Here is a 61,124-nt window from a genome sequence, read left to right as displayed (position 1 = left end):
GGCAACCTTTGAGAACTGATCTGGTGCCTAGAGGATGCCTCCGCACAGGCCTGAGTCCTAATTCTAAACCCAGATAATCTAGTAATGACAATCCCTTACCTATATAGCCCTCTCAAGTCTCGTTTTGACATATTAGCTCCTTGAACTTCGCGACAACCGGGTGCAGGAGACAAGATTGCTCAGGGCCCCCTTCCAGAAGACCGCTAAGGTGAGTTGGCCCGGGGTATTCGAACACACGGCCGGCGGACCAGCCACGCCCAGAAGCCGGGTGGAGCAGAGCTGGTGCCAACGCGGCGTTGGGGCTGGAGCGGAGCACCCTCTCCTCGATTTGGCGGCAGGAGTGGTACCCACGATCCAGGTGGCCGTCAGTCGCGACCCCTCGCCTAGGGCCAGTCCAGGGTCTTCTCTCTAGCCCTCTCCCCGAGGCACCGCACGCCGCGGAGCGCTGCTCGGGCTCGCGGCTCCGGCTCGGGCGGGGCTCCGCGGGCGCTGCGTGGAGCTCGCCTGACCCCTGCCGGCCGCCTGCGGGGTCGCAGGCGCACCAGGCCTGCCGCTCTCCGGCCTCTGCCCCGTGCTCTGGTCGGGCCGCTCCCACTGCCGGCTTTCAGGATGCACAGGGCTCAACGACGTTCTGTTTTGCCAAAAGAGGACATTAAGAAAAAAAAAAAAAAAAGCCAGGTATCCTCTATCTTGTATCATTTCCTACAAAAAAGGCGACTTTTAGCAATTAAAAGAAGCAGGAAGGATGCAAACTCAGAACAAAGGCCGGTGTTTTTTTATTTTTAACATTTTGTATATGTTTTATGTTCATGGGTTTTAAAATATGATAGTTTAAAAGGCTTATTTAAAGAAAAAACCTTCCTCATCCCAGCCCTCCTCCAAGGATGAAACCGCTTTTGAATCTTTAAGAGATTTCTTTTGGTAATTCTCTTCATGCCTCTAATGCTTACTCATTGATTCAATTCCAGACACCTCTATGGGTAGTTCTTTAAAGTGCATACATTTGATTTATAAGCAGCTCATTACATGCCCATATTTTCCTGACTTCCTCAGGCCAATCCTGTCCACTGGCCAGCATTTGGGAGCCCTGGGATCCGATGGTGCAGAGTCCCATCTGTATTCCTGGCTGTCCACTGCCAGAGCCCAGAGCCACACTAGTTCGGGTGTAAGCCCTCCCCGTGTGCTCCACCTGGTCTCCCTGGCGGGGAGCTGTTCACAAAGTTGGCCTCTCCTACACACACCACCCACCGGCTCTCAGACACAGCTAGCCTGTCTAAATATTTCTTACATCCACAACAACCTGACAACTTGCCTGCCTTCTTCCAATCCACGCCCCTCAACCCTTCCTCTACAGTGAGCTAGACTCAACTATCAAGCTCCCCGTAAATCCTTCTGTGGCTCCCAGCACCTATAAGATCTAAGCTTTTGCAAGGCAAATGTGACCCTGATCGGCCTCAGCCTTCCCCTTGGCTGCTCTTCTCCCCATCCCCACTGAGCACTTGTGTTCTGTTGCAGACAGACCTCCCGGGTGCTGTTCCTTACCCCTGTGCCTTTGCCCTAGCTGTTCCCTCCGTGGAGCACGCCCTTCTAGCCCTTTGCCTTGCTCTTGCTTCCTCATCCCTAAAGCCTTCAGGGGGACTTCCCTTCTCCAACCTGTCCCCGTCTCCCCCATCCTGAGCAGGGCCCCTTTCTGCTTCTCCCTGGGCATAGCGGCATCAGTGGGCTTGTCCCACTCTTGCAATGACCTCATGTGTGTCTGTTTCCCCTGCCTTAGGCTAAGGACTTAAGGGCCAGGATTGTGATTTAGCAGCCGTCATGTGCCAACCATCCAGCACAGTTCCTGGCATGTAGCAGGTGCTCCACAAATGTTCAATGAAAGAGAAGGGTAGTCATGTGACCCTTCGCTCACATTTTGCTGGTACCATGGTTACTTGTGTACGCGATCACCTCTGAGTGTACTGTAAGATCTTTGAGGTCAAAGACATTTCTCACTTATCTGAACCCTCCCAACAGCCCCGAGTGCTCATAGTAAGCGCTCTGTGGCTATGTTCACGCTGAATGAGTGAAACAACAGGTGGGCCAGAGCCCTGGCCTAATCCCAGAGTTGGCAGAAGCAGCAGGCCAGCCGGCCTTGCCTGGCCCTGCTCTCCCCAGGCTCCTCACCCTGGAGGAGCCAGGGCCCAGCTGCAGAGGGGAGGCCCTCACCCCCAGATTCCTCTGACCCACTCCGAAACAGTAAGGAACTGTGAGGAGGGACCCTGGCCCCTCCTCTGCCAGCTGAGAACAAGAATGGGGATTGGATGGAGAGAGGGGGCAGAATCGGGGCATATACCGTCCTTTTTTTTTCTTGTGTAAAATGTATGGTATATACAGAAGAGTGTGTAACATGCATATATGCAGTATAAAGACAATAATAAAACAAACTCCTATGCACCCAGCACCCAGGTCAAAGAAGAGAGCATTCCAAGCACCTTAGAAGCCCGTGTGCCCCTCCCTGACACATTCTCCCCAGAGGACCCACCGTCCCAAATTTAGTGACAATCCTCTCCTCATTTTTCTTTATAGTTTCCTGCCTCTGTGTGTATCCCTAAGCAATATTGTTTAAATTTCCTGTTTTTAAACTTTCTACAATTGGACTCATATTAAATACATTCTTCTGTGTCTTGCTTCTTTGGCTCATCATTGTTTTTAAAAGCTTCACTCATGTTAATGAGTAGAGCTGTAATTTGGTCAGTGTTTTTTCTTGTATAGTATGCCATTGTGTGAAAATACTACAATTTAATTATCCATTCTAGCGTTGGACATTTGGGTGGTTTCCAGTTTGGGGCTACTCAGAACATTTGGTACGTGTCTTCTGGTTTATGTGCCCTACAGTTTCTCTAGCTACATTTCCAGGAAAGGAATTTCTTTGTTGTCAAGTATACCCCTAACCAACTTTACTAGGTAATTCCAAACTGTTTTCTTTTCTTTCTTTCTTTTTTCTTTCTTTTTTTTTTTTTTTTTGAGGAAGATTAGCCCTGAGCTAACATCTGCTGCCAATCCTCTTCTTTTTGCTGAGGAAGACTGGCCCTGAGCTAACATCTATGCCCATCTTCCTCTATTTTATCTGTGGGACGCCTGCCACAGCATGGCTTGCCAATCAGTGCCACATCTGCACCTGGGATCTGAACCTGTGAACCCTGGGCCGCCAAAGCAGAATGCGCGAACTTAACCGCTACACCGCCGGGCTGGCCCCAAACTGTTTTTCAAAGTAGTTGTGCACCTATATTTTTTAAAATGATGCCACCAGAGGTGACTAGGGGCAGAGGTGGCATGCTACCCCCAGAGCCAACTCCATGAGCTTATTTTCAGCAAGAGGGAGAAGTCAGATGGCAAAAGAGTCTGTATCACACTCCTGTGCCCAGGCCCCATAAACTATACAGTCAACAAACCTTTACAGACAAGCTGAGAGCCATGCATTGGGCCAGGGGCTGGGAGACAGCACTGAGTAAGCACTGACCAGCCTCATGGAGGGACTGTTGTTCCCACTTACTCAGCCAGGCAGCCTGACACAGCTTTGCCCTGGCAGACACAGGAGAGAGAGAAGGGCTGGTGGGATAAGTGGGAGATTTCTTCAAGAGAGAAGGATATTCTGGGCCCAGGGATAGCTCAGCACAGGGAGTATCTCCCCTCCTCAGAGGACAGTGGATGGATCAGTGGAGGAACTAGAAAGGGCTGCCCTTACCGGCTGTAGAGAGAGGGAAGAAAGAAGAAAAGACCACGACTATGCCCAGAAACCACAGGGATAGCTACCTTTGTGTGTGTGTGAGGAAGCTTGGCCCTGATCTAATATCTCTGCCAATCTTCCTCTACTTTACGGGGGATGTCACCACAGTGTGGCTTGATGAGCGGTGCTATGTCTGCGCCTGGGATCCGAACCTGCGAACGCTGGGCTGCCAAAGCGGAGCGCACGAACTTAACCACTACACCACCCGGCTGGCCCCTTAGAATCACAGGGATAGACACAGCTCCATCCAAACACACCTGTGCCCTTGTGCCCATCTAGGGGCAAACACAGGTGCACACACACACAGACACGCGCACGCTGCACATGCCAAGGGATGGGCGGTTACACATGCTGCGGGAGTGGAGGCAAGGAGTGTGAGCTCACGGCTGCCGGCAGGAGATAAGTGCAGCACTGGGGCCGCTTGCCTGGCCTGCCTTGAGTCCCCGCGGGACGCATCCGCCTGGGCTCCCAAGAGGCAGCCTCTGCAACGCCAAGTGTTTTCAGGACAACCTGGGGCACCACCCCAAATGCTTGTTCTATTTATGGGAGTAGGGTAGCAAAGTGTCTTAGTCCAGACTTGAGCCCTGTCGGATGCTGCCAGGCTGGGTATGCAGTAGGTCTCTTTGCTTGTTGAAGTAAAACTGTTGCATTAAATTTATTATAAGATGAATTAAGATTTAAAATAGGGGTAGGAGGAATCCGAAATGAGAAAAGGCTGGGGAGGTGAGACTTGTTCTTCGTAATTGGCCTGCAGCCTGCCCAGTCCTTCCTTTCTTTCCAGAATCCCGCTGTGGGTCTGGAGTGCAAGGATGGGGTCCAGGCCACTGCAAGGTTGCTAATCAAGGCTGCAGGTATGTGAGTTTTAGACTGAGGTTGCCTGGGAGAGTGGGGATCTGCTCCCCGATGCTGAGACTGCTTCCAATGCCCAGAGCTGGCAAGGGTTCAGGCTAGAGAGTCCCCACCCAGACATTCAGACCCAGCCAGTGCCAGCCCCTCTCACTACCTCCCTCCTGCCCCCACCTCCCAGGTACCCCTGGGCAGAGTACAGCCTGAGGTCCTGCAAGGCTGAGAGGAGGCAGGATGGGAAGCAGGTTGGCCTTTGGGATCTCCATCTCCCGCTGCGTAGCCCCCCTCCCTGGGAAGCTGCCTGGCTCCAGAGTGAAGGAAAGTGAAGGCCTTACTAGAAAGCAAGTGGGGCCCTTCACAGTCTTCTCCTGTGCAGGATGCCCAGGTGTGTGGAACCCTGGCCCCCACACCCATCCCCACCCGCTTCCATGCCCCATTCACTAACCCCTAAGGGCCTGTCGGAAAGCTTCCTGCTGCCATTTTTTCTGCACTCCCCACGGATCACCTACACCTCCAAGGGGGCTGGAGCTTCCTGTCTTGGACTCCAGAGCCCAAGAGAGGCCATGGGGGTGGAGCAAGACCCTGGAGGAGCCTCAGAGTGTATAGCCTGTTGTCAATAGACACAAGACAATCTGTAAATGAGGCTGTTAGCCCTCCCTAAAGAAGGGTCAGAGAAATGCTGGCTCCTCAGTGTTAGCTCTGAGGCATCTTCCTAGCTACTGGGTACCCTTCCTTATCCTATTTTCTATATTCCTTAAACTTCCACGTTCCCCTCCGCCCCAAGGCTGGAAGCCCCAAGTGGCCATTCCTGTGGGCTCAGCCAGCTTATGCTTCCCTACAAGGACCTCTAATAAGCCCCTTCCCTCCACCCAAACCACGTCCCCCAACCAGGAACAGCTACCCCACTCATTTCCCTGCTGCCTTACTGAAACCTCATCTCTCTGCACCTCAGAGAGTCTGTGAGGGTTTCCTGGGGCCCACGGCCAAATCCCCAGTTAGCGGATGGACCTGCTTGTCCAGCCTCCTGTCCCTCAGCCCAGTTGAGTGACCTGCCTGCCCCTCCATCCTCCATCCACCAATCCCCAGCTCAGTTAAGAACAACTGGCATCACTGAGCGGCCACTATGTGCCAGGGGTGCCAGGGATTCCAAGACCAGCAACAGTTATGGGGCCAAAGGAGCTCACAATTTAGTTGAGGAAATAGACATAAAACTGATCATTTCAATCATTCCAATCAACTCTAGTTGTTCATTCTTTAAGACCCAGCCCTGAGCGCCCCTCACCTAAACATTGCCTGTCTCTGGTTTGCTGCTGTATCCCCAGCATTAAGCTTGGCTTAATGAAGGTGCCCAACTAACAAATACTCGCATGATGAATGCCTGCCCTGGGGGGGCTGCACGAGGGGACCACCTCTCTTCCTGTCACCCTCCACCAAGCCTATCTAAGTGAAATCAGATTTAACTGAAACATCAAGGGCAGACTTGGCGGGGGGAGGGAAAGGTAGAAGTGGGCAGGGGAAGTCCCAAGGTTTTGCCTTCAACTAAATTCTCCCACCGTTCTTTTTTTTTTTTTTCAAAGATTGGCACCTGAGCTAACAACTGTTGCCAATCTTTTTTTTTCCCTTCTGCTTTTTCTCCCCAAATCCCCTCAGTACATAGTTGTATATTTCAGTTGTGGGTCCTTCTAGTTGTGGCATGTGGGATGCCACCTCAACATGGCCTAACGAGCAGTGCCATGTCCACGCCCAGGATCTGGACCAGCAAAACCCCAGGCTGCTGAAGCAGAGCGCTTGAACTTAACCACTCGGACATGGGGCGGGCCCCTCTCCCGTCTTTTTACTAGCAGCTAAAAGAGCAGGGTTCTGGGGCCACAGACTCTAGCTTCTTGGAGAAGCCATCTGGACTGCCAAAGCCAAAACTGTAATTTTTATGTCTTCAGGTTTCAAAGAGTCTGCCCTGTCGAACCCATAACTATTGTAATCCAGTCACTGAATTAATCAACTCAGTAAATTTTATAGTAAAAATATACACAAATCACAAAACCCACAAACACTGGAGACTCAGAGGCCAAGGTAATATCACAATTAGTCCTGAAAACAGGCAAATAGGGCTGGGAGGAGTGAGTCTAAGGGCAGCAAGCAGGGCCTGGCACACAGTGGGGCTACAAGAGGTAGTTTTCTAAGCTGATAGAAAAGTCCAGTATTGTGAGCTCCATGGCAAATCAAGCTGACTGCCGAGATGCTGCAGCACAGGGAAAGGCTTTATTTCTCTGCCAGTCATTCGTTTATTCATTCGTCATTCAGTGATTGTTACTGAGAACCTACTATGTGCAGGTTCCCTGCCAGACTGTGGGGAAACAGCAGGACCCAATGCAGACATGGGCCTCCCGCTAGCCTACTCAGAGAGACAGGCCTCACCCAGCAACCACTCACTTTCAATGCGGGGCTTGGGAGGGAGGGAGCATTGCAGGTTCAGGAGTGTGAGTCGGGGCAGGGAAGGGAGTAGGGATCAGGGAGCCTCAGTCGTTGGTTCCATATTCGGATCCTTATCCTGTCAGCCAGCAGGAGCCACAGAAGGGTTTCAGCAGGAGAGCAGTATGATGGGATCTGTTTTGGAAAGATCCCTCTGACTGCTGTGTGGAGAACAGGCGGCCAGGGGAACGGGAGAACGGGACAGGCCACCAGCGGATGCAGGAGGCCAGGGCTGCGGTTGCTGGGGTGGGAAGGAGGAGGTTCGAGGAGTGGAGGTAAACGACAGTCAGGCTGTGCTGATGGATTAGATATGGGTGGTGGCTGAGGGAGGGAGAGGGAGGTGCCAAGAATGACTCAAGGTTCCTGGCTTTGGAACCTGGGTGGGAAGTGGTGCCTTTACCCCCAAATAGAAACACTGGGAGAGCACTGGGTTTGCCTGTAATTGGAAGTTGGTTGAAGTGTATCTGATGTTCCTGAAAGACCACATTGTTACTTCAGTGTCAAAAGGAGTGCAGAGGACAGGGAAAGGGTACTTTTGAAGAGGCTTTGCAAAAGGAATATTCTCCTTATAAAGAAATATGACAAAAGGCTCGTGACATTTTGCCCCCAATCTAATGGTGAGATGAATATTGCTCACAGCAACTTCATGTGTAAAATCCAAATGAGTTGCTAACAGACATTTGGGAAATACAAGAATAGAGAATTGTTTGGGGAAGCTCATTTAGGAACAAATGATCGGGGAATAATTAAAAGCGACAAGGCTGGGGCCCGGCCCCGAGGCGTAGTAGTTAAAGTTTGGGACGCTGGGCTCCACTTTGGCAGCCTGGGTTTGCTGGTTTGGATCCCGGGTGTGGACCTACTGCACTTATCAGCCACACTGTGGTGTCGACCCACATGTAAAGTGGAGGAATATTGGCACAGAAGTTAGCTCAGGGCTAATCTTCCTCAGCCAAAAAAAAAAAAGTGACAAGACTGAGATCTGAACTCTGGCTCTGCTTCTTACTAGCTGTGTGACTCTGGACAAATTACCAAACCTCTCTGTGCCCCATTTTCCTCATTAGTAAAATGGGACTAATAACAGTACCTATTTCATAAGACTGATTGAGGTGTGTAAAGAACTTAACACAGTGCCTAGCTCCTGGAGTCTCTGCAGGAATGTTACCTATCACTACAGAAGATGCTCCGACAGAGTGAAACAAATGAAAAAGGCAATTGTTGACTTCCCTGTATGCTTCTCAATAAAGAAGAGTTGCTCATATAACTAAGCATGATTTTCACAAATCCCCTTGGAAGATTTTAAAAAATAGAGTAATATTCACAAATCAGGGGAAAGTATTAGTCAGACCTCATGCCTGAGTCTTAGCGTCACCTATCCAGGTATTTGTCATCTGACCCCATCTTGCCTGGGTCTTACACTCTGTGCTTGGTTCTTCAGTTTCAGAGGGTCTCTCTGGTGCTAGGTGGAGAGGAAGCTTTCCAAGGTAAGAGCAATGTTAACAGCATCCCCTTCCAGGGCCCACTGGTGTCTGAACAGTGCTGAGCTCGAGTGGTAGTGTAGCTGGTTAAACTACTTGTGGCCCAGACTGTAGTTTGGGGATCTCTGGGGGGGGGGGGGAGGGGCAGGGGTCTCTGCTGGGAGGGGCTGGTCCTGGCTCTTGTGGGTTTATTGAGATTGAAGGAAGATGGCAAAAGAGTCACAGGTGACTCTCTCCCTCTGCTCTTGGTTTCAGAAGACTAGAGAGGTTGGTGGCTGTGGCTGGAAGCCTGTAGGAGACAGAGCCCCTCACCTCGGGGAATGAAACTAGGGATGCCACCGAAAAACTTTCCAAATGCACAGGAAGATGGCTGGGGTCACGGAGACAACCCTGGTGTTGGGAGGGTGGAGTGGGAAAGCCATGGGGAGAGAGGCTGGCCCCTCTTCCAGACCAACAAAGGGAGGCACCCAGCCTGACTGAGGCCAGAGTGGGACACGCTGCAGCCGCGTGGACAGAATACAGCCATTGGCACCACATAGTGGGGGCTCCACATGGGAGACCGGGGTGCAAACAGGGGTTGCAGGACTGGATTCCAAAGTGGAAACAGGGCAGACTGCAGGCATGCCGGCAAGATGAAGTAGATTCATAAGTGCTAACACTTTGGGGGCATTTGCTATGGGTCAGCCACTGTCCTAGGCAGTTTGTATGTTTTAAGAAGCTGCAGAGCCAGGACTCTTACTGGGGAAGTCTGGCTAAAGAGTTTGTATTTTCAACCACTACACTATGTGAAATGAGAAAGAGTAAAGCTCTTAGACCTACAGAGGGGTGGACCTCTGCTTAACCTTTATGCTAACTGCCGCATTAAATAAAGCAAAAGTTTGGAGCCACTCCAAGCCTGTGTGATCTGGAGCAGTTACTTAGACTCTCCAGGTCTCAATCTCCTTATTCGTTTGTAAATTTGAAAATGTTTACCTAATAGAGTTATTGAAGATTAAATAAAGAAACACGGGGGCGGGCCCCGTGGCACAGCGGTTAAGTTCAGCGGTGGCCTGGGGTTCGCTACTTCGGCCCCTGAGTGTGGACCTATGCACCACTTATCAAGCCATACCGTGGCAGGCATCCCACATATAAAATAGAGGAAGATAGGCAGATGTTAGCTCAGGGCCAATCTTCCTCAGCAAAAAGAGGAGGATTGGTGGCAGATGTTAGCTCAGGGAGGGAGGGGAGAGGAAGGGGGAGAGAGAGAGAAAGAGAGAAAGAGAGAGAGAAAGAAAGAAAGAATAAATAAATGAAAGAAAGAGCGAAAGAAAGAAGGAAAGTTTGGATCCCGGGCGTGGACCCACATACCTCTCATCAAGCCATGCTGTGGCAGTGTCCCATATACAAAATAGAGGAACATGGGCACAGATGTTAGCTCAGCCACAATCTTCCTCAAGCAAAAAGAGGAAAATTCACAATAGATGTTAGCTCAGGGCCACTCTTCCTGACCAAAAAAAAAGTGAGACCCTGGCTTTGGGGGCTCTCAAGACACAGCCCATTTCAGATCTGGGTTTCCTCATCATCCCAGGAGTCTGCAGGTCTGGGTTCAAGGAACCACAGTGGGTACATCCCTGGACTTCTAGTCCATAACCTCTGGGGTTCCTCATGGGAGGGGTCCATGTCCACACCCGGGATCTGAACCGGTGAACCCCAGGCTGCTGAAGCAGAAAGTGCACACTTAACTGCTGCACCACCAGGCCCACCCCAGGCTGTGAGAATGTAACAGTCTCTCCAAGTATGTCCAAGGGAGGCAGACACTCCAAAGACCTGGACCGTGACACCCATCCGTGTCTTTGTGGCCACAATTCAAGGATCACAAACCTGAAGACCTTCTCATAAATGAGGTCTCATAAATGGCCCTCTTCAAGGGCAAGGTGGGACCTTGGCAAACTGGAGCATATCGCCTCATAAAGATGGCATTTGTTACTTGGCACCAGCCTATTGTTGCAAGTGGAAATGTGGGCCAAAGGATAGCCAGATATTCTGATTTTTCAAGAGACACTGGAAATCTGGATTTTGATTTTAAATCTCCCAAAATTTCACCATTGGCTCCTAATCTTAATCTTTTTTGTAAGCCCTGTGAGACAAGAACTTGTCAAACAAAACTCATCTGCCTGCTGAATTCTGCCCAAAGGTTGCCAGTTTGGGACCCCTGAGTGGGTCTGTAGAAAGGGAGAGGCCGAGGGCTGTGTGTCCTTGGGCCAGGTTTTAGGGACCTAGAATGCCCTCCGTCCTTGGATCCTGGGATGTGCTAGACACACAGGAAGCCATAAAGAGGAAGTTGAAGACAGAGTCCTGCCCTCCAGGGGTCTACAGTGTCAACACAGAGACCCAGGCAAAGCAGCAGTTGGTCAGCAAGACAGTGTGGAGGCCCCAGGAATTCAGGGCATCAGGGGGCAAGGTGGACCTGAGCTTCTGGAGACCTTTCTAGGAAGTTAGGCTTGAGGCTCTGAGGATGAAGACTCCAGACGCGGCGAGTCTAGAGAGCTCCAGGAACAAACATAAATCGGCACAACCTATGCTGGAGACCCCAAAGAAAAGCCCCAGAGAGCTTGCTTCCCAATCTCCTGGGAAAAGGCTCGCTGGAAAGGGCAAGGCTATAGGGTTAGGCTCTGCTGCCACCCCCCACACCCCGTCCTACTTGACCTGGCAATCCTGACCATGGTCATAGTCGGAAAGGGCAGGCAGGCGGGGCAAAGCTGGCCCCCACGTTGGCCGACTTCTTTCTTGTGGACGCTCCAGGAAATGGCATTGATTCTGGGAGGGCAGGACTGACTAGAAGGGGCGAGGGAGGAAATGAAGGCATTGGGTCGTCCCCATCCCTTACCGGGGGAGAGAGAAGGTAGAACCCCTGCTTGGCCGTGAGGGCAGCGCTGAGAGCTGACTCTTCCCCAAGGATGGACCCTTTCCACCTAACCCCGACCTGGGAGGGCAGGGGAGACCCAAGGTTAAACATCCCTCTGGGAAGCCGGCGCTGGGTGGAAACCGAGGCACAGCATTCCCCCTGCATGATCCACATCCCGATGCTCCCGCAACTCGCCTCCCCAGATCTCTGTTAGACACAGATGTGAGCAGGACCTTCCTTCCCTTAAAATCCTCCAGTGCCTCCAATGCCTTCGGGATGAAGCTCCTTAGTAAGGCTTACAAAGCCTGGCTGGCCCCAGCCACCCCTCCAGCCTCACCCCTAACTATTTGACGGCTCTGTGACCTTGCTAAAGCGGGCACCCCTGCCTGGGGCGTCCTCATCTTTACCCCTACGGATGGCAGGTCAGCGTGAGGAATGCCTGCTCCTTCATATAGACTCTGATCATGGCTTAGCCCTTTCTGGAGCGTTGTGGCACCTCACCCCAGCCCCACACCAGGGGCAGACCTTCGCACCCTTCCCTTTGCTTCCTCAGCAGCCATTACGTTGCTGTCATGAAGTTACGTTTATCACGCTGCTACTTGTCCCTTTACCACTAACACATCCCAGCCCCCGACTGGAAGTTTCTTGAGAGCAGGAAAGCAGTCTTGTTCCTCGTGACAACCCAAGGGCTAGCCCTTTTGTCTGGGGCATTCTGGCCACTCCACAAAGAATGGATAGCTGGGCGAGGGGCAGGGGCGAGCGGGTAGCTGGGAGGGAAGAACTAGAGCAGCGGATGGGGCTGCTTTTTTAGAACCCGCGGGGGTGGGAGTGGGGGTGGGGTAAGGTCAGCCCTCCACCCTCTGCAGTAGGCTGCGTCCGAATCCAGCCCACCTGGACCCTCTCCCGCTCTCGGAGCTCGTGCCCACCGGGCCAGGTAATCTCGAACCTGCTCCCTCTCACACCCCAACAACAAACAACCCTCGAGCTCTCCCTCCGGAGAAAGGAGGTGGAGCCTGACCTCAGCCGGAGGCTGCAGCAGCTGCCGGAGGGGGGGCGGGGGGTGGGGGGGGGGGGGAGAGCTCGGAGCTCCAGTCCTTGAGGGGAGCCTCTCCTCCAGGGAGTGGCAGGGGTGGGGGCCTTGGCGAGTTCCCAAGCGCCCAGTAAGCCCTCCCTAGGCAGCCTCGACCCTCCACCGGCGAAGGGAGGAGGGGAGAAGGGGTGGCTTCAGGGAATGCCTGCTTCCGACTCTGTACCTCTCTTGGTCTAGGGTGCCCTCAGAGCTCCCTCCCCCCCCCCCCCCATTCACACCCACCCTTCCTCGAACCCTGCAGCCCCAAGGGCAGGGTGAGACTAGGTGCCGAGTCAGCAGGAGGGAGACGGTGCAGCTGTGCCGGGCTCCTGGGAGCCAAGGTGTGCCCATCCCCCACCCCTTGGCTGCGGGGGGCGGGGGGAAGGCGCAGAGGGGTAACACGGACCCCAGGGACACGCCAACTAGGGCAGAAAAGAGCCTGAAATGTGGTGTAGTCTGCAGTTGTTGGGGTTGTGGGGGAGGCAACTTGGATAAGGGGCAGAGAGGGCACCCCAAGGGGAAGGCTAGGGGCCCCAAAGAGGGTAGGAGTGGGGAGTTAGGAGAGAGGGAAGGAGAATGCAGAAACAGCTTTTCCGGGGAAAGGCAGCCTGCAAAGACTTCCCTTGGCCAGCAATCTGGAGGCTAGCACTGGACAGATGGGGGTTTTGGACACAGCCCCATGGACATGTGTTCCCCAAAGTCTGAGTGCATGTAGCCCCCCTTGTTTGCTCTTACGCAGAGACTGGGCCCACACAGGTCCCCTCCTCATCTTGACCTCCCTCCAGGCTGGGGCAGTGGGTGCCATTAGAGGAGAGAGAGGTCCTGTTCTTTGCTGGGCACTCAACAGCTGGCTCCTTGGTGACAGGAGGGGGCCTTGCCCCTCCGGTTCAGAGTCACAGGGAGAGCACTTCTGCCTCCCCCATCCCTAGGGAAAGGGGCCCCAGCAGGTAAAGACCAAACAGACATCTGCACTTGGATTTCCTTGGGGGCAAATAATTTCTGGAGATCCCTTTAAGGAGGGGGTTCCGATCCCTTTAAGAGGGAGTGGGTCAGATAAAAGGACTATAAAAGTCCAGCTTTCCTTATTTCCCGCAGCCCTGGGGGCTTCCTACAGTGGGGGAAGGGGCAAGTGCTGCAGCCGCATTTAATTGGTGCCCTGATGTCCCTCCCTCGTGGAGCTGTGCCCTCCAGTTTGTCCAGTGGGGCTGAGGGGCCAGGTGGCTCAGTAAGGGTTCCTGGGACCCAGAGTTTAGGCACTCTGGCAGGGCTGGGGAGCAGCTGCACCACTCCCAGGAAAGATGGGACCAGGGCGGGGATGGAGGAAGGGGAAAGTGGTTACTGCCACCACTGCAGGGACTGCGCTGCCCTGTTGGGGTGCCCTACCCGGTGCCAGGTGGCTGGAACCGAGGGCCGGCGGTCTGCAGGGACTGCGGCGGGCAGTGGGGGAGGTGCCTAGCGGCTGGACTGGAGATGACGGAGCAGCCAGTCTGTCCCGGCTGTCAGTCTGGTCGTACGCGGTGGGGGAGGGGTGTGCGGCGTGTTTTCTCTCAGCCCCGGGTGTTTTCCTCTCTGCATCTCCTTCTCTCTGCTCTCTTGCTCTGAGGCAGTTAACCCTTCCTGATGGGTCTGGAGGCGCCTGGGTAGATAGAGCCCCTTGACTGGAGGCAGGGAGGGGGTGGTGAGGAGACCTGATGGATCCATTCCTGTCTCCAGACTAAGGGGGAAAACCCTTTTCAGTGGTGCACCTCTGGGCTGCTGGGTGTGCCCGGGTGAAGAAAGGTGATGGGCCCCAGGCGTTGGCACAGCTGCCTGAGTGGGGTGGGGTGGGGGTGGGGGAAGCACTCAGGAAAGTTTAGAGGAGCTAAAGGAAGGAGGAAGAGATGGAGACCTTTCCAGGTGTGGAAGGACTCTGGACTGGGAAGGAAGGAGGCCCAGGTGAAGAGGTCCCTGGAAGTGGGATGACAGAGAAGAGGCCAAAGGGTCCCTTGGGAGACAGGCAGGGTGTGCAGCCCCTGCCCTCTTCTTTGCTGGTTTGTTGACCAGCTTTAAGAAAAGGGGGTGGGGAACTGAGGAAGATCAGTGGGCTGGCCTAGGAGGAACACCAAGTGCCTTTAACCAGCCTGTGTCTCCGAATGGTCACCCACTCAGAGCCTCCTGGGGCAAAGGAGACAGCCACCCACCTAGAGGAGGCTCTGAGGGTAGAATTCCTCCAGCGGGCAGGCTGGGTAGGCTGGAATGGCTCTCATGATCACTGCCGCCTCTCCAGTCAGTATTCCCTTTTTACCTCCCACCAAGGCCCCAAATAGAGACAACTCTTCCCCCTACCCCATCCCAGGGCCACTGGATCTTCACTCCTGGACGCTGGGGGAAAGTCCAGTCCTCCCGCCTCACCCTGCAACCACTTCCTAGGCCGAGCACAGGCTTCCTGCCACTTGGGTCTCCTTCCCTGTGACTAGGTACATTTCTCTTCTGACCTTTTTGGCCTCAATCCCTGCCCATTAGTGGGCATGAAGCCAAGGTCAGCACAGGCTGGGCTGCTGACAGGAGCCCTGTCCCCTCTTCTGCCTTGGCTCCAGGCTGCCAGGATGGCATGGCTCAGCTCCAGCAGCCACTGCTGCTGTTACCCTCTATCACCAGTCTCTGATGAGTGGTGGGGGACATCAGCCCATGGGACAGACTGGGGACAGGGAGAAGGGGGCATTTTGTGAGGTAGAAGGTAGGGCTGGCCTATTGGGGGTGGGAGGGATGGCTAGGAATCTTTGTCCTGGGAGGCTCAGGGAGGAGAGAGATCTTTTAGTGTCCTACTTTTATAGATTTCGGGATTTTGCTTTCCCTAAGGATGGGAGATAGGAGAAGGAGGGGCCCTTGTCCTAGGAGAAACTCATCCTTTGACAAGTTTCTATGCCACAGTCTTAACTTTTAGCTTCTATTCACTTACTTCCCCTGCTGGGGGGGCCCCCTCCTTTAAACACGTCCCCAAACACAGTTAAGACTCTGTGGGTCCCCTTGACAGCTCTAGTGGCAGGTGGGGAACTTTTAGGGTTTTATTTCCCAGCCATGGAGGCTAGCAGCCCTGATTGTCTTAAAGGCTGCCTTCCTGAGTGCTGGAGCCTCAAGGTCTAGGAAAGGCTAGGCAGCGTGTGGGGCACAGGAGGAGCCCCTCAGCCACACACCAAGGCGGGGTTTCTCCTCTGGCAACTAGGCAGCCCCAGCACTCAGGGGTGCTTCTCTCCACCGAGGCGTGCTCGGCCCAGCCCCTCCCTGGGCTGCTCCCAGCGCTCTGGTGACTTGACACTACCGTTTTTGCTGCTGTTCCTTTTACCTCCCAAAGCTCCCCTCCCCCGCCTGAATTGGGAATGAGGCTTTGTTCTGGGGTGGACTCAGCATTTCTCAAGAACCTACTATGTGCACAGCCAGTGCTTACTGAAGTGAAGCCCTATCCCGGCTCTGGCAACACAAGGTGCTCAAGACACAGCCCCTTCCCGCACCTCAGAGGGACCTCCCACACCTCCGTGTGACCTCCGCCTGCTGTGCCCACCCACCCTGCTGACCCCGCGAGCGTGCTCGGGCTTGGGAAGGCACGTCTGTGGGTGTGAGACGGAGCCAGAGCATTCGGTGACTAGAGGGAAGCCAGGTAAGTGTCTGCGCTTGGTCCCATCCTGGCTTGGGGACGCGAGGGAGGGAGTCCAGCCGGGGCTGTCAGGCTGCCCGTCCCCTCTCCCCTCCCCCAGAGAGCTCTGATGTTCCCCGCGGTGGTGGAAGAGGGTGTGTGGGTGTCAAGGACTCACAGACCAGGCTCTGCTGTCAGCTGGAAATGGATGAGGGTTCCACACTCTGCTTCTGAGAAGGGTGAATTAAGAGCTGGAGTTGGGGGCGGTAGGTGAAGGGGAGAAAGAGGAAAAAGAGATGCGGGTGAGGGGTTACCGAGCCAGGACCGACCTTGCTTGAAAGGAAAGGAGACGTGGCAGGCAGGGAAGTCGGAAAGATGAGGCAAGGGCGGGAGGGGCTTCTCAGCAGTCGGGGCCCTTTCGCTGGAGTCTGGGGCCCTTTCTGCAGGAAAGGGGGGTTGTCCTCTCTTGATTTTCGGCTGGTCTTCCCGAAGCTTTGCCCTGGGGGCAGCAGCCGCTGGCGAGGGTGGGGTGTTCCTCGGCCTGCAGTTTTCTCCAGTGGGGGATAGGGGAGAAGAGGGAAGAGGGATGTAGAGGGGTGACGGCCTGGGTGGGGGCGAGGTAAGATTTCCCGGGGGGGTGGGGTAGCAGCTGGGGGATTGGGGCTCCAGGGTCAGGTCACCATGGGATACGGGCTCAGGCTCGGTAGACGAAGAGAAAAATCCAAGAAGCCGGCAAAGAAAACCAACCCCCACCACCACCCTTGGCACCGTACCCCTCCCCCCAGGCCCCACCACTCCCCGCACCGCCTCCCCCGGCCGCCTCGTGCTGCCCCCTGCGTTGGGACGACCGACCGACGGTTCTGATTGGTCGGAGATCGGGAGGGGGAGCCAAGGGCCGGATTGGCTGGCCGGGCCAGCGCAGGGCGGGGTGGCTGATTGGCGGAGCTGGCCGAGGGGCGCGCAGCTGATTGGCTGGGGACGAGGAAGCAGGAAGGAGGGCGGCGGAGGCTCCGCTCTCGGGGAGTTTGTGGGGGAACCGCGAGCGGCGTAGCGGATCCCGGAGCCCGGCCCCCGCCGCCCGCCCGTCCGGCTGCCTGCCCCGCCCGTCCGGCCCCCGCCGTCCGCCCGCCCGGGCCAGGCGCACCCGCCCCCCCCGACGGCCCCGCCCGGCCGCGGCCCCCGCTCCGCCCGCCCGGCCCCGGCCCCCAGGAGGAGGCGCTGACGCAGCAGCGTGGAGCCCGGGAATTGAGCGCCCCCGGGGGGTTCCAGCCGCCGGATTCCAGCCCGGCCGGGGCCTGCGGGCGCCCAGAGCTGCGCCGTCCGCGCCGCCGTCCCGGTGAGCTAGAGGCCGGGGTCGAGGAGGGGGGAAGGGGCGAGCCAGCAGGAGGGAGCGAGCGAGGGAGGCAGACGAGTGAAGGGGAGAGGACTGGCCGCCCGTCAGCGCGCCCCACCGAGCGCGCCGCGCCGCCGCCCCCGCCAGCCCGGGAAGGGACGGACGGACGGACGACGCGAAGCAGGTGCGGCCGCCCGCTCGCGCCGCCTCCCTCCCCCGGGTCCGGCGCCACGGTCCCGCCATCGGGGAGCGCGGCGCGCCTCGAGGTGACAGCCCCCGGGGGGCCGCCCGCTTCGCAGGCCGGGGGCGGGGTGGGTGGCGGCCGCAGGGTGGCAGCTCGGCCGGGAGGCGGCGGCGCGGGCGTCCCGGGCCGCGGAGGGCGGGAGGACGCCGGTCGTTTCCTCGCCGCGGCGGAGCCGGCTCGCCTCGGAGTGCGCGGGCGGCGAGGCCCCTGCCCCCCCGCTGCGCCCCCTCCCCCTTCGCGGTCCCCGAGGCAAGGGGCCGCGGCTGGGGGCGGCGCCGCGGGATCGCCCGCTCAGGGTGGGGGGCGCCCTCCCGCGCTGGGAGCTGGCCGGTTATTACTGGATGGGGGACAGAGGATGGGGGCCGCGCCGGGGCGGGGGCTAGTGTAGACCCGACCTGATCGGGCTGGGAGGAAGGGAGGCGCCGAAGACGGAAGGGAACCGGTTCGAGAAGCGAGTGTGGGCCGCGGGAGGCCCGGCGGGGACCGTGCGGAGCGGCGGCCGAGTCCGAGGTGGGGCGGGGGGATCGAAGTTGTCAGACCGCCTCCAAGTGACAGCGGGACCCCGTGCTCGCGGCCCGGCCTGGTCATGCCCTGCCCGCCTCGCCGCCTCTCCTCCGGGGCGGGGGGCCGGGTCAGGTCGAGCCCGAGGGGCCCGCTTGGCGGTGAAGCGCCGGACAAAGGCGGCGCCGGAGCGGGCGCAGGTGGTGGCGTCGGGGAGGGGAGCGGGTCCGAGCCACCCACCCCGAGGGGCGGGCGACAGGGCCGGACTCTGCCCCGGGGATTGCGGGGGCCGGGGCGCCCGCCGGGAGGAGCTGCGGCACTGGCTCACCGCACCAGCCGCGGATCGCTTCGCCGTTCTGGGAAGAGAGGGGTCGACCCGGCCAGGGCAGAGGGGCAGAGGTGGGGGTGTGCACACGGTGGGCCTGGCCGGTGGCGATCGGGTTGCTGGACTCACCGAGGCGACAGTGCAGTGAGCCGCTCTAGAGTCAGCCAGGAATGAGGGGTTTCAGAAAGCAGAGTCTGCCCCTGGGCAGAGGTTTAATCCCACCTGGGACATCTCCTAGTCGACATGTCAACAGTCCTAAGAGGGCAGACGACCAGTTGTATTGGGGCCTAGGAGATACCCCCAAATGTGCTCCAGCAGTCCGTCCTGAACTGCCTTCAGCACTTTTCTTTAGCCAGAGAAGGTACCCATGCAGGGAAATGAGAAGCTGGGTTTATACATCCAGGCAGGCATTTAATGACTAAATAAAAAAGGTTTCCAGACCTTTTTACTTTGTGCCACCTGAGATTTTCCTTCCTACTCTCTCCACCCCTATGTCATCTGAATAAAGGAGAAAAGGGCACCACATGTCCTGGAGGGACACCACTGTCCTTGGCCCACTGGAGGACACTTGGAAACCAGTGGCTTAAGCTATAAGTCCCTCTAACCCCACCAGTCACCAGTTCTAAACTGGGTGCTGTTTTCCCAGTTGTAAAAACCCATTCAGAGCTCCCACGCCCCCTGGTGTGACCCCATACCTAATGGAAAAGTTGGGACCACAAAGACAGAGAAACTCCGGCTGTTTAGATTGTGGTCTTTTGCTGAGAATCTGGGTTTGAGCCCTACCTTACGGAGCTATTGGTTACTAGCTGCCCCCAGCTGTGGTTGGCTGTAGCCTGCCCTGGGAAAGCTGCCTGTCAGCCTTGCCTAGGATAGGCATAGAGTTAATTCATGGCCGCCCTCCATCCCCCTTCCCAGGAGGGTCTAGACCCCAGGCTGGGTGGAGCTGAGACTTGTGGGAAAGGGAGGTATTACCTCATGCAGGAGACTAAAGTTTGTTCTGAGAGAATTTAATTGTATGTCTAAGATCCAGAGAATGATGAAGAATCTCAAGGCCTTTGTGCCTTCTCTGGACTACACAGTATGTGATTTCTTTTGGTGGCAGTCAGAAGGGGGTGACCTGGTCTGGCCACTGGAATATAAAGGGGAATTGCCAAAACAACATTTTTCTCTTTGACAAGCTCTTTACCTGGTAGGAGACTCACGTCAGTGGAATCAAGTATTTGGGAAGATTTGCTCTGGAGAATTTAGTTTCTATCATTTTTGCACCTTCCTCCTTTTCTTCCTTTCTGTTGCCCTCCTGTCCCCATGTCAGGCCTGTGTTGTTATTACAACCTTTCTTTCCCTCCTGCTTCCTCTAGTCCTTCTGATCCAGTCTGTAGACGGCTGCTAGATCATTCTTCCTAAATCACTCCTTCCCCCATGTTGCTCTCCTATCCGCAGACTTGCAATGGCTCCCCTTTTTCCTGCAGTCTGACCCTAGACAGTGTCCCCTAAGGCTCTCCCCTGGCTGTGTCATGCACATTTATCTCCCTGCATCTTTGCTCCTGCTCCCTTCCCCAGTTGTCCCCATTGAGGAGCCCCTCGCCTTCCTCTCCTCCCACCTGAACCCTTCCCATCCTTCGTCTCGCTGTCACTCAGGCCACCAGGCCAACATTGCCTGCCTCTGTGATTGTGACTCTGGATTTATAACATGGTGTGTTTTTGAGTGGTTTTGTAGGTTGGAAGTTTCTTAAGGACCGGGACAGTATGAGTGTTAAACCTTGGTGTGTATGTGTGCGTGTGTTTGAACGTTGTGGAATTTCTGCTATAGTGCTGTGCACCTTGTTTTTGTTGAATGAATAAATGCAGTTGGCTGCTTAGTTGGGTGGGAACAGAGGGGAAGCCTTCCCTTCTGCTTCTCCAGAAATGCTCAGTATGGAGTCCTTAGTGGTTTCCAACCTTTTCTGTCAATGGCATGTAGATAGAGCACGTTTGGGGTACTTTTGCATGGGGAGCAAATGAAATTTAGATGTTGTTTCTGATATTCTGGCTGGGAAGAGTCTGTCCTGGGGATTGCTCACATGACACCATATAGACATGAATTGGAAAAGGGCTGTAACCCTGTTTTCCTCCTACCCTACCAGGCCATTCTCTCCACCCGGCTTTGCTGCTCTTATGCAATTTTCCTTGTTGTCCATGCTAAATGAATCCATATGTTTTATCTCTTCTCAATCCTGGGTGTAAATGAGGGAGAAAACATGGTTCTGAGAACAGAAAAGAAAAAGACTGCTGAGTCTGGCCTGTGGATGGGACTTTTGGGACTGTTGTTGGAAGAGGTGTTTATAGGGGCATCGCTGGCATGGAAGGCATGATCCGCCCCACATTGGACCCATCAAAAAGGAGAGCTATCATCCCAGCTCTTAGAACTTCTGTTTTTGTTTACCGTCAACCCTGGCCATGGGGGAAATGGGAGAGAGAACTGGTGACTGGTTTGAGTCTAGACAGTGAAAAAATAAATTCTGCATCCATCCCCTTTCCCCCCAAACCTCCCTTTTGTGCCCCAGTTTGATGATTAATGGACCAGCATTTCCCTTCCAAGCGGGAAGGCCACCCCTCACAGTTGCCATGGCGATGCAGACCGCTCCCCGTCAATTAAAAAAAAATCCCTACTACTTCTGTTCTCCTTGTTTCTACTGTAGCAGGAGACAGGAGACAAGCTGCCTCAGAATGCATCTCCTGGGCTCTCTCCTGAACTGCTCAGGCTGATTTTACTGCGTGCCCTAGAACACAGTCCTTCCTCTCTTTAGGACATTTGCCTGAGTTTCTTCACCCTGAGCAAATTGTGCCCTTCTTGGATCCAGCAGGCCCTGGAATACTTCTGTGAAGATGCAGAGAAAATTACTGTTTTTTTATTAATCTGCAGTGCAAATCAAAAACCAGAAGGAGCCCTCTTGTATCTTTTCATTTTGGGTTAAAAAAAAAAAATCTCCTCCACATCTTCTCTGTTATGTAGAGATGTAAGTTGGGAAGGATTTTGACATCCATAAAGAAAGTTTCAGTAATCCTGGAAGGAATTCAACCTTCCAACGTACGTACTTCGCATTAGAGTTCTATAGGGATATTCAGTTTATTTATTTTCATTCCTCGTCACCTCTCTGTCCTAGCATTCAGGAGGAGTTGTGTGTTTTCATTTTATCTGTTGTTAGTCCTCTTGGCCTTGCTCCTGCAACATCTGGCCTCAGCGCCCTGTCGCAAGGTGAGTCATTAAAGAGAGGGGAAAAAAAATCTTAAGGAAAAAAAGTCTCTGGAGTTGAGAAGTAGCCTGTGTTGAACTAAGGCTGCCAGCCGAAGCTGCTGGGTTTATGGAGCATTATACGAACAGCCCCAACATTAAAGGGCCTCCTTTTTATGAATGGGTTGTGAAGAATGTAAATAAAGCAGCATCTCTCAATGGGGAAGCATTTTACATAAGCAGTACTACCCCAGCCCAAGTATTTATGGGAATTGGCTAGCACAGTCTGGCAAGAATCACTTTCTTTGTGAACTTGCCATTGTGCTGGGGACTTCGGAGGGACAAGGAGAGTATGCTTCGATACTGAGGGCAGCCTCAGCTCTCCTGCTCAGCAGGTCCCTTGCCTTGACTTGGTGGGCCAGCTCATGCCTAGAAGTGCATGTTAACCCTGAAAAGATGGAAATACAGAACGTAGATAAGAGCTCATGATAACTAGAAGCATAGAGTCCTGGTGCCTGGGGTCCTGAGATTCTGCAGCCCCTCACCCTATGGGTTGTTTCGACCTCCCTGGGACAGGGGACACGGAGGTCCTGGATGATGAAATCCTGCCTGGTTTTATGGGAGGCACCTAACTGGAGTAAAATGGACTGGTTTGAATTTCAGCTCCTTTATGTTTTTCCTGCCCACCTCCTGGTACCGCCACTAATGAGCAGTAAACCAGCTAACGGGGAGGAGGAGGAAGAGCAGTGGCGGCTGCGAGGCTGCAGACGGACTGCTCGGGGCTAGACAGCCCGACAAGCGCCGTTGGCTCCACTGAGCTGGCTTTGCAGAGCTGCTGAGCACCAGCCGGGCCCTGGGGTTCCAATAGGGGCTTGATGCCCTGCACTAGACCACTTGGTCTAGAAGCTGGGGACCAAAGGACTGTGGGTTTGGTGAGCAGGCCTCAGGGTGAAGTCACAGCCAGGATTTTGGGCTGTGTCCTGGGAAGGATTTTCATCCAGATTCCATTTTTCCCAGTGGGAAACACCTGCAAGGATGGTTGGTTATTCACCTGACTCAGCATCTCACACACAAAAAATAAAAAAATAACATTGTCCTTGAGATCCTCTGCAGGGCCGATCCCCCGGGAATAAAAGAATGGGTTTGTCTCTCAACCTCTCTAAGATTTGAAATGGGGACTTTTTTCCGAGGCACCATGACCAAATTACCTGAATGAAAAAATGACAGGTGACTCTTCTTAGTTAACAAGGTCAGTGCCAGGCAAGAACTGGGTCTACATCTTTTTTTCTCCCATCGGTGTGTTTTCCAGTGGATTGGAGGGGCGAGGTGCTTTGACTCCCTGTCCTTGGTTAAGAGGATGGGACCTGGGGTGTTTCCACCTTTTGTGACCCCCAGATCTCACCTGGAGTGGTGCTGACTGCTCCTGCGTCTGTTCCATCCCCAGTGTTTGTTTGGTCCCCCACCCTCCTTAGCTGCAGCTCTTTCAGCTTCCAGCCTGTGGAGGAGAGGGGTGGCTCACATTGAGGTGCTTCTCCAAGCCCAGCTACCTGTCTAAAATGTTTGGAGAAAAGTCAGTTTTTTAATCACATTTTCATCTGGCCAGGTGGTTTAGAGATGAATTATTAGTTTTTAGAGAGTCTTTGTAGAAATCACAGGAAAGGTATTAAGGTGCTACTTGATGCCAGGATATCCTGACGAGTATGCTGGAAGGAAAGATGGAGCCACATTTCCACTATAGCCAGGGTGGGCAGGCCCTCCTCGGAAGTGAGGGGGGTCCCCTGCTGTATGCCTGGAGGGGTTCACACAGTTGGAACAGTATGTAAAAAAGAATTGTAAAATTGATGAAGTGACTGTAAGAGATAATCTTCAGAGAAAATTGAAAGGACTTGGATCTGTTTGGCCCAAAGAGAGGTAGCCAAAGGGCAGTTAATATGTCTTCGAATATTAAGATGGCTGTTTGGTGTGTGATGACCAAATTTCAGTCGTCATTGCAGGTCGGGCTGGAGGAAAGAGATTTGATCTGACTCAAGAGATGTGGTTAGATGCGTGGGTGCGGTCTGTCGACTTCTTTTCTGGATTTACTGTAAAATCAAGACAACATATCTTTGAAAGCCATACCCCCTTTCTAGGCTATAAAGTGGGTTTGTTTCCAAACTGCAAGTAAGAGTTAGTTGGGAACTTTGAGCAGACTTTTCTGTAGAAGCACTTTGTAAAATTATGCGTACCTTCCGTGGCCAGCCCACAGTTGCCTTTAGTTGGAGTACCTCTTCAGTTCCTTTGTGGTGAAAAATCAGGAAAAACTAATAACGTATTAATGCCAATAATTAAAACAGCACTGAAAAACAAAATGGAATGTGCAAGTGTCTGTCTAATGACAGTCTGTGACCCAGCCACTGTCCTGTATTGCAGTGGGGGTATGGGCTTGGGAACCCACACCACACACGCAGGCTTTGACCCTGGATGGCGCGGGAGTGTGGGCAAGTTCTTTTCCCTCTGTTCCTCTGTTTTCTCCTCGTTCAGATGAGATAACAGCTAGGGCGTGAGGTGGCTGTGAGGATAAATGAGGGTGAATATCGTGTGCTTTGAGTGGTGTGTCGGGCGCATAGTGAGTGCTTGACAAACATTAGCCATCCTGTTAGACTAGAAGCCTCTGTGGTGAATCAAGAATTCCCAGCCCTGCACACTTAGGGGATTTGGGGACTGATAATGCTAACTCTGGTTCTTCGCTGCTCAGTTCACCTTAATATAGGTGACATTCTTTGTCTTGATAGAAGTGCTACCCTTGCTCAGTGGTTTGCAGTAAGGAGTGAAATGAGAGGAATATTTTCCTGAGATAGCTGGGCAAGCTGGCAGAGAGAAGGAGGATGTGCTGTGTAAATATGAGAGATTTCTTGAAGTAGCCCTCTTGAACTTGGATTACATTGAAAAGGCCTGGTGGACTCGCAAGATGGGGGAGAATGTGAGGTCAGAGTTTCTTGTCCAGGGCTCCACGTGGTGCCATCAGTCTAGGGTAGATGGGGTGGGGCGAGTGGGCAACCAGATCTTTATTCATTCAGCAAGCTCTTATTAAGCCCTGCGGATGGCTCTAGTGGCAAGAAAGGCAGAGCCCGCCTGTCCTCATAGTTCTTGCATCCTCACGGCGGGGTGGCACTAATCGGTCAGTCAGTTAGGTGTGAGATATTCGAGTTGGGTGCCTACAACTCTAATAGGGTCTGCCTTGTGGTTCTGCTTGTGCTGGCAAAGTGTTGGGAAGGCCTGGTCTCGCGTCTTGTTCCTCATGGCTGGCTCATTCAGGAGGTTAGCACTCTGCTGGGGACGCCAAGGACAGAGCTCCCCTCTTGACCTGGTTGGCCGGTTTCTTCTGTTCAGGACAAGAGATAGCACCTCCAGTCTTGGCAAGCCATCTTAGAAATCTAAGTTATTGGTTCCTGGGGTGTCCTGGTGGTTGAACAGTACATGTGTACCCTTTGCCACCCCAGGCAGGTGCCTGGAGCAGGCAGGTGAGCTGTTGTGTATTTTGAAGAATGATGCATCTGTAGCCTGAGCTTTCCCCCTGGGTCCATTGAGGGCCTGGTGCTGAGCGTTGGGGTGCCCTGTCCCTATTCCTGTTTTATGTCTCCCTTGCTGTTAACTGCCTGGAGCAAATGAGTCCTGCTCCAGGAATAGATTTACTTCTGGTTCAGCCTGGGTAGGAGGGTCTGAGGGAGTCTTGCCCCGATGCTCCCTTGTCCCCCAGCCTGGAGTAGTCCTATGTGGAGCCAGTAGGGGTGAGTGTGGGAAAACTTGCATTTGTTTCCTGCCCTCAAGACTTCAGCTTTTGTCTGCTACCTCTTCCTGCATCCGAGTGTTTGTGAAGTGAGTTTCTTAGACTGCTGTCTACCCCTCCCTACTGGGCTCTTCTCCCCTCAGTACAGCTGGCATGAGGTCGGCCCTCAGTAAGTGTCTGAGTCCCAGCTCGGATGTACCCTCTGTGAAGCTGCCATGGAGCTGGAGCTCTCCACCGAGCCCCAAGCTCTCCATCACAGCCCCTGTCGCACTGTCTTGTCCTCTTTCTGCCAGCCGGGCTCCAATTTCTTTTTTTTTTTTGCATTTTTCTTCAGCACTTAATACTTGACATATGGGGGAAAGAATGAGCTTGTATTGAGCACCATTGTATACTGGGTACTCTGCTAGGCATTTGACAGACAGCCTTATTTAACTTGATCCTCATAACAACCTTGCTGTGTATAGATAAGGAAACCAAAGCTCAGAGAAGCACAGGCTGTTGACCAAGCCCACTTAGGATTAGCAGCAGCACGAAGTGGCTTCTAACCCTGTATGGGTCTTACCTCTGCTGTGTCGAGCTGTGGCGAGGGGCCAGCAAGTGTTGGCTGCGTGAGCAAAGGTCACAAGAGGTGCCGGGTGCCTGGGAATGAGCAGCGGGGGCTGTGGCTTAGCTGGAGCAGCACCTGCAAATACAAATCTGCCTCGTGCACACAGGAGCTGTGCACTGGGAAGAAGCTAGGGGAAGGCAGACCGCCTGAAGTAGGGAGGTGTGCCTTTAAAGAAAGCTTCTAAAGACTAATTTTGTATTGCGCTTGATCACCTTATGATTTGTCACGTTCAAGTTTCTTAAAGTCGAGCACTGTGGTATGCTTAAAATAGCAGTGGTCTCTGTCCACTGTCCTAGCTCAAGGGTCCATGTGTATATATCGACTTCTAGATCCAAGAGGTAGTCTCATCTCTCTCACTCGGCCCCCTACCTATCGGAAGGGCCATGTCCTAAGACTAAGGCACTGGCAGTTTCCAGTGAGAAGGTGGTTCCAACAACTCTACTGTTCATGTATTTCTGTACTTAGTTGCGATTCTAATATAAAATGGAGAATCTACTTTATAGTCTGAGTTAAAACTCCTCTTTTCCCACTGAGCTTTGTGTTCCTTTGTAGTTACAAGAGATGGGATGTCTGGCTTTGTATCTGGAGCCAGAAGTAAGTGGAGGGTTCTGGACACTTGGGTGCAGCTCTGGGCCTGTGTGTCTGGGCTAAGATGGTCAGAGTGGACAAGAGTGGCCAGAAGTGGGGCCTGGCTGATGCATCAGACTGTATGTGGGGTGGGTGCGGACTTTCCCTGCATGGCCGCTCCACGGCTCTGAGCTCCTGGGAGCCGCCAGTGTGAAACGTGAGGAGCAGGTGGTCTGACAGGCTATGGATAGGCTTGGTGCTTCCAAGGGGGGCGGGCCCAGTTCCTCAGATGGCCACCAGACCTGAGGGCAGTCTCTAAAACAGGCTGTATCCAGACGGGTTAGGCCAGTTCCCTTTGGTTGGGCGACGTGCTTCCTGCCCAGGTAGGTGTTCATAGGGTCCTGGCCTGGTTGTAAAGTGCGTTGAATGCCCGCAGCAAATGAGGCTGAATGGGCACCAGGGAGGTGGGGCTGGTGGCCATGGCCACTGCTCTCTCCTCAGGGACGGCACCCTGGGGCATGAGCTCTGTGCTGCCAGAGAACTCTGCTCTCTGGGTGCCTGCACCGGCCGCAGCCAGATGGCGGCAACAGGCAGAATGTACACCCTCCGACCCCGTCCCCTGGGCCTTTAGCATCTGCAGATCTCGCCTTTCACCATCCAGGTGAATGTTTCTCGGAGGCGCAGAGCGTTGTTCAGGATCTGTTGGGATACAGTTTCTGCCCCTGTCTTGCTCTGTCGTAAAGTGAACTCTCCACAATTCATCCCACACTGGGTCCTGCGTGGGAAAGGAGCTGCGTCGCCATCCTTCCCTGGGGTTGGCACTTGCGTGTTTCCATGGACTGGGGGCCGAGCAGGGTGCAGGTGCAGGCTGGGTTTTCAGATTTCTCACAGCGGAAGCTGGCTTCCCCACCACTCTGGCTCCTGCTGTGGGGAACGGCCCAGGCTAAGGGCAGCAGGCTCCTCTCCTCTGTTAGTGGGTCTGGAAGAGGGGAGGGATGTTGGCCTGCCTGCTTCCTACCCTGCTAGGCTCCTGCACGGTGACTCTGTTGTCCTCACCCCTGCTCTTCAGTAAGGTTCATTTCGATGTGTCCGTTTTAGATGAGGCATCTGAAGTTCAGAGAAATTAAGTAAGTTCCTCATGAGGGGCAGAGCTGGCATTTAAACCCCGGTCTGCCTGACTCAAAGCTTGGTTCTTTCCCCTTGACCAGCGCTTGGGGGTTCAGGAGCTCCCAGCTGCGTCTTTACCTGGCTTTAGTGTAAGAATTTGAGCAGCTTCCCCTCTCTGTTTTGCCATGAGTGCCATCAGCTGAGTTGAAAAGAAGAGGAGCCAGCCTTTGTGCCCTTGCTGCTTTTCTTTTCTCATAGAAGATTCAAGAAACTCAATGCTGAAGAAAAAGTGTTATTCCTTTGGGGGAGGGGGAGGTTATTGCAGGACACATTGCAGAGGAGGGCAGTTCTTAACTCAGGGCCACTGTGGCTTTAGGTGTAATTGGGAGGCGGCTTGGGTCAAGGCCCTTCCTGGCCCTCACCCAGGTGACCACCTGGTCTGCCTTTGCCTAAGACCCCCCCTCAATGCGCACCTCCCATTAACAATAAACCAAAAAGACTGAAAAGCAAAATTTAAAGTGCAGTGAGTCAGAGAGGTTTCAGGAAGGGCAGTGGCAGAGCCCTGGCTCCTGAAGCCCTAAGAATGGGCATGGGGCTGCTGCCTTGAGCTGGGTAAGTAAGGGGGGAGCCACGGTCAAGGCTGAGGACCACTTCCTGCCCCAGGGCAGCCTCTGCTTGTGGGAGACATCTGGGCTTGACTTGCTGGTCTAGGCCCCCCCCTCACTTTCCCCTCAGTGATGCCCACAGCCCACACTCCTCCAGACATCTGACCCTCCCTTGCACACCACATCTTGGGTGTGCTCTGCCCTCGCTGGTGGGGGGTGATGTCCTGTGCAGCTGCAGCTTGAGGGCAAAAGACGCGTTCTCCCTCCCTTTCTGCTTCTGTGGAGATGGCTTCTCCCAGCCCTGGGCAGGCCTGGGGCAACACAGGCCCAGACCTCCCCATGACACTTCAGCTGGGCCTCATCTCCCTCCTCCATTTTAAGACCCTGATGTGCCCAGGGCTGAGATGGCCCCTTTGCTGTCTTTAGAGTACACTTGGGATTTTGGTTTCAACCTGTTGTCTGGGCCTCTGACTCAGACCCACCAGCGGTGGGCCACTGTCCTTCACAGCAGCTGGCCGATTGCTCTTCAGAGCTGGGGACAGTCAGACTGACTTTCTTCAGTGAGAGCTTGCTTGACAGGGTCTAGGTGAGGGATAATATGCCCTGGGGAGGCCCTCCTAGGAACCTTGTCCCAGGAGGGCCTGGACTCCCTGTGCCTGGGAGGACAGGGCTTCCCGGAGAGGAGAAGGGTAGTGCAGAGAGAAAGTTCCTAGTTGAGGCAGTGGATACATGGGAGGGACAGGACAGCAGGAGGATTGGCAGAGCTGGAATGGGAACCAAGCCTATTGCTTTCCCGGGAGCTTCTTCCCCAAAGGAGCTGGGCCACCCCTTGCAGGTTAGAGGGACCCCTTGCAGGTTAGAGGGGCCCCGGCAGGCTGGGAGCCCCCTCCACCCAGCCCCACCCAAGGGAAAAGCTGCAGCCAAGGTTCTCACACGTCCAGCTTCAAAGCATAACTCACCTGCTCTCCGCGGACTGGGGTACAGTAAGGCAGGCGGCGGAGACCCTAGCCTCTCCTCGGGACAGTGAGTGGCGTTGCTGTCTTAGGCACCACATGAAAGCTAGGCGTTGTTTCCCTTGTGTGTTCAATGGCCTTGGGCGTTTTTAGTGGGCGAGGGGAGATTTGGCAATGTTAAGGGAGGCTACCTGGAGGTGCTTACGCTTGATTTGGAAATGTGACTTGCACCCTGTGATTCAGAGCTTTCCTGGGATCGTCAGCCCAGGGACAGTAGGTGTCCCTCAGGGACTAGAGGGCTGAATGGGAGGTGAAAGAGCAAGACTCTCTACAGGGAACAAATTCCAAGGTTCTGGAGACAGGCTCCTGAACATGGAAGGCCCTCCTCCTAGCCGCTCCTTGCTTGGGACCTTTTGCGTGTTGAGAGGACAAGACTGAGAAGTGGGCAAGTGTCCCAGAATCCTGGGCGTGTCCACCCATGCAGCCAGTCCACCGGCAAACTGGCGGGGGAGCGGGAGCAGGCCAGCCACCCCTCCGCTGGAGCTCCTCCGCTCGCCAGGCTTGGAAGCACCTCCCTGTGCTTGTTCTCCCATCTCCCCCTCCTTACTGTGTACATGATGTCTGTGTCCTTAAAGGCCGCAAGCCCAGGTGACCTCAGCCTTGGCCCCCACCATTCCCAGGCCTGACTTCTCTGGTAACTTGGGGCCCATTGAGGGGCTTTGGCCCCTCAGCTGTGTGGTCTGTTTACTGTCCTCTGTCTCCAGGCCCTTTGAGGGTGGGCCTCAGCTTTCCTAGGAAATACAGATGTGCTTCTCCTTGCTGCTACTCCTCCACCTCCGGCACAGCGTGCCCTGCATTTGAGAAAAGGGCGTGTGGGTTGTAAGCAACAGATGCTTTTTTTTTTTTTTTTAAAGATTTTGCTTTTCCTTTTTCTCCCCGAAGCCCCCTGGTACATAGTTGTGTATTTTTAGTTGTAGGTTCTCCTAGTTGTGGCATGTGGGATGCCGCCTCAGCATGGCCTGATGAGCAGTGCCACGTCCGCACCCAGGATTCGAACTGGCGAAACCCTGGGCTGCTGAAGCAGAGCGTGAAAACTTAACCACTCAGCCACGGGGCCGGCCCCAACAGATGCTTTTGAGAGTGAAAGGAGGCATTGCCAATAAGCGTGCTGAGCAAACAAGGATGGGCAGGCACCCTGATTAGAAGCAGGGACAAGTCTTAGGGAGCCTAGCAGATGCCTGGGATTTTGTAGGAGCTCTCCTGTCTGTGCTTCAGGAATGAATGGGTTTGCCTTCTGTGACTCTGCGTCTTGCCTGGAGCCTGGTCTGTGAGCAGTGGCAGGTCCCTGCACGTGGCCAGAGCGATGCCTGGCACGCTGCCCCCCTTTTCCAGTTTTCCAAGTCCTTTCTTGGGGCCGAGGAGTGCCCATGCTGCCCTCAGCCTGGTTTTCTGAGCCCCCTTTCTCAACTAGTGCAGCACGTCTCCGGAGAGAAGGGACCCAGTGACCCCGGCCGCTGGCCCAAAGCCACAGGAGCGAGCTGGGCAGGGCTCAGGAGTCCCTGGGAGCCCTCAGGCTTGGGGCCGTCGGGGTTAAATCCTGGCCCAGCAGGGACTGCTCTCAGCTCCTTGGGTAGAGTGAGTGCGAATAACAACAGCAGTGGGGAAAGTAAGCTGAAAACCTGGGCCTGCTGGGTGGGGAGGGGTCGCAGGGTGCCCGGGTGCCCGGGAGGCCAGAGCCTTGTCTGGCACCTTACTTGGCGGCCCCTTGCTTTGGGTTGGGGAGAAGGTAGGGAGTGAGCAGCTCAGTCATCTCTGACCAGACACTGACACCCGCACCCCCAGTCTTCATTGCTTTGGCTGTGCCAGCTTCTCGCACACAGCCGGCTCTGGCCTTTTTCATTCAGGACGGGGACCAGGCTGCCCCAGGTATGATGGGGGTCGGGGGAGTGTTTGCCAAGCAAAAGTAGGAGATGATGCCTGGTTGTGGGCATTTTCTGTCAGGACTCTAGGCTTCCTGTGACTCCTCCACCCTGCCCCCCGTCTGGCATCTTGCCTACCAGGAGAGAGAGCCGAGGAATAGGACAGGACTAACAAGGCAGCCCCAGTTTGTCCCCTGAGTTAGTTCTTCTCTTTGATACTTTCTTTTCCCAACTCTTAGTGGCTGGTGGGAGTTTAAAGCTATACCACAGATCTAGTGTGTGGTCCCTGGCTTTCCTACCTGGTAATGCTCATCTCAGCCTTACCGACAGCCCTTCCCCAGGCACTGGCACAGTTTGGGCTGCCCTTCCCTGGAGTTGAACCAAGGTAGCCTAGCTCCTAGGGTTGGCTGAGGCCTCCCTTGACCACAGGCTCCTCAAAGCCAGGGCTCTACCCTTTGGGGGCTTTCCCGACAAGACCCAGGTTATGGCTGTTCTGCCATACGTGCCAGACAGGGTGTCCTCACAGACTGGACTTTGCCTCCCCCACTGCCCAGTGAGCAGTTTCCTTATCTCAGCTCCTCACTGTCCACTCCTTATCCTCCTGTGGCCAATCTCAGAGACCCCGAGATGGGGGAGGGGTTAGTAATGCTTTTGAAGGAATAGAGGGGCTCCCACCACCCAAGTCCCCACCCTGGCCTGGTGTCTTCAGAGCTTCCTGTCTGGCAGTGAGTATCTGGTGGCAGAACAGGTAGAGAGAACAGAGAGCTTTGCCCCCAGCTCCTTATGTCTTCTGACCCTGGGGTCTGCATTGTTCTGTGGGCTCTCCAAGGGCTTAGTTCAGAGAGGGACCCTAGGCTAAAACGAGAGTGAGGCAGCCCGACCCTGCTAGACCTTTGCCCTCTGGAAGAGGTGTCCTGGGTAAATCCAGCCTGGAGATGGGGTGGGGATAGGCCAGAATTACTGTGTGAGGGGGATGCTGGATGGGCTGCCATCGGGGAGAAAGCAGGCAGGGCTGGCCAGGGTGGGCCTCTCTCATTGCCTGCCTCCTGTCCTGCAGATCGGAGGATACTCCATGACACACACTCGGAGGAAGTCCCTTCCCATGCTGAGTTCGGGCCCCACCGGCCACCAAGAGCCCCTGCAGATGGAAGGCAGTAATATGGAGCAGGGGGCAGAAGATGTGGAGCCAGGCATGCCTGAGAGCCCAGGGCACCTCACAGGGCGCCGCAAGAACTACCCACTGCGTAAGCGCCCATTAGTTCCTGAGAAGCCCAAGGCCTGCAAAGTGCTGCTGACCCGCCTGGAGAATGTGGCTGGTCCACGGAGTGCAGATGAGGCTGATGAGCTGCCCCCTGACCTGCCCAAGCCCCCTAGCCCGGCCCCATCCAGCGAGGACACTGGCCTTGCCCAGCCCCGCAAGCGGCGCCTGGCCTCTCTCAATGCTGAGGCCCTCAATAACCTGCTGCTGGAGCGGGAGGACACCAGTAGCCTGGCGGGCACCCGCCGCAGTCGAGGGGGAGACCCTCACCGCAGCCGGGACCGCGACAGGGCCACTGGGGGCTGGTCCTCCAAGAAGCGGCCCCGACCTGGGGACCTTGGAGGAGGAAGTCGGGACCTGTCCCCAGAGCCAGCACTGGATGAAGCTGCCCGCCGAGATGGTGACCCAGCTCCCAAGAGACTGGCCAGCCTGAATGCAGCTGCTTTCCTAAAGCTGAGCCAGGAGCGGGAGCTGCCCCTGCGGCTGCCTCGTGCCCATCCTGAAGCTGACGGGCGTTCCACTGAGCCAGCGGCACTGAAGGCCCCGAGGCCAAAGTGGGCCAAGGTCAATGGCAAGAACTGTCCCAAGGCCCGGCAGGGGGCTGGCTCTGGGGAGGCTGCAGGGCCACTCAGCTGGCAAGGATACCCTGAGGAGCCATGGCCACCTGCCACCCTTCGTAGGCCATCCATCCAGCCACCTTACCAGCCCTTGACTAAGGGTCTGGAGGGCCCCTTGGGTCTGCGCTCCCACCTGCCCCTGCTCATGGGTGGGCAGGCAGCCCTGAAGCCGGAACCTGGGCGCCCAGGCGAGGAGTCACCTGCCCCCAAACAGGAACTGCACCAGCCCTCTTTCCCCACACCCCAGCTGTCCCCGCTGCCGATGCCTGGCAACCCCGCCGATTACAGTGGCCTGTGTGGTCGGCCTGAGCTCACTGAGCTAGGCAAATTCTACCTGTACTACAGCCAAGAGGGGCTGCAGTGTGGGGGCTACTCCCTCTGCCCCATGCTCCCCGAGGGCAAGCTGTCCCCAGTGGCTGCACCTAACGAGGGGCTCCTCTTGGCCCCAAGCTCAGTGCCCGCAGGCAGCCCTTTCCAGCACCCTGCCTGGGGCTCTCGCTACTGCTCCAGCGAGGACTCTGGAGTGAATGGCTACAGCATCTGTGAAATGTTGCCCTCGTCTCTTACCCACATTGGCACTACCTGTGGCGGCTGCCCCTACAAAATGCCTTTTGCAGCAGGTAAGTCTTCCTCGGGGTGGGATGTACCAGGGAGTCTCTGCAACCTGGTGTCCTAGGAGGGTGGGGCTGCTTGGGGTCTGGCTCTTGCATGGGAGGGAGAGGTCTTTGAGAAGGGAGCATTCTCCTAGTTTTGTGGCCCAAGCCTAGGAGCATTCCCAGGAAAGGGGCATGTTTAGCTCTTAGCAGCCCTGCTCTGTCCCCGCTGTCTATGGAGATTTGTTGGCCTGGCAGTTAGGTAGCCTTGTGGTGGAGGGAGGGAGCAGAGAGGGCCTCTCCTCCTTCCCTATAGGGAGACTCATTCTTAGTCTCTGAGTGCAAGATTAATATTGAAATTAAGCTTTTGCTAAGTTGTTCCCATGTCCCTTTAGCCCTCCTCAAGAAAAGCTAGAATTCCTTACTTTCCAGAAGCCCAGACCCTCTTCTGCATGCTGGCCAAGTTCAGCATTCATGGGAAGGGTGGTGGGGACCAGGCCCAGCAGGTGGTGCCAGCTACAATAGTATACAGACTTTGAAAGAGAGTGGTGCCCAGACTTAGCATCACCTTGCTAGGGGCGGATGGGGTGGGCACACTCGGAGAACAGACAAGCAGAGACCCTGGCACAGGCAGGGTGCTGCCAGACCCCGTGGCTTTGGTGTCTGCCTTCCCAGCAAGACCCAGACACCTGAGAGGCTCATGCTGCAGCTTATGAGATACCCCTATGGTGAGCTCTCTTCCCCCAAACTGGCAGGAGTGTCCTCACATGCCTCTCCAGGCCCCCTTCTTGGCTCCCTTGTGGAAACAAAGTGACCACAGCCATCCTGGCTGGCAAGCCTGCCCTGCTGCTGGGGGAGTGAGTGGCCAGGCCTTCCCAGGGCTTTCCCCCGCAACCCGTTCTTGAAGGGGTCTATAAAACAGCTTTATAGACCGGTTGGCTCTGGCCAGACTGGTTGTTGCAGATTCTGCTGTGAGTTGGAGCTCTAAGAAGTGACAACAGACTTCTTTCTGGGCTTTTCCTTCTCTTTCATGCCACTTTCCGAGTCTAGACACCTAACTTGGGGGACCTGAAACCCTTATCCCTCCTCTCTTCCTGGGGCATTACGTCCCCGGCACTGTTCTAAGCACTTTATATAGGAGGGCATGTAGCATGTCATTGAGCATAGACTCTGGAGCCAGATTGCCTGGAGTGAAAGGTTTTCCCCCATTTCCTTAGCCACGTGACTCTCAGACAAGTCAGTAACTGCTCTGTCTCTCACTTTCCTTAGTTGTAAAATGGGGGTAATGGTTCCTACCACATAGGGTTGTAAGGATGAGACGAGTTAATACATTGATAAGAAAAACACCTAGGACACACTATATGATATTCACTACTACTATTTCTATTGCAAGGCTCTGAGAGGTAAAGTGACTTGCTGGAGGTCACACAGCTAGTAAGTGGCAGGCCTGGGATTCATATCCCAGGCTGTCTAACTCCAGATCCCCTGCTCCTAAGCGCTGTGGAAGCCTTAGAGAAGATGAAATCACAGCTAGAGACACTGTTCTCTTTATCTCCCCTTCTTTCAGGCTAGAAGGGGAGATGGAGATGTCTGTGGACCAGTCTCCAAGGTCAAAAAACACTCTTAGCCAGTCACTCTGACAATCTACCTTAAAGGCTCCTGACCCCCACCAGCCACCTCAGTGGCATTTGGGTCCACACTCAGAATTAAGACAGGGGCAGGCCCTGAGAGCAGAGGGGCCAGGGGAGTTACTGCTTGTCCTCACCTGGCCTGACCCCCTCTCTCCTTTTTCCAGAAGGCTGTAGGTCCCTGGGCCAGCTAGAATTTCCTCTCCCAGAAGCCGGCCACCCTGCCTCACCTGCCCACCCTCTCCTGGGATGCCCTGTGCCCAGCGTGCCACCTGCAGCAGAGCCCGTCCCCCATCTTCAGACACCCACCTCGGAGCCCCAGACAGTAGCCCGCGCGTGCCCTCAGAGCGCCAAGCCTCCTAGCGGTTCCAAGTCAGGTCTGCGCACGGGCTCCAGCTGTAGGCACACTGCGAGGAGCAAGGCTGCCCGCAGGCCCAGCCACCCCAAGCAGTCCCGCGTCCAGCGCCCACGCCCGCGTCGTCGCCGCCGCCGCCGCACCAACGGCTGGGTGCCCGTTGGGGCTGCCTGTGAGAAGGCTGTCTACGTCTTGGTGAGTGCAGCTCTTTGCTGATGGGGACAAGGGAGGGTGGCAGTGGGGGACCCAGGACCTGCAGTGAGGTGGGTCTCAGGAACCCCAGGCTCTAGCTACTCTGTGAGGTGACGAGGGGCTCCAGCTCACTTGGACTCCAGGAACCAGTCCTGCTGGCCCAGCCTGCTCCCCCAGCCTCTAGTGGTCTTGTATCATGCGCCTTGGGGAGGCCAGAGGATGCACAGTCAGTCACAGCTGGTGGCTGCCATCTCTGTCACTGACTCTCAGTGAAGCCATCTGAAGTATCTTCACCTTTCATCCCTGCTCATGCTGTCCCTTGTATCCTGGATTATAAGATGCAGGACTTGTGTGGAGGCTCTTTAGATAAGTACGTATAGGGGATACTGGGGTAGGCAGAGAACCATAGTGATATGGGAACATCTGGGATCATGAAAACAATGTAGGCTAAAATTGATTGAGCACTTCTTAAGGGCCAGAACTAAGCTAAGCACTTTGCTTGCATTATCTGCTTTCATTCTCACCACTCCCTTGTGAGGGACAGACCCTGTGTTCCTAAGATTATCCTCATTTCACAGATGAGGAAACTGAGGCTTAGTAATCGATTCAGTAATTTGCCCAAGGTGACACCACTTACAATGATGGTTTAAGGGTCAAACCCAGACTGTCCCATTAGGAAGCTTCAGGACCTACCCAATGCTAGGGCTTGGAATGAGAGAGCCAACTGTTGGGGGTGTGGTGGACACACTGCACCCCAGAAGCTTCAGGCCACTTTTCCACCCCTGCTCCCGTTTTTCATCCTTTCTCCAACCATGGGGATTCCCCATCCTGCCCCCAAAAGCCAGCCTTAGGGAGAAGGGGCCATCTGCAAACTGTTGTTGCAGTTTCTCAGTCCTCGGTGGTTTGACTGCCCTGAGGAAAGCGTAGAGAGGACGTAATCCGCTCCCTCCCTCCCTCCTCACTCTGAGGGTGGCCCCACACAAGCCTATTTGTGTCATTGGTTTGTTGCTCAGGATGAACCCGAACCAGCCATCCGAAAGAGCTACCAGGCGGTGGAGCGGCACGGAGAGACGATCCGAGTCCGGGACACTGTCCTCCTCAAGTCAGGCCCACGAAAGACATCCACACCTTATGTGGCCAAAATCTCTGCCCTCTGGGAGAACCCTGAATCAGGTAGCCCCCTGCCTGTTTTGACCTGGCCCTAGTCTCCCCGTGTTCTTGGCACAGAGTCTGCCTTCCACTCGGCCAGCATCTCTCTGCTGCTGAGGGCTGCAGATGGCCTTGTGGCTTGAGTTGGATCAGCTTATTAACCTTTCCAGCCACCAGGGCCTGGGCACCTGTCCCCCTAGCTCACCTGTCAGTGCCTTTTCCTCTTTCTTCCTCCATGCTAATAGCATTCCAGGCCACTGAAGGCCAGGCTTGGCCTGGGGCAGGGGACATGGGTGGCTGGAACCTGCGGGATTGGCCCAATCACTAAAGTTGGATGAGCCTCCAGGGCAGGTGGCCCGGCCTGCCTGCCTGTCTAAGTAACTCTGGGGTTGCCAGCTCAAGCCGTGACTGCTTCTCTTCTCCCCCCAGGAGAGCTGATGATGAGCCTCTTGTGGTATTACAGACCAGAGCACTTACAGGGAGGCCGCAGTCCCAGCATGCATGAGGTGAGCCGCTGGGCACATGGGTCAGAGAGGGCAAGGGTGGCAGAGGGAGAAGTTGTGGCACTATGAGCATGGTGTTGGGGAGGCAGCCATGGGCAGTCAAGTCTCTGGACTCATCACCTTGGATGCCAGAGAACCTGGGGAAGGGCCTGGGTTTTAGCCTCTTTCCGAATACTGCCCCAATTCACATTTCAAAGGGAGTAGTAACCTTTGTCTTAAAAGGGAGGCAGAAAGGGAACCCTCTATGGCAGAGGGTGCCAGAGTGGGAGCAAGCAGATTTGTCCTCCTGGCGACAGGAAAGGAGAGGTGGAGCAGCACGCCTGTCTGCTCTGAGACTGTCTGCGGCGTGAGAGGGAGGGGGAAAGACTCCTCTTGACACCCCTAGGCGCTCTACCGAGCAGTGTGCGAGGAACGGTAATGTCTCTGCCCCGTCTGAGCTCCCTGTCACTTTGTTTCCCTCATTGAGACTTCTCATCTAATCAGTTCTCCTCTCCATCCCTGGGCATGGGGTGGAGGCCGGGAGCCTGATGACAGTCAGGGGCTGGAGCAGACACCTGGCGGGATCTAGGAGGAACCTAGGAGGAATGCCTTGGGGTGCTAAGTGAGGAGCAGTTAGGCTGAAATTCTGGGAAGCTCTCACTTTCTGGGCACTAGCTGGAGTTACCTCAGGTCAAGAGTCCAGCAGAGGGCTTAGTGTCTGCCTTGCTCCTGGAGCTGGGTGCTTCCAGCCCTGGTAACCAGCCCCTCCTCTCTCCCTTTGAGCCTTTGCAGAATGAAGTCTTTGCATCGAGACATCAGGACCAGAACAGTGTGGCCTGCATCGAGGAGAAGTGCTACGTGCTGACTTTTGCCGAGTACTGCAGGTGGGTGGTGCCCTGCACATCTGCTGGCTTCTCCCCTCAGACTCTCCAGGGCTGTTTGGGGGCTGCCTGTGATCCCCAAGAGGATCTTACTCACTGGGCCTGACCTCCCAGAACTTTCTCCCTCATAGCCTGCTTCCACCATCTAATTTTTGTAGAAGAAAGAAGAAAAATTGTTTCCTCTCTGAGACAGGGTTGAGGAGGTTACAGTACTGCTCTCAGAGAAAGTCACTGAAAGCTGGCAGGTGGTTGGGAGGGAGGCCCCAGCAGGTGTGATCCCCTAGTGACAGAGAAGATGGGCTGGCAGTTGGCAGGACAGAGATGGAGGCAGCATCAGCCCTTGCAGGGGCAGGAGGGGATGTCCCAGCTCCCTGGGCAGGGTGGGGAAGGAATTGGTCTTCCTGCAAAGGTGGCTGTGGTAAAGACAGCAAACGGTGTGTCACTGCAGATTCTGTGCCATGGCCAAGCGCCGAGGTGAGGGCCTCCCCAGCCGAAAGACAGCACTGGTGCCCCCCTCTGCAGACTACTCCACCCCGCCACACCGCACAGTACCCGAGGACACGGACCCTGAGCTGGTGTTTCTTTGCCGCCATGTCTATGACTTCCGCCATGGCCGCATCCTCAAGAACCCCCAGTAGCCTCCTCTCGCCCACACTGGGCTGCCCACGGCAAGTGGGGCTCGGGGCAGGGGGCACTGCTTGAAGCACAGCACTTGGTTAAGGGGCCACAGGGGCCTGAGGTTGCTGGCCTGTGGTTCTCTTGGGGGGGGAGGGCAGGGGCCCCTTTGGGTTCTGGGCCCCATGGGAGGGAAGGGGAGGCCAGGGTATAAGAAAAGCACCAGAGCTTCTCAGCTTGGCCCAGGGTACCTGTTTGTGGTCCCCTGAGCAGAGACTCCTGAAGAAGCAGTCTTCCCTGAGGCTGGGCCAAGCCTGAGGGGCATGGGGCCCTGGAGGGGCGGGTGGGGGGTCCTTCAGGAACCAGGCCAAACAGGCCTTTCTTTAGCCTCCCCTGGGCCCTTCAAGAGGGAGTGGGAGCCAGCTTTACCTCACCCACTGTGACCCGCTGCTTCCCCATCAGCCTGGGACCAGGCTCTCCCAGATTCCGGCACAGCTCCGAGCTCGTTCCTTTGAGGCAGAGAGAGCCAGAGTCTGGCTTCCAGAGCATTGACTTCCTTTTCCTGGACTTGGGGCCTTTCCCTAGCTTTCCTCCTCTGCCCCTGCAGTAGCCCCTGGTGCTGGGACAAGGTACCCGGCCCTCACAGTCCTGGGTGTGGCCCACTTGTGGGAGTCAGCTTCCTGTCCGCCTCCTGGTGAGGGTGGCCCAGCAGGTCTGGCTTCCCAGAAGTTAACTGATCAACATGGGGTTCGTTTCAGGGCAGAAGGGAGCTGGGAGGGGGTGGGGGGCAGGGGGCAAGGAAAATTGCTACCTGATTTATTGAAGACTTTTCCTCTTGCCTTACTCTTGGAGGTTCTAGGAAACCTCTTGCAGAACTTCACACATGACTCTTCAAGCCACACCCACCTGAAATCAAACCAAAGGAGTGCTGTGGCTCCCCTTGCCCTGCCACCCCCTCCCCTAGTCTTTTGTAGATTGCACTAATTTACATCCCAGCGAGAATCAACACTGTATCAGTCCGCAGACCTGCTGAGCTGCAGCCACTCACTCTAGGAGCTAAGGACCTGCATTTTCAGTTTGTTCCTGTTGCCCAGGGGCCCTCTTCTCACCTCATGCTGCTCCCCAGAGTAGATTAGGAGGCTCAGCCAGCTCCCTGCTGTCCTTGCCAGGGCTAGACCCTGGCCCTGGGGCTCTCTGTGAGGGAGCTGGAGCAGCCCGGTTCTTTCCTATTTGTACCAAAGAGGAGCATGGTTGGAGACGGAGGGAGAGGGACACAGCGTGGCTTGGGCCTGGTGCTGGGAACCTGCTCGTGAGCACTCCCATGGGGTACACCCTTGGGGACAGAAGACAAGGAGGACAGCATTGAGTCCTCCTCCCCTACGGAGAGGCAGACATAGACCCCGCAGGCTGAGGAGGTGGCGCTGGTGAGGACAGGAGCTGGAGAGGGAGGTAGAAGCAAATCAATCGTGAGGGCACTCCCTCCGAGCAACCCCCTCCCCCGTGCTGCCCAGAGAAGACCTGCTGCTCCTGATTGGCCACTGGGCTGGGAGGGGGGAGGCCTCGGGGCTTCTGAGGTGAATTTACACATGGGAAGCCCAATCCCAAACCCGGAGGGAAGGGACTTGGGTCCCCTTGTATTGAATAAGCTGTTTAGAGGAAGGCATCATCAGTCCGGGAGGGCCAGGCAGTAAGAGAGGCTGGTGAGAGTGGCCATGGGGGTTCTGAAGAGCCAGCCTTGGAGCCAGCTCATTCCCAGGTGCTGAGCCCTTGCTGCCAAGGGGCCCAGCCTCACCCAGCAGGAGAGGAGATCAAGGCCCCTCCTCCCAGGAGGCAGGGTCTGCTGCCCAGAACTTAAATGCTTTTGAAATCTCTTAGATGTGGAAATATTTTTTCGAACCTGAAAATGCAGCTGGTAGAATTTCAATGGAAGCATAATTCATGTAAAATATATTTTAGTTGATATTTTGTAAAATGCACTTTTTGTGTGTGTCGACCCTGGTTTCTCAGATCTGTATTTCAGTGTTTACAAGGGAGGGAGGACCTTTCCTCACCTCCCTTTTGACAGAGATTAGAAGTACTTCTTTAAGAAAAATAAATAAATTTGAGAAATTGTATTGATTTAGAAAAGGATCATTTCCTGTGTGTCCTGTCGTCTTTGTGTGTGGGTGCAAGGGGTTCACCACTCTATTTTGGGGATCCCTCTTAACCTTTACAGTGCAGGGGCTCACTGAGGCCAGTAAGCAGAGAGGGCAGGAAAAATCAGAGGGAGGAGGAGAGGCGGCGGGAGTGGGAGCTTATAGTTGACTTCCTGGCATTGTGGTGGCCAGAGCCACCTGCCTGGACTGTGAAATCCTTGGCTTGCCAGCCCTCCCCTGGTCAGTGACCTAGGAGCTGGTCGCTGAGTAGGTGCATGGTGAGGCTATCATCTCGTCACCTTGGGTCATGCTCTTGGAACTGGCTAGCAAAAACTGTCCCAGGGCCTCATATCTAGCAACTGGCACTCCTTGCTGAGGGAGTGAAGACCATTTCATGGGGCCAAGGGTTTATGACTGCCTGGACCCCGGCTCAAACCAGCCCCAGCCACAAAGCCTCTGTTGACTGTGCTCAAGGTGGGGCAATTCTAAGGCCATGGGGACTCCTAGGAGGCAAAGCATGGCTGCTCCACCCTCTTCTGCATCTTGGTAAGGACATCTGGGCAGGTGCGTTTCCACTGAGGCTTTCAGTGGCATGAACACCACCATGGACTATAGCACTGCCATCAGTGTGCTGCCCACAGGAGTCCCATGATATGGGTTATATCCTATTATTTTACAGACAGGAAACTGGTGTGGAGACAAGTACCTTGCCCAAGGATTCCCCCCCACTAAGTGGCTGTTCCTGCACTCAGACTCCTTCTCTGTGACTGCTAACGCAGAAAACTGTTCAGAGAAATGAGTGCATGTGGCCAAGTTATCAAAAACTTTTCAAAGGTTTTTTTCCTTTCCTAGTACAAAAGATGTACTTACTGTTTAAAACAAACAAACGAAAGATTTCAGTAGAAAATAATTCCACCACCAGCAATCTACCTTCAGTGCTATTGGAGGCAGGAAGCAGTTGGGTGAAGGCTGAACCTGAACGCTAATTTCTCTAGCAGTGAACGGTGCATCCTGAGGTGCACCCCAGCATTCAGACAGTGGAATGCAGGGAGCCTACTCTAAGGAGCTGGAAGGCCTCCAGGGTTTCCATTCCTTCCTCTTGCTCATCCTTTGTGCTCTCACATTACAAGGATGGGGCTTGGGGGAAACCCATGAGCCCTCTAGCTTCGGCTCATCCCTCAGAGCCCCTCATCCTTTCTGAATTCATCTGATCAGTGGTAGCTCCACTCTCCCACTAGACTCAAAGCCTCTGGCATCTTCTCCTATTTCATCACTCCCTGGGGTCAGCTGCTTCCTCTCTTCCCACCCTTCCATGTTTGTACTCCATTAATCTCTGAAGGATCATAATTAGGAACTTAGGTTTTAGAATCAGACCGATCCAGAGAGAGTCTCAGCTTCCCTGAGCCTCTGTTTCTTCAGCTGTACCGTGCGATTGCCCATAGTACCTACCTCCCAGGATGTTAGTCACAGGGCGACTGTAACAACTGAAGGAGAGAATACAAGACACTGAACAGACACCTGCCTTGGTAACTGTGGACTCTGATCGCATAACTACTCTGCTTCAGAGCCTCACTGGCTCCCACACATAACAGGGTGAGGTCTGGATGCTTAGCTAGGTGCCCAGTTCAGGTGGGCACAGGCATTCCCATAGCTGCCTCTAGCCTACGTCACTGGCTGTTGAGCACATGGCTCCAGGCAAAGAAGGCTCCTGCTCTGTGCCCCCAGCCCCTCACCCTTCAAAACGTGTGCCGGCCACACCAGTGGTCAGAAGGCACCGACCTGTCATTGGCCTCTCACCAGAGAGTGTCCCAGGTATCCCACCTCTCCAGACCTGGGGAAGGGAAGGCAGATGAGGGGAGAAGATTCCATTTCCAGACATTTCAGCATTACCCAGTGGATAAACACTGTAATCCACCACGTACTGTTAAATCTAAGGGTCACCATGGAGATGAGCCATTGGTCAGTGCTCGACAGTCTTGTTCCTCTTTACTGGAGCGGGCAGGACAGGGTGGGCAGGGGGAGCACACTGGGGACTCTGCTTCCAGCGAGAGAGACGGGCCTCTCCAAAGTTTGGACTCGCGGAGAGCTCTGCGGGGGGCCCCAGCCTCGGGACCCGCCGCGGGAGGAAGGGCTCGGCCAGGCCGGAGCGAGCGGCAGGGTGTTGGGCGCAGGCCCTCTCCGTCCAGCTCCCTGAGGGCACGCGCTGCGCAAGAGAGGGCGCCGCGGCCCGGGTCTTTTCTGCCTTCAGAGCCTTGCGAGCTTTTGTCCCCGAAGCCCGGAGGACTAGGGCGGCCCTGGTTCAGGCGCCCTCTCCCGGGTAGGGGTCTGCACGCTCCCTGGTAGCCCGCTCCCTGCAGGGACGCCCGCCCCTCTCCCCGCCCCCGGCCTGGGCCCGCCCCCGCGCCTGTGTCACGGCGGGGCTGGGGGCGGAGAGCTGCCGGGCGGGACATCCGGCCCTGGTCCCTCGCCGCGCCCGCCCGCCCGCCCGCCGCCCGCTCCGGCGCCGCAGCCCGGGAGCCGGCCACCCCCGCGCGCGCCAACCCTCCCGCCAGCGCTCCCCTCTTCGACCCCCGCCCGGCGCTGCGGGCCCAACCCTCGGCTCCCGCCCCCAGCCCGAGCCCGCCTCCCGGGCGGCCCTCGGATCGGGCTGCCCGCGCAGGCCCCCACCCCGGGAGCACCATGTTCCCCCGCCCGCTGACCCCGCTGGCAGCCCCAAATGGCGCCGAGCCCCTGGGCCGGGCGCTGAGGCGGCCCCCACTGGGCAGGGCCCGGGCGGGGTTGGGGGGGCCGCCCCTGCTGCTGCCGTCCATGCTGATGTTCGCGGTGATCGTGGCCTCCAGCGGGCTGCTGCTCATGATCGAGCGGGGCATCCTGGCCGAGATGAAGCCCCTTCCCCTGCACCCTCCAAATCGCGAGGGTGTGGCCTGGCGCGGGACAGTCCTCAGGCCTGGGAGGCTGTCCCTGGATGCTGGGGACTCGGACTTGCAGGTGAGGCAGGACGTCCGGAATCGGACCTTGCGGGCAGTGTGCGGACAACCAGGCATGCCGCGGGACCCCTGGGACTTGCCAGTGGGGCAGCGGCGCACCCTGCTACGCCACATCCTCGTGAGTGACCGCTACCGCTTCCTGTACTGCTACGTCCCCAAGGTGGCTTGCTCTAACTGGAAGCGGGTGCTGAAGGTGCTGGCCGGCGTCCTGGACAGCGTGGACGTCCGCCTCAAGATGGACCACCGCAATGATCTGGTGTTCCTAGCAGACCTGCGGCCTGAGGAGATTCGCTACCGCCTGCAGCACTACTTCAAGTTCCTGTTTGTGCGGGACCCCTTGGAGCGCCTCCTCTCTGCTTACCGCAACAAGTTTGGCGAGATCCGAGAGTACCAACAGCGCTATGGCGCTGAGATCGTGCGGCGGTACAGGGCTGGAGCGGGCCCCAGCCCCGCAGGGGATGATGTCACCTTCCCGGAGTTTCTGAGATACCTGGTGGACGAGGACCCTGAGCGCATGAATGAGCATTGGATGCCCGTGTACCACCTGTGCCAGCCTTGTGCGGTGCGCTATGACTTTGTAGGCTCCTATGAGAGGCTGGAGGCTGATGCCAACCAGGTGCTGGAGTGGGTGCAGGCACCACCCCATGTGCGATTCCCAGCTCGCCAGTCCTGGTACCGGCCGGCCAGCCCTGAAAGCCTGCACTACCACCTGTGCAGTGCTCCCCGGGCCCTGCTGCAGGACGTGCTACCTAAGTACATCCTGGACTTCTCCCTCTTCGCTTACCCACTGCCTAATGTCACCAGGGAGGCCTGCCACCAATGACCATGGGTATGGGCCAGCAGCTGTTGGAGACTGATTTCGACAATGCCAGCTTTTCGGGTCGCTGCCTGCCATCCAGAGAAACCTTGGCTCTGGGGTCTGGGGCTTCTCCAGATGCCTAGATGCCAAGGATTTCCTTGTCTAAGGTGGGTGCCCACAGTGGCTCAGTGAACAGGATTGGACAGGAGGCCTGGTGTCCCCACTGAGGGGATTCCTTGGGGGCCAGTGTGATCCTTCTTGCCCTGGCGGGGCCAGACACCAGTTTGCCAGTGAAGCAACAAACACATCTGTTCTAAAGACCGACTCCAGGCCCCTGGCTGCAGGGATTATGCCGTCCACGTGGTCCACCTTAATTTAAGCTGGGGCCAAACCCAGAGGTGGCACCAATCAGGAGCACAGCCAGAGCCGGGAGCCCTATGGTTCTGACTGCCCATTCATCCACTCTGTGTGCCTAAGGGCTGGAGTCACACGTGCCTTATCAATGACTTCTGTGCCTTTCTGCTTCAGACTGAGAGTTTCCTACACTTGACAAGTAAAGACCCATTTTTCCAAGGACAGGAAAACTGTCAGGGCCCTTGCCTGGTAGCTCCAGGACCCGGCCCACAGGCATCCAAAGACCCCTGCGCCTAGCCTCTTCTTGGGGTTCTGCGCACCTCCTCCCTTCCCTCAAGGTTGTGACTGGTTGGTGTATCTGGTTACCAGTTTTCTGACGCATTTATTTAAAATTTGTACTTTTTGATAGAACCCTTGTGAAGCCTTTGTTTTATTAATAGCTGAATTTTTAATAAAGCTGTTTTGTGTACAAAGTCAGCGTCTCTGTCTCTGATTCTCCCTCTGAGCTCCTGTGGGTCCAGCAAGTCTCCGTGTCTGTTTTCCCAGGTAAGGAGCGGGAGCTTCAGGGAGAGAAAGTGAGACAAAGAGAAAGAAAGACAAAGGGTAACTTGCTTAGGCCAGTCCAGTGGGCCATTGCCAGGCCATGGAGCCTTTGGGGGCTTCCCATAGGCCGTGCCAGATCACAGACTCAGCTTCTAGGATGCCACCAATGGACCAGCCCCTTTAGGAATGGCCCCAGGTCCATAGCACACCTACAGGGATTATTCCCGAAGCAGGGGGCCGGGATGAGACGTCAACTCCTTCTCCTCCTAGGCAGGAATACTTCTTGATTGAGGAGGCCCCCAGATGAAAAAGGAGGTCATCATGTGAGCAAGGGAGGTTATTCCTGGCATTGAGAATTACAAGGAAGGCAGGGAAGCTGAGCGAGGGACAGGTTCTTGCCAACTTAGTTCCAGAAGAAGTTGTGGGCTATGTGGGAGGAATAGGGTCAGGGCAGTAGAGGATAGGCCTCAATGTGACCTGTTCCCCCACTGCTCTTCTGAGATCCCAGGCCCACCAGGGGATGGGGAACGGAGTGGCTGCACCTGCTGTGCCCATAGGAGAGATGCAAGGCCAGAGCTGGCTCTGCCCTCTTGGTCTATTTCATACACCCACAGTGGAAACACCTATACTTCAGGGACCTGAGACACTGGTGAGAGGCGGTGCCAGAGGGAGTGAGGGAGGGAGGTGGGAAGGGCCCCCTTGCAGATGCCACTTATGCCTAACTTTGCTATTGCCCTGATTTGGGAGGAGGAATTTGGGGGGTGGGGCTTCTAGGGGCACTCATGGTTCTCTGCCATGACTTACTAGGAGACCTTACCTGATCACCTGTCTGGGTCAGATGCCCCTCTTCAAGGTCGCCTGGTCTGGGGACTTCACTTCAGATAGCAGTTAGCGTGCTGTGTTGTAACTGCCCCATTACTTGTCAGCCTCCCCAAATGAGACTGTGAATTGTGTGAAGTTGAGACTGTGTCTGTCTTGTTCACCTGACATTCCCAGAACCTAGTCCAAGGGGCTGGCACACAGTAGGCATGCAGATGGCCCAGCAGAACCAAGGTGTACATCTTACTGCAGGACAGAGAGCACTGTGCTTGGAATCACCAGACCAAACAAGCCCCACCTCTACTTCTCACCAGCTGGCTGACCACTTCTCTGAGCCCCCAAGTGCCCCACTGTATCATGGGAACAATAACACCTGTCTTATATAGACAAAACGAGTAAAAAGGCCCATCCCAGTACCTGGCTCAATGGATGTTCTTTGAAATGCTAGTTGAACACCTGATCCACCAGGAGCCTGTGGGGACAGGAGAGAAGCCAGGACACTGTGTCCACTCAGCGATAGAGACCAGAGCTGCCTCTGGGCAGAGCCCCTTTGACGCGTGGGTTCACTTCCTCTGCCAACCAGTCAGTCCTCCTCTGAGCTTCCGTCCCCTTGGAAGCCCCCCATCCCCACCCTGCCCCTAGCTTCTTCCTCCTTGGCCAGGAACTGCCTCCCCAGACCCACAGCAGCTACTCCATCCCCCTCACAAGGGCCTTCAGCGCGGGACCCAGAAAATGCTGGGCCAGCTGTTATGTTGACCTCATCTCACTTAAACCTCACAACAGCCCGATACCACGGGTGTTATTCTGTTTTACAGACACGGAATCTGGCACAGAGAGAGTAAGTATCCCGCCCCCAACAGGGGGACTGTGGAAGGTGGGGGTGGAGAGAGGAGGGAATAGGAGTAGGAAGAGGAGGAGGGGTGGATGAGGTTGTATGTAGGGGGTTTGCACCCGTTCTCCCTCAGTTCTTTCATTCCTTCATTTGCAGAGAATCCAATTCAGCCCAGCTGACATTTACCAGTCCCTGCCCTGGAGGAGTGGGAGACAAATGAAGTCCTTAATGTGGTTAGCTTATTGGCTACTCTCCTCCCAGGCAGAAAAGAGTGCCAGGCCGCAGAGCATCCTGACAGCCAGAACGCAACACGTGTGGTGCGGGGAGGAGGGCTGGAGGTAAGAGGGAGACGGACTGCTGAGATAAACTGCCACCTAGTGTCATTTTCTTCCCTAGAGTCAGCTCCTGAGGAACTTACTTTGTCATCTACCCTTCCTTTCAGGAAAATGGGCTTCTTAAAAGCAGCTGAGAAGGAGACGGCAGAGAGTTGTGGGGGTCCAGCTAGCCAAACTGGGGCCTGTCTTATGCTGGACAATCAGGCCAGAGCTGGGGGTGTGTGGCAGGCTCTGGGTCGCCAGGGGAAGGACAGGAGCATTCTCAGGCCTGAACACCTGTCTGTCTTCTTGGACTGCCCCCTTTTTACTGGGTCTGCTCTCATCCCCACACGGCCAAGCCCTCGCCACTGCCTGGCGCCTGTGAGGACAAGGGTCCACTTTAGAACTCGCTCCATCATGGACAACCCAGTCCTCCTGGGCACAGCGGGATGGGGCTGGCAGTGGTTTAACTTCTCTCACCAGCTGAGGGCGATGAACAAAGGAAAGAGGAGGAGCCCAAAGCCTGGCCTTCCAGGCCTGGACCCTGACTCCACTTCCAGGCTCCAATTCTGATCCATTTTTCATCCTATCTGAAGCTACCGACCAAAAACCACCTCACCTTAAATTCTGAGGTCCTTTCCCCTCCCCTTCTCTCTCCCACCTCTGTCCCCTCCCTCCAGGAGGGTCCCACACAGGCCCTCAGCCAGAAGCAACAAGGTCTGAGTGGAGCAGCTGACCCTCCCCCCTGGGTGCATGCAGAACACTTACCTTTCCCAGGGGCCCATCACCAGAGGGGGCCAAGCCCCCAGGGCCCCTCCCAGAGTGGATCTGGTGCTTTTCTTATTGAACCAGCCCATACCTGGCTTCAAGCAAGAGGAAAGGCATTCTTTCTTTTCCTAAAGCAAAATACTAATAATTAACAATAGCTACTCTGGATTGAGAGCTCCTGTGCCAGGCACCCTCCTAAGTACTTTACATGCATCATCCTCTTCGTTCTTACAACCACCCAGCAAAGTAAGTTAAATTATTCCCCTTTCTTTTTTTCTTTAAGATTTTTAGATTTTTTCCTTTTTCTCCCCAAAGCCCCCTGGTACATAGTTATGTATTTTTAGTTGTGGGTCCTTCTAGTTGTGGCCTGTGGGATGCCTGTCTCAGCATGGCCTGATGAGCGGTGCCATGTCCGTGTCCAGGATCCGAACCTGCAAAACCCAGGGCCGCTGAAGTAGAGCATGTGAACTTAACCACTCTGCCACAGGGCCGGCCCCTAAATTATTCCCATTTTATAGATGAGGAAATTAAGCCTAAGTGACTTGGCCAAAGAGATGATGGTGTTGGGATTAAAACCATCTAATGTTTTCTCCTCCGTCAGTGAACGTGCATTGTAAGTTATCCAGCTCATTGCATTTACTGATGAACATTGTGTTCATCTTCTCTGATTTTTGCACCCTTCTCCAGCCCTCCATCTCAACGCTCAAGTGATTCTGTCCACATCCCTCTCTCCAGCTATTACAAAATTCCCCAGATTTGCCCACCCTGAGAATCAACCTTCCAGTAGTGCTGGATCCGGACCATGAATATACTAGACTTTTGTTTGGGTCTTTTGAGAAGCAGATGCCAAGACAGAATTAGATGCGCAAGAGATTTATAGGAGCAAACAGCTGTGAAGGATAAAGGGGGAGGGGAGCAGGAGTAGGCAGGGAGAGCCTGACACATGTGAAAGGAGAGAGGGAAGGAAGAATTGGGTGGGAAGAGTCTCAGGTTACAGTGCAGCTCTAAGAAAGTGTCAGCAAGGCCAGTGGGGAATTCGGAGCAAAGATGGCCTATTGGAGGAGTCCTCCATTGGGCTGAAGTCGGGGGACACGAACATTGAGGCAGATGGAAAGATGTAGAGCAGCTAGGGACTGTCAGCCAATTACACATCTCACAGCAGGTTCTCTTGAAGGGAGAGGTGAGTAGGGCACCTCAACAGCTGCCACACAGACCTAACTTGGCCACTCTGACATATGGACATTGGTCCCATAGGTTCAGTTGACATAATGACCTTTTCAACAGCCAGAAAACAGCTGTTGGCCATGCAAGAGCCTCTAGATGTCTGAGAGATCCTGAACTAGACTCTTCCCCCATGGTCACTCCTGTCTTTATCAGGAATAAAGCCCCTGCCCTCATTTGGGCATTGGAGGACAGGTGCCATCACTGTGCCCAAAAGCCCATCCTGTAATTGTCAGGGTTTTTTCTTGGCAGTTTACTCAATTCATTGCAGGTTTGTTTTTTTTTTTAAGATTTTATTTTTTCCTTTTTCTCCCCAAAGCCCCCCAGTACATAGTTGTATACTCTTCGTTGCGGGTCCCTCTAGTTGTGGCATGTGGGACGCTGCCTCAGCGTGGTCTGATGAGCAGTGCCATGTCTGCGCCCAGGATTCGAACCAACGAAACACTGGGCTGCCTGCAGCAGAGCGCGCAAACTTAACTGCTCGGCCACGGGGCCAGCCCCAATTCATTGCAGGTTTTGATTATCTTTGGTTTGTGTCATTGTCATTAATTAGGTAGATATTGATGATCACCTCTGCCTAGCTTCCACCTCTCATAGGCTCACATCCTTTCAGGTAAGAGCAGACTCACCCAGAGGTTGAGTCTGGATGCTGAAGCCCCAGACCTCCCAGGGGATATAGTCCAGGCTTCCTCCCAGTGTGATCATCCCCCTGGACTTAAATGCCAGGGGCAGCCTGAGAGGGAAGTGAAGTTCCAGCGACCCATATGCAGAGCAGTACCAAGTCTTCTGTAGCATCCTCCTCCTGAGCTCTTTAGCTTGTTTCCGCCTGGTCCTGGACCCATCTGCGGAGGAGTCTCCATAGAGGGAAAGAGGATCACAGCATCAGTCCTGATTGTGCCATTGTGAGGGGACTAGGAGGACCAAGGTCAGACCAGGTCGCCCCTGCTCCTCAACCCTCCCACAAGAAAACTGTGCCAGCTCAGCCTTGCAGTGGGACTTTGGACGGCAGAAGGACATAACAGGGCTTCAGGAGCTGGGGAAGGAAGAGCTTGTGGTGCCCTTCCTGCCACTGGCCCAGCAGAGCCCCCAGACCTGCTGACTCAGTGACTGTTTGCAGTTGGAGGGAACCAGATATTCAACCTCACAGAAGCCAAGGGGGCAGGAGGTCATCAGGCATCCACTGGATCATTTCTCTGTCCTCAGCCCTGGAGATATTGAGTTGCCTCTGGGAACACCACCAGAGCCCCAGGGGCAGCAGAGTCCCAAGAGGCCAGGCACTTTGGTCAGAGGAAACATCAGAGCAGAGGTGTCCATGGAGCTGGAGATCGGGCTGGCCCCTAAGTGTGCCGCTGTGAAGGGCCACAGGCTGCCTGAAGGAAGGCACTTGAGGCAGGCCCAAGAATGGTGAGGTTGGTTGCGCAGGGGTCAGGAGAATGGGGCAAGGCTTTCTGGTTGAAGAGCTAAGCCGAACTGGGGGTCAGCTGACCACTGGCGACCCAGGCATGCCTGACCCTCTCACCTTCTGCCCCTAATGAGAAGCCTTAATGAGCCTCTTCTACAGAAGCTGCTGGACACAGTGGCAGGCTAGTCCATGGAAGGGGCGTCTCCTGCTGCCTGGGTGCAAGTGTCCAGTAATAAAAAGAGAGCTGTTCTGATAGATGAAAGAGAGAGCTGGCCTAACTAAAGCAGGAAAGCCAGCCCATGCAACTTTTGGGGAGGAATCCTTGATTTTTGTTCACTGAGACTACCCTTAGCCCAAGAACCCACAGATAAAGTTAATAGATGGAGGGATGAGGGAGCGATGGGCACAGAGGAGGAATAGAACAAGATAGGGGACTCATAGTCACAGCTCAGATGTCTGGCCCTCCCTGAGGCTTTTCTCAGCTACTGACCAATTAGCCCCTTCCTCCTCTAAAGTTCTGTGGTCCCTACTACACACTTCTAGGGGAGCTTTCATCCCATGATGTTACTCGTCTGTCCCTGCCCTGTAGACTGAGAGTTTCCCAAAGACAAGGGCCAGGCTTTGTTTCTCTTTGTATTTAGTACATAATAGGTGCTCAATAAAGATTGAATAAGTAGAAGGTCAGATGACTGAATGGATGAACACATGGATGGATGGATGAATGGATAGATAGGTGTGTGTGTGAGTGTGTATATATGTAAATGGTGTGTGTGTGTGACTGAATGGATGAACACATGGATGGATGGAGGGATTGGTGGATTTTGGAGAACATGTATGGATGGATGGGCAGATGGCAGCAAGGGGAATAGAGGAAGAGGAACTTCTGCAGGAAGAGAAATCAGGAGTCACAGTGGACATCTGCTGGTTAGCATAGTGCTTCTTAAAAGGAGAAGACTGGAAGGAGAGATGTTCCACTACAGAAGCAATGGTAGAGATTTGGGGTCCTAGATGGAGGAAGAGGCCCAGGTAGGGCTGGGTCCTGGGCATGCTGACAAACAGGAGGGAAGGGGTGCCACCTGGACTGGCAGGAGCATAGCCAGGTGAGAGACAGATGTCATGAAAAGTAGAACCAAGAAAGGAGCCCAGGAGTTGAGGAGTGACCATGGGAATTCCCTGAACGGAAGAACTTTCAGCAATCAAATGGCTTCCCTAAAGCAGAGGTAAAAGGGGGCGGAGTTCATTTGTTCCTGACCCATCCAGGCTTCCTAGAGGAGATGGGTCTCAGCCTCCAGTGGTTACTAGGGAGGGAGTCCCTTGGGGTGTTAAGGACTCAGAGTGACCCAATTTTTGTGTTTCAGTCCAGAGTCTGCCACAAGCCTCTGATGATCTTGAGCAAGTCCCTTCTCTAAGTCTCAGTTTCCTCACCGGTCACCTTCACTACCTTATAGGGACTTGCAGACCACGTGAGGAAAGGAGTTTTTGCACAGTATAAAACTGCACAAACAGAAGGCTGGAGGGCGTCAGTAGACTGAGAGCCTAGGAGTCAGGAAGTGCTGGATTCAGATCCTTGCTCTCTTGCTCAGACTTACTAGATGGGCCAATCCAACAAGCCTCTCAACCTTTCCAAGCCTGTTTCCCCACAACCGAAACAAGCTAAATAACATCTATCCTGAAGAGTTGTTGTGAGGTTTCAAAGTAAATCACAGAGCATGCCTGGCACTCAATAAATGGGAGCTAATATTACACAGAAGGGATTAATCAGGGCTGTTGTGTGCCGCTGGGCTGCGGGTGCTCAGACTCAGGCTGGGTCTCCCAGAGGAAGGAGCACCTCTTTCTCATTCTCACAAGGTACCGTCTGCTCTCCAAGTTCTGCGGCCGGGGAGGCTGCCTCCACCACGCCTGGGATTAAAACTGCCATTTCCACCTCCAATTTCTTACCTTCCACAGAGAAGTCTGAAGACCAGGCTCTAAACGTGGCCGACAGCCTGGGCCCAGTCATTCTCTGCTCAGAGTGTCAGGAACACTGTCATCACCCCTTGAGTGGCCCAGCAAAGTGGAGGAGGCTCCACTAAGGCTCCAGCACCCCGAGTCCTGTCACCATCCCATGCCAGATCCTGTCATCCCCCTGTTCTACAGTCATTCTTTTGGTTTAAGAAATCATCCCCACAGAGATGCAAAAGTCAAATAATCATAGTAAGAAGCTATCATTTATTAACTGCTTCTTTGTGCCAGGCCCTGTGCGAAGAGATGTCTGTATATCTTTTCTCCTATTTTTATTTTGAGAATGTTCAAACCTACAAAAAAGTTATAAAAATAGTACGATGAACACTCTTGGTCCTAGATTCACCAGTTTACATTTTGCCACATTTGTTTTCTCTTTCTGTGGATGTAGGTTTGCTGAACCATTTCAGAACAGATTACAGACATGGGGGGTGATGGTTCACCCCCAAAATATTTCAAAGTGTATCTCCTAAGGAGAAGAACATTCTGCTGTGTGATCCAATACCGTAATTAAACCTAAGACATTTTACATTAATACAACAGTATTATGTAAGTCCATATTCAAATTTTCCCAATTGTCCAGATAATGTCTTTTGACCTTTTTTTTAAAAAAATCCAATCAAGGATCATGCACTGTATTTAGTTGTCATGGCTTCTTAGTCTCTTTCCTGTAAAACAGTCTCCCACCTTTTTTTTTGATCTTTTATGCCATTGACATTTTTAAGCATTCACATCAGTTGTTTTGCAGAATGTCCCTCAGTTTGGACATTCTGGTGATTTCCTCATGGTTAGATTCAGGTTGGCTCTCACGTTGAGTGTTCCCAGTAACCCTCTGATGGATTTTACTACTCCCTTTTGCAGAAATGAAGGCTGAGGCTCAGAGAGGCCTGTCACAGAGCTGTGAGAAGCTGAACCGGGATTGGATGCAGAGAGCTTGCTTCTTGGGTCTGTCTTCATCCCCTGTGGTGCCAGGAGCAGCTGTGAAGTCTTGTCAGTAGGGGTCTTAGGATGGATTCGTTTATCAGCCCCTTTTAGCACCTTGACCATGAATGGAGAGCAGATTTTGGCAGGACCTGGTGTGGGAAAAAGAGGGATATCCCAGGGGAGGGGACACCTCCAACTTACTCTGCAGTAAGCCTGGGTCTCCATAGTCAGCTCTAGCTGGAACCCCCAAAAGCCCCGTTCTGGTGTTTCAGAAATTTGACTTTTTCTGCTGCCTTCTAGACCTTCAGGGGAAACGATACATCACATCACACACACACACACACACACACACTCTCTCTCTCTCTCTCTCTCTCACATCCCACATGCCACACACTACCAAGGGTATAACAATCTTCTGGGTACCGCTATCACTAAATTATGTCTCGTTGCCTAGCAACCATAGGGCAGTTCACCCTTCCCAGCCAGAGGGTGGGTAGAGGGGACAACCACATGACTGGCCGGGTGTCTCTTGCTCGGGAGGTCTCCTGGCCCCCCTTCCTCATGACTGGTTGCCTAACAACCAAGGAGGTCCTTGTGCTCTGGGGAGTTACCTTCGTCTTCACAGGGGATGAGCAGAGTCTCTTTAGGGCCTTTCCTCTCAGCTTGGGAGCCACACAAGAGTGTTATGGAACATGGGACTCCTCCCAGGGACGGGTGCCCGAGAGCCAAGGGGAGGACACACACCTCACCCTGTAGTGAATCTTGAAGAGAAAAGGGTAAAAGGAGAAGATCCAGGTAAGAACCTCATCATGCCAGGACAGTTAAGCTTCTTGTGGTACAGTGCCACAGAGGTTCAGAGACCCGCTGGCCAAGAGTGTTGGTTTGAGTCCCGGCCATGCCCCTCGGTGAAAGGAGAGAGAGGGATGGTCCACGTAAGCGGGCAGCTCCTTAATCATGCAAGCCTGCAGCTAATGGTGAATTCGTGTGTATAACTTTAACTGTTTTGTTTGGGTAAGCTTTAGGCCAAAGGTCCTTGCTAGGGTCTTTGGGACCCCTAGGGGTCTGTGGACAGAATTCAGGGGACTGGTAAACTTAGGGAAAAGTTGCATCTTTATTTTCCCTAACCTCTTCTGAAATGTAGCGAATATTTTATGAAATATTGTAAATTCATAGTTTTATAAGACGTTAGTAAAGTAGGTGACTCTGTCATCTATAGAAATCACAGATATTTTCTATCACCTTATAGTTATTGAAGATATTACAAGCTATCAATTGTACTCATCACTATCTAGAAATTACAGAATTATTAGACCTGCCACCAGAATCTTAATGTGTTCATAAAGAAGCACATATCAATATCACATTTTTGGTTTTTAGTATTTTGATAGCTAATTTTCAATATTCTTGGTTTCTTTTGCAATCGTATGTATATTTTATGCAAAATATTATTCCAAGGCTTCACCAGACCACCACAGGGGGCTGTGGTACAAAAAAAGGTGAAGAGCCTCAGGTTTAGGCTATGAAAGTTTTTGTCAAACTAAGACCCAAGGAAGTATCTGGGGAGTCTCCTAACTTTGAATGTCGATGGTAACCTAAGCAAATTACCATATGGAATTCCTGATGGCGTGAAAGACTGCCTCGTAACCCAGCAGCACCACACCGTCTCAGCTTCCAAGTTTGCATTTACGACAGAGGTGGTGCCAACCAGCTCCACCCAAGTGGTTCCATTCTAATTATAGAAGAACAGAGACAGATCTAGTCTGTAAAATGTGGTAATATGAAAAGAAAAGAAAAATGGTGGGGAGGCTGGTCAAATGAAGTGTGCTGGACTCATAGAACCCGCACGCTGGCAGTGGGCACCAGAGTGAGATGCTCAGAATTCAGTGGCAGCAACACGGTATCATTTATCACATAAAATTAGTGCTTTTAATTTGAGTTGTTTTCAGTTGTGATTTTGTTTGAATTTGTAGTTTGATTTTGGTCTTCACAGTAGTAGGGTAACTATTAGCATGAGTATCTTTAGCTTCATGTCTCGTACTTACTTGAGTAACAAGTCGACGCCAGAGATCTGGGTGTTTTTTCTTCTCTTTTAGCAGGGGTACGTACTCAGGCGTGAGACGCACTGGGCTCCGGTGCTCACAGATAACTCTTCATGTTTCCTGCTCTAGTTCACCCCATTTTCTTCTGAAGAATGACCGAGTTAGAGCTTCAAGCATCAGAGTGATTCAATTTCAGAGGCTTCCCAGCTACAGAATTAAATAGCAATTTATCTAGTAATTTCTGGAGATGCCAAGTGTATGGTTCCTTGATTTGTCCACAGTCACTTTCCCACATTGTGAGGACTGAAGCATATAAATGGTTTTATTCCGGCGAGCGTGTTCGACTTTCTTGAGGTATGACTTTCTTGTGATATAAGCGCTAATCATGAGGTGCAGGGCCCAGACTGTCTTGAAGACAAGGGGACAGACTGGGCTGAACGTATGGTGTCCATGAAATATTCTTCATTTCCTCATCTGCTCTGGAAAGCGTTTAAGTCATGTTTTCTATAGTTCTATCATTTAAAAAATATATTCATATAATATATAAAAAATATATAACTGTATATGCCATAGGAAAAAATATGTACATATATATATATATATATATATATATATATATATAATTTTTTTTCCTGTAGCAGGGCATAAAAATTAGAAAACCTATAAAGTATCAGAGGGTTCAACTTTAAAGTCTGTCTCAAAGAGTCAAAAGTGGTGATTAACTTTGACCCTCTTGAGAATCAAATATCAAGCAATTTACCGGTGTTGGTGTTGTAAAATGCTATGTAGCCTTCGTTGGACTCTGAGTCCCACTCAATATGGCAATATTGTTCCCAGAACTAAAGGCTCCCTCTCTGTTCGAGAGTCCCAGCCGCTCACACTGCCACTCCGCTGCTGTGGGGGCTCTTCCAGTTGTCCTGGTGACCTCACTCTGTTTCCAGGCCACTCAACAGCCTGTGGAGTGGCTGCCAGCCTTGGACAGTGCTCTTGCCCCCGGGTGTGCCCTTCCTCAGGGCAGCTTCCTCTTGGCACTACCTCCTCCCCACCCCACTGGGATGTACTCTGTGCTGTGGTGCCCTTACTTGCAAATATAGCTCCTCGTGTCGCCACACCTGACTGCTTGAGGTCAGGGTGGTTTCTCTCCCATCATTCTCGCTCCTTTTCTAGAAGGAACTTGGAAAGTGATGGTTTTCTCAAGGCCTGGCTGGAGGATACTCCTTGAGGAACATCATGCAGAACAGCATCAGAAGAGGTTCCTACACAAGGGGCTCTTTTTTATGTGTGTGTGGTAAAAAACACACGACATAAATTTACCCTCTGAACAATGTTTAAGTGTACAGTACAGTATTGCTAACCGTGTGCACATTGTTATACAATAGATCTCTAGAACTTTTTCATCTTGCATGACTGAAACTATACCTGTTCAACAAGAATTCCCTATTTCCCTTCCCCCAGCCCCTGGCCACCGTTCCACGTTCTGTTTCTTTGAGTTGGACTACTTTAGCTCCTCATATGAGTGGGATCATGCAGGACTTGTCTTTTTGTGACTGACTCATTTACTTAGCATAATGTCCTCAAGGTTCTTCATGTTGTAGCATGTGACCACATTTTCTTCTTTTTTTAAGCCTGAATAATATTCGATTGTAGGTATATACCCCATTTTGTTGATCCATTCATCCATTGATGGACATTAAGGTTGTTTTTACATTTGGGCTATTGTGAATAATGCTGCAATGGACATGGGTGTGCAAATATCTCTTTAAGATCCTGTTTTAAATTCTTTCAGATATATACCTAGGAGTGGGACTGCTGAATCATATGGTAGATCTATTTTTATTATTTTAAGGAACCTCCATGCTGTTTTCCACAGCAGCTGCACCATTTTACCTTCCCACCGACAGTGCACAAGGTTCCAATATGTCCACATCCTCACCAGCACTTCTTTTCTGTTTTGTTCTTTGATAGTGGCCACCATATTGGCTGTGAGGTGATAGCTCACTGTGGTTTTCATTTGCATTTCTCTGATGATTGATGATGTTGAACATCTTTGCATATGCTTGTTGGTCATTTGTATATCTTTTTTGGAGAAATGTCTACTCAAGTCCTTTGCCCATTTTCAAATCAGGTTATTTTGGGTTTTGTTGTTGAATTGTAGGAGTTCTTTATACATTCTGGATATTAACCCCTTATTAGATATATGCTTTGCAAATATTTTTTCCCATTCCATAGGTTGCCTTTTTATTCTGTTGATTGTTTCCTTTGCTGCACAGAACTTTTTAGGTTTCATATCCTCTCATTTTTCTAGTTTTGCTTTAGTTTTTTTTGCCTGTGCTTTTGGCTTTGTATCCAAGAAATCATTGCCCAATGAGATACCACCTCACAGCCGTCAGAATGGCTATAATTAACAAGACAAGAAATAACAAGTGTTGGAGAGGATGTGGAGAGAAGGGAACACTCATACACTGATGGTGGGAGTGCAAACTGGTCCAGCTACTAGGGAAAACAGTATGGAGATTCCTCAAAAAATTAAGAATGGAACTACCATACAATCCAGCTATTCCACTGCTGGGTATTTATCCAAAGAACATGAGAACATGAATGCATCAACATATGTGCACCCCTGTGTTCATTGCAGCCTTATTCACAATAACGAAGAATTGGAAGCAACCTAGGGGCTGGACTGGTGGTGCAGCAGTTAAGTTCTCACGTTCCATTTTGGAGGCCCAGGGTTCACCGGTTCAGATTCTGGGTGCAGACCTACGCACGGCTTGTCAAGCCATGCTGTGGCAGGCATCCTACATATAAAAAGCAGAGGAAGATGGGCACAGATGTTAGCTCAGGGCCAGTCTTCCTCAGCAAAAAGAGGAGGATTGGTGGTAGATGTTGGCTGAGGGTTAATCTTCACCACAAAAAAAAAAAAAAAAGAATTGGAAGCAACCTAAGTGCCCATCAGGGGAAGAATGGATAAAGAAGATGTGGTATATATACACAATGGAATACTACTCAGCCACGAAAAAGATGAAATTGTCCCATTTCCAACAACATGTATGGATCTTAAGGGTATTATGCTAAGTAAAATAAATCAGAGGGAGAAAGTCAAGTACCATATGATCTCTCTCATAAATAGAAGATAAAAACAACAACAAACAATCACACAGAGACAGAGATTGGATTGGTGATTACCAGAGGGGAAGGGGAGAGGGAGGAGAGTGAGAGGGGTGACCAGGCACATGTGTTATGGTGATGGATGCTAATTAGTCTTTGAGTGATGAACGTGATGTAAACTACACAGAAATCAAAACATAATGATGTACACCTGAAATTTATATAATGTTATAAACCAGTGTTACCTCAATAAAAAAAATAATGAAAGCATTGCCCATTTAGTGGTGTGAAAGTTTCCTCCTATGTTTTTTTCTAGGAGATTTACAGCTTCAGGTCTTACAGTTAGGTTTTTAACCTATTTTGAATTAATTTTGTTGATGGTATAAGGTAAGGATCCATCTTGATTCTTTTGCCTGTGTATATCCAGCTTTCCCAACACCCTTTGTTGAAAGACTGTCCTTTCTCCATTGTGTGGTCTTGGCACCCTTGTTGAAAATCATTTGAGTGTATCTGTGACAGTTTGTTTCTGGGCTCTCTATTCTGTTCCATTGGTCTATATGTCTGTCTTTAGGCCAGTACCATACTGTGTTTTTTTTCTTTTTTTTTGAGGAAGATTAGCCCTGAGCTAAAATCTGCTGCCAATCCCCCTCTTTTTGCTGAGGAAGACTGGCCCTGAGCTAACATCTGTGCCAATCTTCCTCTATTTTATATGTGGGACACCTACCACAGCATGGCTTGATAAGTGGTGCTAGGTCCATGCCCAGGATCCAAACTGGTGAACCCCAGGGGCTGCCAAAGCGAAGCACATGAACTTAACTGCTACGCTACTGGGCCAGCCTCAGTACCATACTGTTTTGATTACTATAGCTTTGTAACATGTTTTGAAATCAAGAAATGTGAGTCCTCCAGCTTTGTTCTTCTTTCTCAAAATTGTTTTGACTCTTCAGGGTCCTTTGAGATTCCATATGAATTTTAGGATTTTTTTCTATTTCTGCAAAAAATGCCATTGGTAGACCAGGAGTTCTTGACCTATGGTCACAGAATCCCAGGATGGCATTTGAGGTGCTGAGAGGCCTCTGGAACTGTGAGTGTCTGCCTCCAAGCATTTTTATCTGGTTGCTGCTCTGACATCTGAGGGGTCCTGGGTACCTGCAGATTGGGCTCCTGATCACATGTTCCAGAAAGTTCAAGAGTGATGGCCGTGAGCAGTCAATTTGTCATGATGCAAAGGGAATTCACACACAGGCGTAAAAGCCAAAGGAACTCCAGGAATACAAAGCTGGCCTTATTGTTACTTAACATTGTTGCTGTTGGACTTTTCAGCTACTGCTATTGACACTTTGGCAGAAATAATTGCTCTCCTTCTCTGGACCCTTGAAGGGTTTATTACAAAGAGTGACATTCCACTAACTGATTATAGCTGTAGGGGTGTTTTGCCTAAAATGGATGTCTGCTTTTCTCAAAACTTGTCCTCTTTATCTGTTTGGGTCCCCAGTGGCCTATCTCAGACTGTAAACCCCACAGGGGCAGGACAAGTGTCATTTTTAATTGTCCCTGCCTCATCACGTCAGGTGTGGGAGTCTGGTGATGAAGTTTTACTGTGAGTGTTCCAAGCAGGTTGGGGAGCCGCTTACAAAGCATTGACACATTTTGTTCAATAGTTTCTATTCTTTTTTTTTTATGATTGACCCTGAGCTAACATCTATTGCCAATCTTCTTTTTTTTCCTCTTCTTCCCAAAATCTCCCAGTACATGGTTGTATATTCTAGTTGTAGGTCCTTCTAGTTCTGCTGTGTGAGACGCTGATGAGCGGTGCTATGTCCACAACCAGGATCTGAACCATGTGAAACCCTG

At 53.4% G+C, this 61,124-nt stretch overlaps 2 protein-coding genes across 9 annotated transcripts; both read left to right on the top strand.

Moving 5' to 3' along the window:
• The first annotated feature begins 15,772 nt into the window (after window positions 1-15,772).
• BAHD1 (bromo adjacent homology domain containing 1) lies at window positions 15,773-41,157 on the top strand. 8 transcript variants are annotated; one of them, XM_070271891.1, is made up of 7 exons: window positions 15,773-16,143; window positions 32,315-33,752; window positions 35,521-35,903; window positions 36,914-37,073; window positions 37,479-37,555; window positions 38,324-38,415; window positions 38,861-41,157. In XM_070271891.1, the coding sequence occupies exons 2-7, from the start codon at window positions 32,330-32,332 to the stop codon at window positions 39,048-39,050; spliced, it is 2,325 nt and encodes a 774-aa protein (XP_070127992.1). In that variant the 5' UTR covers window positions 15,773-16,143; window positions 32,315-32,329; the 3' UTR covers window positions 39,051-41,157. The 8 variants fall into 8 exon arrangements, with proteins under 8 accessions (XP_070127992.1, XP_023475759.1, XP_070127973.1 ...); XM_023619991.2 differs by having other exon boundaries at window positions 15,800-16,143; window positions 38,315-38,415; XM_070271872.1 differs by lacking the exon at window positions 15,773-16,143 and adding an exon at window positions 16,300-16,385 and having other exon boundaries at window positions 38,315-38,415.
• Window positions 41,158-43,618: 2,461 nt separating this feature from the next.
• CHST14 (carbohydrate sulfotransferase 14) lies at window positions 43,619-45,775 on the top strand. The gene has a single exon (XM_023619974.2). The coding sequence runs from the start codon at window positions 43,842-43,844 to the stop codon at window positions 44,970-44,972; it is 1,131 nt and encodes a 376-aa protein (XP_023475742.1). The 5' UTR covers window positions 43,619-43,841; the 3' UTR covers window positions 44,973-45,775.
• Window positions 45,776-61,124: the final 15,349 nt, after the last annotated feature.

Source organism: Equus caballus, chromosome 1 (assembly GCF_041296265.1).
Source record: "Equus caballus isolate H_3958 breed thoroughbred chromosome 1, TB-T2T, whole genome shotgun sequence".
NCBI classification, from domain to species: domain Eukaryota; kingdom Metazoa; phylum Chordata; class Mammalia; order Perissodactyla; family Equidae; genus Equus; species Equus caballus.
This window is presented reverse-complemented; position numbering and strand designations above follow the sequence as displayed.

What these genes read in the sequence shown, in the direction of transcription:
- CHST14 (XM_023619974.2), top strand. Translation starts at nt 43,842, where the DNA reads ATGTTCCCCCGCCCGCTGACCCCGCTGGCAGCCCCAAATGGCGCCGAG.
- BAHD1 (XM_023619991.2), top strand. Translation starts at nt 32,330, where the DNA reads ATGACACACACTCGGAGGAAGTCCCTTCCCATGCTGAGTTCGGGCCCC. An exon ending in AGAAGGCTGTCTACGTCTTG is followed by an intron (nt 35,904 to 36,913) that starts GTGAGTGCAGCT and finishes TTTGTTGCTCAG; the next exon opens with GATGAACCCGAACCAGCCAT. An exon ending in CTGGGAGAACCCTGAATCAG is followed by an intron (nt 37,074 to 37,478) that starts GTAGCCCCCTGC and finishes TTCTCCCCCCAG; the next exon opens with GAGAGCTGATGATGAGCCTC.